This window comes from Schistocerca gregaria, chromosome X (genome assembly GCF_023897955.1).
Source record: "Schistocerca gregaria isolate iqSchGreg1 chromosome X, iqSchGreg1.2, whole genome shotgun sequence".
NCBI lineage: Eukaryota > Metazoa > Arthropoda > Insecta > Orthoptera > Acrididae > Schistocerca > Schistocerca gregaria.
This window is the reverse complement of record NC_064931.1, coordinates 60,828,693-60,900,781: the sequence shown is the minus strand read 5'-3', so window position 1 is coordinate 60,900,781 and position 72,089 is coordinate 60,828,693.

Genomic DNA, 72,089 nt, shown 5'->3' with positions numbered 1-72,089 from the left:
CTGGAGCAAGTATGGTGGGTCTGACACACCGGTGTCAATGTGTTCTTTTTTCCATTTCCAGGAGTGTATAAGTGTTGGCTGAAATTAGTAGTGGCTTCGCGTACTTTTTTCCGCAAATGGTTTACTTATTAACTATCTAAACGCGTTCAAAACTTTTAAGTAACAATGGAAAGTATGTTTGTGAATCCTGATAGAGGAAAATTCCAAATTTTCATGCATTTACCGCTTACTCCCGCATCATTGGGCAACGAAGTCAGCCTGGGTCTCTCTCAACTGGAATTATGCGGAGTAAAAGTGCTTGGGACATGCGAGTTGTAGTAGTGAAGTGGATAAGGCAACGAATTGCCAAGTCAAAGATCGTAGGTTCGCACACGGCTGGATTAGAAAACATTCTTCTCCTCTTCGTGCTTGTAACACATTCTGAGACTTCTTTAATCGTCAAAGTTAAGTACTTTTCTGAAATATTCGTTGTATACATGCAAGAGCGCGCTTTCTCAGTAATGTGTATCTTCAATTTCGTGACTTGGATATGCTTAAGAAATGAAAAATTTAATTGCTGTGTGTGAAACAACTGACAGTGACATTTATATTTTTTTTTTGTCACAAATAATTCACCATTTTTTCTGAATATGTAGAGATTTCCAGGCAGGTATCTGAAACGAGCAGCAATCGTCTTAATAGTCTTGCATGCCACAAGTATTTATTTGTGTTTAAACCCTTAACAACAGTAGACAGAGATGAAAAATCCCTGCCATAATATTTTTAGACTATACCACCACATATGAAACATTTTGATTCATCAGATGCATGTTATAAACTACAACGAACTTCAACTGCTGCACTCACCACACACTCTCAAAAAAGTTTCTTAAATTTGGTTTTTAAGAACCAAATCGTTGATAAATCATATGTGGGAGTAGGCTACTTCGTCATTTCTTCAGAAATAAAAGAAGCGAAACGTGTATGGCAATAAAGAAACTGCCTTCCATTAGTTGCACAGACAGAACGTACCTCCATGAATTTTGAAGGAACTAAGAAATGACGGAAAACAGAAAAAAATGAGGAGTTTTCGGGTGTTTCTATAGATGTATTTGGGACAATGTAGTACTAAGCTCCATTCCTAGGTCGTATTCCGAAATGTAAAATTCAAAACAAGACGTCTATGTGAATGAGAATAAAATGACATAAGGTGGCATTTATGACAGTTTCCAGAAAAGAGTCAATATATTATCGTTATCATCCATTTATGGAAGGACGTGGTCAGCATAGCGCACTCTAACCATATTTCTCAGTAGTGTGAAGAATAGTGTGCCTGTCGGCTGCTAGCCGCTTCGGGTTTGGGCCGCTGTGGCGCTGCAATGCGCATGCGCTGATCTGAGACAGATTGCTTTTGATTGGTTGGCAGGAGGAGAACCGTTCGGTATCGCTTCTGAAATGCTTACCGAATAATGTTGGGGCTGTCCTTCGAAACCAACGCTGGTCGGTGCGCTCGCCTACCGATCCGATCGCCAGAGCGGGCGAAATATACAGAATAGGGCCGCAGGAACGGCTGCTTTAGAGAAGTTGTGGTACTTCGATAGTTAATTGTGTGCTTCTTTTATCTGTTAAGGTTCATTCAAAGGACCAGTCACGAGTCTGTAATACGTTGGGGTGAAAGTCATGGGGTACCTCCTAACATGGTGTCGGATCTCGTTTTGAACGGCGTTGTGCAGCAGATTGAGATGGCATGGACTCAGCATCTCGTTTAAAGTCCTCTGCAGAAATGAGTCACGCTACCTTCACAGACATCCACAATTGCGAAAGTGTTTCCGGTGCAGAATTTGGTGCATAGACATCTTCTCGATTACGTCCCTCACTAGTGTGAGGTGCTGACCAGCTAACAAAAACCGTGAGTATCGCCGCTCTCGCCCATTCTGGAACGTCTTCTTGGAAGGTTCACCAGTTACCATCTCCCTCGCGACAGTCTATTGTCCAAGGGCACGCTCCGCTATGCGACGGTATTGTTTAACGGTTCATGACTTCGGCTCAGTCTAATAATGATGCTCGTATTTGGTCGCCCTTTCGGTCTTTTGATATTTCGCAGTATCACAGGAGAGCAGCCATGCGGTAAGGTTCACCGAATTCAATCACCCTCTTTTGTTAACCATATCTGTCATAGTTCTCATTGTTCAGTATTCTCTCACCGATGTGTCATCAGCTAAGATTTTGTAGCTATAGGTAAATGCTATTTCTATAAATCATTTTGTGAGTGGGTCTATGCCACTGAAGGCTACCCCCGACTAAAAGTACGTTATTCTGCACTAATTTCGTAATATATCTCCTTGTGATACTTTATAAATATTTTATTTGTAATGTGATTTCTACCACTTTCCACCCCCTCCCATCCCCCCCCCCCCCCCCCCCACAGTATCCATTCAAAATCAGTGGCTGCATGCAAGTAGAGTCGTAATCTGTGCCTTTCCACGGTCTGTTGCTGGGGAGAATAATAACATGGATTCACGATGGCCTATCAACATTAACTTGCCCACTAACTGGGCAAGATATTTTCATTCGGGCTGCCTAGGGTATAATAATTGTGGTAGGCAGTTTACGTGTGGTATCGTATCATCCAATAAAAATTTGTTGCACATCCGCTGAATTGCCATTTTCGTTGAACTAAGTCTCTCGGGTTACCTGTACTGTACGCCTCAGTTGCTCTCTTTGCGTTCCTTCTCCATTTTGCGTAATGATCTCGATGTCGACGTGACGCTGAACCAAAGTCTTGCTTCCTTCCTGCATTCTTCGTAAAGGAGTGGCGTGCGTAGATTCTCTTGGTTTGTCAAAGACATTAAGTTTCTCAAACTAAGAAACGCTCGGCACATATGAACGACACAGACGAACTGAAAGGCTCATACGAAATAGAAGAGGGGGAAAGAAAGGGAAGGGGTAAGAGGGAATGTGTGACTTCCAGCCGCACAGAGCATTGTGCTAATGCAATGGTAAAAGTTGAAATTTTTGCCAGAACGGGTCTCGCACCTGCATGTTCCGCTTCTCTGGAAGGGCTACCTTTATCGCCTCGGTCATCCGGAAAAACTTTCCGTCTGACCCACATTCTCAACCTATCGCACGCTTCAATTTAAAGCATAACGTCCATTAACTCCCTACTGTCCGGTAGGGTTTCGGGCGATATTAGTGTATCCGCACTGAAACAGTTGTCTAGGTGCCGTCGTACTCGTACAGAAATATAAACAAAATGAAAAGATACCCTATGTGATCAAAAGTATCCTGACTCCCCCAAAAACATACAGTTTTCATATTAGGTGCATTGTGCTCCCACCTACTGCCAGGTACTCAAAATCAGCGACCTAAGTAGTCATTAGACATCGTGAAAGAGCAGAATAGGGCGCTTAGTGGAACTCACAGACTTCGAGCGTGGTCAGGTGACTGGGTGTCACTTGTGTCATACGTCTGTATGCGAGATTTCCACACTACTAAACATCCCTAGGTCCACTGTTTCCGATGTGATAGTGAAGTGGAAACGTGAAGGGACACGTACAGTACAAAAGCGTACAGGCCAACCTCGTCTGTTGACTGACAGAGAACACCGGCAGTTAAAGAGGGTCGTAATGGGTAATAAGCATACAGTTATCCAGACCATCGCACAGGAATTCTAAACTACATCAGGATCCACTGCAAGTACTATTATAGTTAGGTGGGAGATGAGAAAAGTTGGATTTCATGGTCGAGTGGCTGCTCATAAGCCACACATCACGACGGTAAATGCCAAACGACGCCTCACTTTGTGTAAGGATCGTAAACATTGGACGACTGAACAGTGGAAAAACGTTGTGTGGAGTGACGAATCACGGTAAACTATGTAGCGATCCGATGGCAGGGTGTGTGTATGGCGAATGCCGGGTGAACGTCATCTGCAGCGTGTGTAGTGCCAACAGTGAAATTCGGAGCCGGCCGCGGTGGTCTCGCCGTTCTAGGCGCGCAGTCCGGAACCGTGCGACTGCTACGGTCGCAGGTTCGAATCCTGCCTAGGGCATGGATGTGTGTGATGTCCTTAGGTTAGTTAGGTTTAAGTAGTTCTAAGTTCTAGGGGCTAATGACCACAGCAGTTGAGTCCCATAGTGCTCAGAGCCATTTTTTTAAAAAATTCGGAGGCGCCGGCGTCATGGTGTGGTCGTGTTTCTCATGGCGGGGGCTTTTGTGGCACTATCACAGTACAGGCCTACATTGATGTTTCGCACTGTTGAAGAGCAATCCGGGAATGGCGATTGCATCTTTCAACACGATCGAGCACCTGTTGATAATGCACGGCCTGTGGCGGAATGGTTACACGACAATAACATCCCTGTAATGGAATGTCCTGCACAGAGTCTTGACCTGAATCCCATAGGACACCTTTGGGATGTTTTGGAACGCCAACTTCGTGCCAGGCCTCACCGACCGACATCGATCCTTCTCCTCAGTGCAGCACTCCGTGAAGAATGGGCTGCCATTCCTCAAGAAACCTTCCAGCCCCTGATTGAACGTATGCCTACGAGAGTGGAAGCTGTTATCAAGGCAAAGTGTGGGCCAACACCATATTGAATTCCAGCATTACCGATGGAGGGCGCCACGAAATTAAAAGTAATTTCCGGCCACTTGTTCGGATACTTTTGCTCACATAGTGTATGTTCATTTTCTCCTTGTCCCTTTTATACCGGTAGAGATGCGATGCAACAATCTGCTTTCTCCTTATCCTACGTGAAGTATGTTCTTATTTTGGTATGAAATCATGAAATCACGAACTTCTGCGTTAGACAGCTATTGGTATATTTTGAAGAGTGAAACGCTGCTGAAATCGTTTTTTTTTTTTTTTTTAAATTTATTTATTTAGAAGTAAGACACAAGCAGTAAAAACTGTTATAGTTACAGTGTATCTGAAAATGCGAAGTTGATATCGATATCTGCATTATTAATATAGCTATGAAAAGAGACTATACGTCGTTTAGTGAGGACTTTCTCACGATTCATTTGGCTGAAAACGGAATTACGATATCTTTTACGATTCTGACTTAGCTGAATCACACTGTATGCACATAGCTATGATTAACTGTACCCACCTTCGTACGCGTGGGAGCGTATTAACAGATTATAAATAAAGGTGTGGAATAATTAGGTGGTAGCACGGGAACATAAATGTTTTTGAAATAATGTTTGCCTTTTAAACCTTGAAACGGTTGCAATATAGTGATAGTATATTATAGTGTACTTGCGGATGATTTCTGTGCGGAATACTGACCCTGATACGTTAGAAACCCAGTTTTTAATATTTTATTTAAATCGTTAGTTCATCACCCTCATTCACACGGAGGTGGGGTGGACGTTTAGCGGCCGCAATCATCCTCTCTTGACCGAAACGGTTTTAAAAATTTAAAACGTACCGTTGGTAAATTCTTTTCGGTGTTTTCACAAAAATAAAACACAAACTGGGACTTACATTACACAGAGAAGAATGAAGTGATAATAAGTTTATGTAGAGTGCCCGGAGTAAGGGTATTATGTGGTTTGTGGTTTTTTGTGTTTTATGTGGGTGGATGATTGGTGTGTAATTTGGGAGGGTGATGAGGGAAAAGTTCCGATCTAAGTCTAAGGTTGTGTGTGGAGAGCAGTGGTGAGGAAAGTAGCCCTGACAATGGAGGAGAGGCTCATTCTGCTATATTGTTTAGAACGGGTACATATCTGGGAGGATTTCATAGTGGGGTGGATGGAGGTGATTCAAATTTCTTTGGGGACGGATGTGGAGATTTGTAGGTGTAGTTAAAATTCAGAGGACTCTAAGCACTTTGGGACTTAATATCTGTCATCAGTCCCCTAGACTTAGAACTACTTAAACCTAACTAACCTAAGGACATCACACACATCCATACCCGAGGCAGGATTCGGACGTGCGACTGTAGCTGCAGCGCGGTTCCAGAATGAAGCACCTAGAACCGCTCGTCCACAGCGGCCGGCTGTAGGTGTAGTGTTAGAGGAATGTGAGGGTAACGTCGCGGTAGAGTACTAGCATCGGAAAGCAGGAGGAAATTCTGCATGGTTAGTGTCAAGTTCGCATGTTAAGTGAGAGTTTAATAAAAGGTTCAAATGGCTCTGAGCACTATGAGGCTTAACTTCTGAGGTCATCAGTCGCCTAGAACTTAGAACTAAGTAAACGTAACTACCCTAAGGACATCACACACATCCATGCCCGAGGCAGGATTCGAACCTGCGACCGTAGCGGTCGCTCGGCTCCAGACTGTAGCGCCTAGAACCGCACGGCCACTCCGGCCGGCAGAGATTCATAAGTGGCGAATATTGAAGAAAAATGTGGGCAGTTCTTTGATAAAGGATTCTAATATAAAAAATCAGCGAGATGCTTTGCGTTCTAGTAGTTGCACGGTTTCGTAGCATTTTGGAGGAGCGGAAACATATGATTCATTTGCATAGCACAGGACGTGTCGGATCAGGGATTATAGCTTTGTCGTAGGTTGCAGTCTCCACGTTCGGGTGGTTAGCAGCTTCAGGCTTATTGTGGGCCTTCTGCTGGCTGCTTAAAGGGTAGGGTTTTCGTATTAGTTGACGATCAAATATTAGTCCGAAGTATTTTAGTTCACTGGTTAGGATAGGAAAGGATAGGACTGTCATACGAATATATGATAAAGTACAAGTAATGCAGACAGAAACTGCGAATAGTTCGTCATATAATTGTTGCCTGAATTTTAGATTTGAATTCCAGTTCACCACATTAAAGTTTTAAATGAACCGTAAATCTTTGTAGCTACGAGAGATGTTAGAGTTTCGATGTTAAAATGTTGCTGTTGTAACTAAGAAAAGAAAAATGAATAAGTAAGTCAGAGTGCGGTGATCGGTATTAATGTTGCAGACTCAACGCCATGACAGCGTTATACAGTCGTTCGATTTTCGAGAGGAAGCAGTGTGCAGTTGACTGGCCGCGCGGCCTTCGCGGGAGAGCCGTCCGAGTCCTCGAGGGCTACGACTCGTGCGAAGGAAGGTGGGACGCCATTCTGGTGCAGTCCCCGGCGATCGATCGCTGTTCTCTACTCCAGTCAGCCCGCGCGCTAAGAACTTCAAGCGAACCGTTGCGGCCGTCCCGTGGCAATGAACGAGCCTGCGCACGCGCAGCTATATGTACCGGGACAGCCAACAACGACACAGTTTACAGTTTATGACAGCTTTTCATTTTCACCTGCAGCATTTTTCATCAAAATTCAAAGAGAGTATCGAAGAACGAAGGCTGCAGATGACGCCTGTTGAATAGAAATAGCGGGAGTACTGGAATACCACTGCCTTTAGTAGCGACGCAGGTGTGCCCCACCACGTGAAAAATGTCTACTCCACTGTTTTCTCTTTATTTCCTATTTTGAGGGAAAGGTGAGCAAGGCTGTTAAAGGGAGGTGGACTGACAAACACGGACCACGGAAAACAAATATCTCGAATGTCTTTGCTCTACAGATATGAAGGTTTACTTGTTTCAAGCAGAAAGTACACTGACGGAAAAAAATCTCAGCACAAAGGAGTTTTGCGAGATAAACGAAAGTTGGTAGGCGTGTTTCTGTATATGTAAGATGATGTCTATTCAAGTTTCGTACCTGTCGCATAAGATTGGCTCTACTAGCTCCACTGTAAGGATGCTTTAAATATACGCTGTAACTGTCGTTGGCACTAGTTACCTTTGACACTGGACGCGATGAGTTGATGTTAGTGAAGAATGCCTGTAAAACGACAAAGAACCTATTGTCAGCACCTCATTGAGTTTGAATGAGGTCGTCTAACAGTGCTACGAGAACATGGATGATCGTTCTGCCATACTGCACATAGACTTCGCAGGAATTTGCCCACTGTACATGATTGCCGGCAGTGGTTGTCACGAGAATGTACAGTCGCAAGAAGACAGGGGTCCGGATGGCCATGTGACACTACCGAGAGGGAAGACCGTCGTGTTCGACGTATGGCTCTGGAGTATCGTACTGCACCTGCGGCAGCAATATGAACACCAGTTTGCACCACAGTGACACAACGAACTGTTATAAATCGGTTACTACAAGGAAAGCTCCGTGCCAGACGCCATGTAGCGTGCAGTCCACTGACCCCAAACCACCACCATTTACAGTTTCATTGTTGTCAAGCGAGAGTTCTTGGAGGGCAGGATGGAAGTCTGTTGTGTTTTCTGAAGGTAGCTGGTTCTGCCTCAGTTCCAGTGATGGCTGTGTGTTGGTTAGAAGGAGGGCATTTGAGGGCCTGTAACCAACCTGCCAGCGTGCTAGACACACTGGAACTACACCATGGAGTTATGGTCAGGTATACCATGGTTGCAAATTCGTATGGCAACAGGAGCACTCTCGTAGTTTTCCAACTCACCGTGACTGCAAATCTGTTCGTCAGTCTGGTGACCTTGCCGTCTCCATCCATCCTGTAATTATAAGATACTCAGAATTTTTTCTGCATTTGCAGGTCTAATCCGCTTTACGTAAAACGCAATATTTTTTAGCTCAAATATTTTTAGCCACTGCTCTGAGGTCACGAGTTCATACAAGGTTTTACAGGAAGACATCTTAAAAATCTGGGAGGTTGTAGAGGGCGAAATTTTTAACGTTTTGATGTAGAGAACCTACAGCGGCAAACGTGAAATAAAGTTTCTGCTGCCACCACTGGACTGTTAAAAATCCACACACCGGTGGCGTGGTATCGATATGTGATACCACAAGGACCGCACATCTTATCAGATCTTTTGAATACTGCATGCCGGCCGCGGTGGTCTCGCGGTTCTAGGCGCTCAGTCCGGAACCGCGCGACTGCTACGGTCGCAGGTTCGAATCCTGCCTCGGTCTTGGATGTGTGTGATGTCTTTAGGTTAGTTAGGTTTAAGTAGTTCTAAGTTCTAGGGGACTGATGACCACAGATGTTAAGTCCCATAGTGCTCAGAGCCATTTGAACCATTTGAATACTGCATGGTATATAAACTTAGTGGCTGTTTTGTTATTTCAGAAAGGTCGTGCTCTAGTGTATTTTGATTTTCAGGCCAGTTCACAGCTCACTGTAATTTCTGGCAGGGAGTAATTGTAAGGGAATACCCAGACCCTTGGCCTGTGCGTACTCTACTGACCCGAACTATCTAGACTTTTTCCTGTAGCGTTATGTGAAGTCCCTTGTGTACTCAACACCATTGAGAACTGTATCTGAGCTTATTGAGCGCGCCTTTATAGCATCTGATACCGTCAGAGGCGAGCGTGGAATATTACTGAGAGTAAGAAGGCTGCGCGGGGTAGCTGTGCCGTCTAGGCGCCTTGCCACGCTTAGCGCGGCTGCCCTCGTCGGAGATTCGAGTCCTCCCACGCGCATGGGTGTGTGTGTTGTCTTAGCGTAAGTTAGTTTGTTAGGTTAAGTGGTGTGTAAGCCTAGGGATCGATGACCTCAGCGGTTTGGTTCCATAGGTACTTATTAGAAATTTCAAAATTTGCAGGAGTCAGAAGAAAAGAGATTTGCAATTTTGCAGTGCCTGTGTTTGTAAGAACTGTGATACAGTGTTCCTTCGGACGTGCATGCATGCACGGTGACAGCAGACGTTACGAAATACAGAAAATATGTTTGCCATGAAATTAGTTAACCAACTCCACAGTCTACATAATAGTGGCTCAAAAGCAATGACGAAAATTATCATTAACAGTGTACATCCCTGCTGGACCTATTCCGAAACAGTTACAGGACACAGTGCACACCGAGTGATCGGTACTTATGACGAGGTACCTCGAAGGAGTCGCATGATGATATGTATTATGTCACGGAGGGAGGCATTCGTTGCATCACTTCTGCAAGATAGTCTAAGTTCACACTGCCAAACGTGTGGTCGAAGTCTACCGATGCCACGGGGCCTCGAAAACAGCAGGTCGCTGTTAGGGCGATAACGTCACATTAGTCACTGAGTGCTGTGTGCATGTTACTGTCCCCACCACGGCCCATTGGAGCCAAAGGTATAACTTGAGGAAGGACGCATTTCAAATGGGCTGCGAGGATTCAGGTGAAAATCCTGAAATCTCAATTAAACATCATCAACAGCCGGTAATGCTCGCCACCCCAACCCCCAGATGGGTTGGGGAGTGGAGAAATCAGTCCCTCCACGAAGACAGGAGGGAGTGGAACGTCAGGGAACATAATTTCTTGGTACATAGCAAACCAATGAGGAGCCATAATGTCGGGGAAGGCGAGATAAAACTGCGGTGGGAAACCATCTGAGCCTGGGGACTTGTTTATTGCTCCCTTATGGAGAGCATCGTCGAAGTCATCAACCATAACCGCAGTCATAAGGATCTACACAGCAGTCCCATCAAGAACACCAGGCAGAGACTGGAGGGCTTCGTCCATTGCTCTAGCCTCCTGCTCCACTTCCGTATAGAACTGTTGATAGAGGTCTAAAAGGGCAGTCGCCATATGTTTCCTGGACGTCAATGACTGACCATCTGGTATGTCAAGAGTTTGCACCAGTACGACACTGCTGCTTCTCTCTGAGAATGTGGTGCATCAACAGGGGCTCGGCAAGGCCCGATCCTGACATCTCTCGCGTATCACTACTCACTCATGGCAGCAACGTGTAAGCGAAATACTCTTCGCCTTTACCTTCTGAATTTCAGCCTGTCGATCAAGAGACAGTGCTTGGCCAGAGAGCTCCCAGAGCTCCGTGAAATAAAATTCCAACGTATTTCGATGCCAGACGTCTTGTCGTGATCATGACATATCATTACGTGATGCAAAGCAGGCTTAGCGTATTCGAGCCACCACCGAAGTGTTGCAGGGTATGTCAGAAGGCATCTTTCACAGGTTTTCCAGCTCGCTTGTATTTACTGCCTGCACTCCATATTCTGGAGATGTGTAACATTCAACTTCCACGTGATTCAACCGCACCACACTCTCTGCTGTAGGAGAGATACAGTACATTTTTATGCGATATGGTCAGAGAAGGCCACAGACCGAAACGCAGCCTCAACTGTCGTTGGCATGAGATATGGGAAATATAGAGATGGTGAAGGTGACTTGCTGAGTGGGTCGTAACGTCTTATATCCACTTCGATCATGGTGTACATGTTCCCACTTGTCAGCGAGATTCAATTCCAGTACCAAGCAGATGTAGTTTCTGCCATGAGGTGTAATGGTATGATGAGGAAATGGATCCGTCTGGGATATTACACAGTTAAAGTTACCACCAAGAGTAAGATGATCTTAGCGTCCCACAAACAAGGGCGTGACGTACTCCCAATAAAACCGCCACCGTTCCCTTCGCTTTTCAAAGCTAGGGGGATCATAAACAACTGGTGATCTGGACACAATTGAAGGTCACCACGCTGCCCCTGTCTGACAGCAGATAAACCACATCCTCAGTCACGATCCCATCGTGCAGGAGAATCACGATCTCTCTATTGTCATTAGTGCATGGCATAACAAGACACAGTACTCATTAAAAGCGGGAAACTCGTCGAGGCGAACTTCTTGCAAGAGGGCAATATCAATGTCCGACGCCTGCCATATTCCGTGGAGGAACTTAAATTTGACCAGCGTCCCAATGATGTTGACATTTATAGAGCCAGTACTATAAGCCTACCAAGGTACATTAGTCACGGGGATGCTCACTGAAGCAGGAAGTCCAAAAGTGTCCATAAGTGCTTCTCTGACAGACAGCACAACTCCAGCAAAATCCCTAGTCGGTTAACAGTCACGGGTTGCTGCATCAACGTTTCTTGTTTCATCTTCAACATCGTTGGACTGTGCAGTAGTGTGTGGGCCGAGATCATTCAGCATAGCCTGTGGTGCTCCCGAGGGCGGTGACGCGGCGTGTGATGAGGAATGGCGATGACCCGATTGCTGTCCGTCGAAGGGAGGCACAGTGCTAGGTAGGTGCGATGATTGCTGTGAATCCGACGGAAGACGGGCATGATCTTCCGCCACGGAACCATCCAACAGGAGAAGATCTTGGCAGGGAGGATCATTATCGTCCGTGGATTGTGGTAGGTAGGTATCTGACGGAATAAGCCGACATTTTTTACATCTCTTCTGTTGTTTACACATGTTTGCTTCAGTATCGGAAAACGCTGGTGAGTGCTGATGGTCGGGCACGAAGGTGGCAGTAGGCACGACCGTGAAGTCGATGTTCATCCCATCCACTGGAATCTCCCCACTGCCTATCAGCACATACGGAGCAGGAGAAGCCACAGGCAATGACGACTTCACCCCTGAACTACCAGCTGTATCGTTATAGTCGGCTAAGGCTCAGTAATGGGAGCCAGTGTAGGCAATGGGCTGGAATAATTCCGGAGAAGCTCGACTTCTGTCAGCAGAAGCGTCGTCGGTGTGTTCAAAACCACTGCATCCCCAGGTGGCAACTGCGTAATCCTCCACTGCACGCACTCCAAGCAAACATATCCTTCTCGCCCACAGAACGACCACGTCCTCTGCTGTCGGTAATGGAATAGAATGGCGCGGCACCAGCCGATACATAAATATGATGACACGTGTTTGGTCAATGAAGTACTGATTTGCTCCACACTACTGAGAACCGGCTATGTGGTAAAGTGAGCACACTTCTCAGCCATATGACTTCACAGTTTCCCATGTGGGCGGAGCACAGAAATCACCATCTACAAGTGCACTTCAAACGGGAGATCAAAAGCAGGTATCGTCCACATCCGAGTCGTGCATGGTCTACAAACACGTCACTAATATTTCCATCCGAATGACGGAGTTTGAGACCACTCCTAGTGTCGTTTAGAATGCCGTCACACACAGAATCGTTACTTAACTTCACATATACCACGCTACTTACTAAGGATAGATGTATGCCAACAAGGTCATTATAGTTAGTCTTAATAACACCTCTGAGATATTGTTCGACTTTATGTGGCTTCGGACTTGCGTATTCACTTAATAAACTGATCCTAGCGCCGATTAACGAAAAGAGTAGGCCATTCTTCTTCAAAAGGAAAAATACGGCTGAAGTACACTAACAATCCTGAGCGCGAACTCTGCGGCAGAAAGTAAACAGAGATGTCCATGTCGCTGCATTGCTGAAGGCAAGCTGGCAAATCACATTTCACAGGAAATGTATTCACAACTGCAAATACGGGACTACTCCAACCATAGAATGGAATGACAACATTGGAAATTTGTGCCGGACTGGAACTCGAATCCGGATTTCCCCCTTTTCGCCAGCGCCTGCCTTAACCATTTCAGCTATCTGTGCGCGCTTGTCACCCAGATCCAACTTCCGTGTATACTCGTCCATGCGTCATTAACCTACACTTGTACATTTTCTATAATTTCCGTTCAGGGGAGACATTTTAATCGACAGTCGCTAGCCTGGTATCCACGGATAAATACCATATTATAGTGACTGTGTTTGTAAGAAGTACGACGCAATGTGGCTTCGGATATGCATACACGGACGACATGCGGAAGTCTGGGTCTGGACTTACAGCGTGCATTTATAGACGAATTTCTTACGGGCACCTATACTCCATTTGGGCCCAAAGATGGATTTTTGATGTCATAAAATTCTATGATTCTTCCTGACTAAAAATATGTACTTTGTGGACAGTACCTCATCATCTTCATGTTTAAATGCATTTCTAAAGCAGATGCTGCACGTGAATGCCTGTCACACTACTGTCAAACACAAAACCTTTCCTACAATATATCGTCATTTAATTTCGGCTACGCAGTTTCCATAGCAATTCGTTTGTGTAAAATTCTTGAACAACATAGCGTCTGTTCTATGAGCAGGGATTTATTGCAATCGATCATTCTTGCAATACAAGTAGATTACTTGAGTTTGACATTGAAAAATGCCAGAAACGAAGAAGTTTGATTGCAGTCGTAAATGTAATGATAGTCAACACAAGTGTGTTGTTGGAAACTGTGAAACTGAACAAACTGTTACGCCGCAACGAAGTGAGATTAGGCCTAAAAACTCACCAGGCAGTGCTTCAAAACGCAAATTCAAACATCTTACCGAAAATGGAGATGTTGGTGTTGTAAAGAGTGAAAATAACGCTTACATTTTAATTAGTAAGTGCAAGCTTCCTGGACTGCCTTTTTCTGTTACTGAATGTACGAGTAAATATTGTAATAGTGAAAAATCCACTACGTTTAGTGAAGATAAAAGTAAGAGAAGGGACCCATCCAGCAAAATTGTTGTAGAGTATCAAGAGTGTAAGGTAACTAAATGTACAACGATATCTCCTGTAACATGCACAAAATATGATGAAGTGAATATTCGCCTTGCTTATGCAATGGAGTGTATTGGGAAGGGAAGAAAAGCAGCACGATGATGAATCTTCCCACCACCACCTGTCAATTTTGAGAGATTTTATAAACGATTGCGGAGTGCCCTAACAGAGGTCAGTGAGGCATCTATGTGGAGCACAGCGAAAGAAACTGTTGATATTTGTCAATCGACAAATATTGTTACCACACTGTACGGTTCCTGGCAGAGGAGTGGCTATACATTGCTGAAAGGAGATGTCAAAGTTCTTCTGTAGATACAGGAAAGATGCTGGACTATGAATATCTGAGAAGACCCTGCGAAGGTTGTGACAGTAAGGTACATAAACACATATGTGACAAAAACTTTGAAGGTTTCAGTGGTGATATGGAAAGCAAGGGGCAATCTTTATTTTTAGTAGCTCAACTGCTGGACATGGTTTGCAATACACTCACTAACTGGTGACTCTAAAACCTTCAATAATATTGTGACTGCTGAACCATATGGTGAAGCTGCAATTTAAAAAAAATGGAATATATATGACAAGTTCAGAAGAGAGTGGGAGCAAGTCTTAGGAAACACTGTAAGGACGTGACAGGAAAACTCCCTCTGACTGCAAAGCAATTCGTGGACAAGGGAGACTCAGCAAATCAGAAACAGAAAACTTCACAGAATATTATGATCTAGCAGTCAGGACAAAACAGCAAAAATATCAATGATATGTTTCACAGAATATCCATTGATGAGCATCCACACCATGGCCTCTGCACAAACGCAAACACTTTATGGTGGAAGTACAATAGTGTTAAGTAAATGGACAAAGACATACACATGTACATCACCTGCTAGAAACTGTTATGGTGGAACTAAAGCCAATATACGGGATGACTCATGTAGACGTAACGCCCCTTTTATTTCGTGAACTGTTACACATATCGATACGCGGTTTTAGGCAAACGTTAGAGCGTCGAGGGACACGTATCTTTTGTTTGGTCAATGTTTTTAGTGCTGGTATCAATGGAGACATTGAAGAAAGTCCTTTTTTTTAAATGGAGCCGTATACTTTTTATAACTGCATTCAGTAGCTCTTGAGAAGTCAATTACAATGATACAGCATTTGTTAATGTTGACGTTGAAACCTGTCTTATAAAAAGTTCAAGAAATGTCCTAGAATTTGAGAGCATGCTGGCCGGAATCGGCATTTGCAAACACCGCCAAGCAGAGTTCTCGAGCTACACTGTGTCAGATTGTCAACACATTTGCATGTTTACGTGTCTGCAATGCCCGACGTAGTGACAAATGGTAGGGACGCAAATTCTGTCGATGCAGTGTGCATTGTTAATAAACTGCTTATCTCATTTACGTGCGTGTTAAACTGCACTGCAATGTGGAATAAGTAGACAGCGTGTACTGTAGCTGGTAACACTGTCGTTACGTGCTTACGTTCAGCACAAAATGACGGTTCGTTAAGAAGAAGATTTATTTTCCGGTGTGCAGATGGTCACCAAAGTATTTTTAATAAAATGGTTAGTTCAACAAATGTATCCCATAAGATGTAATTTAGAGAAGTGTAGGTAGAGACAGTATTCCGACAGTGTGTATTTTATTCCTAAGAAGCACACAACAACTTACAGGAGAAGAGAGATCAAATCTTCCTTCTAACATTTATTTATTTAATACAGTAGTTGCTTTTTGCAGCGTATAAGACCTCTTTACTTTTGAAGAATGAACAGTTGATTTCTCTGTTTCGGCTCACGTAAATCTGGAGGATACACAAGTGTGAAACAGTTCTCCTAGCCAGATTCTTGCCTATGTCGTATTTCCATACAAAACATTCGTAGGTGAACCTGCGTCTAGGTCGTAAGATGGTTCAAGGGGCAATAAAGCTTTATTCCCGTAGCGCAGGCCTACCTTACGGCATGCAACTACGCAGCCTGGTTCGAGACGCCTGCTTGGTAGTGTCTGCAGCGCAAATGCTGTTTCTGGCTACCGTGCTCTCACATTCTAGGACATTTGTCGACGCTCTAACATTTGCCGAAAATCACGTTTCGATATGTGTAAATGTTCACGAAATAAAAGGGGTGTTACGTCTTACGTGACACACCTTTAGATTCGAAACCTTTGGAAAAAATTTTACATGTCAAAGCACAGAATCTGAATGAATGCTTCAGTAATTATATTTGGGAACACTTGCAAAAATTGTTTTTGTTGACATGTTAGCTTTTCAGATTGATGTGATGGAGGCTGTTATATGTTTTAATGATAGAGTAACAAGCAGATTAAGGCCGGCCAGGGTGGCCGAGTGGTTCTAGGCGCTACAGTCTGGAACCGCGCGACCGCTACGGTCGCAGGTTCGAATCCTGCCTTCGGCATCGATGTGTGAAATGTCCTTAGGTTAGTTAGGTTTAAGTAGTTCTACGTTCTAGGGGACTGATGACCTCAGAAGCTAAGTCCCATAGTGCTCAGAGCCATTTGAACAATCAGATTAAAACCATGATTAGACTAGGCATCAAAACTGGGGACAACATGAAGATGGGGTTGCTACAGGTGGAAAGGCAAAGTGTTGCTGAAGCTGAAGAAGCTGCTGAAAGCATGATGAAGGAGGCCAGAATAACAAAGAAAAGACAGTAAAGCTAAAGAAGATGACAAGGACACTCAGAATCGAAAAGATTGTGTGGCTGGAATGTTTGACATGTTTTCATTAAGAAGAAAATGACATGCAGATCTTTAATTATTTGGTTAAAGTTTCATTCCAATATCTGTTAAGCTTTTGAGTTATTAAACTTCAAAATACTAGTAAAAGCTATAGGCCAAGACGTCCAGGTCCCCTAGAGGTGACTGCTCACAACAAATTCTTGTTCGAATCCCTGTCGACACAAACTTTCTGTGTCGTCGTTCCATTGCACAGTTTACGGTGCCCCTATTCACAACTGCAAAAACATGCCCCTAAAACGTGATTTGTCGTCGCACGTTATGTAACGAATGTGATAGGCGTCGCACTGAACATTTACTCTAAAGTGGTGAAGACTCTGTTTCGATTTACAGTATCTGATTGTACTCTACTGTTTTGTCAACAAAAGTTTTCCAGACTAAAATATTCTAGTGTTTCATTTAGTCTACTGAGTGCATATTAAGTGCGTAGTGCTGTAGAAACTATCAAAATGTTTCGAATTTCATTCCCAACGGTCTCCCAAATTTTTAAAATGTCTTCTTTTATGCCCTGTACGTTTCGAAAGAAATAATAAGTTTAGTTAGTACGAATACTACACCAGTGGTTTTTTTTCGGGGTGGGGGCAGGGCTAGAATCTAAATTGTTCTTGCCTGTTGCAGTAAGGTTCTGTGGTAAAGTTGCATTGTACCGTTTAAAATCAAGAAGATTAACATTACAGCACACTATCTGCAACATAATTATGTATTTTTCACAAATTAAAAATATTTCCAGTGAATTTTCACATACACGTTTATGTAAATCTCAGGAGTTGACCTTGTGGCTATATTGTATGTGTGGAAAATGCGTACATGCCTTCCGTTTTTTGGTGTTTGCTTATTTAAGGAAAGAGTGAGTAAGATGGGGCGACACGTATGTGCTAATCATGTCCTTACTTACTTCCCTACTTTGTCTTTATAACATTTACGTCCGTTCCCGGTAGCTGAGTGGTCAGCGCGACAGACTGTCAATCCGAAGGGCCCGGGTTCGATTCCCGGTTGGGTCGGAGATTTTCTCCGCTCAGGGACTGGTTGTTGTGTTGACCATCATCATTTGATCCCCCTCGACGCGCAGGTCGCCGAAGTGGCGTCAAATCGAAAAACTTGCACCAGGCGGACGGTCTACCCGACGGGAGGCCCTCGTCACACGCAATATATGTATAACATTTACGATGCAGATTTGGAAAGAACATGTACTGCATCTCATATATGTTGAAAACTGAGTTGCAAAAGAGGATAAAGCTCGTGGTTACGTAACTAGAGTACGGAAAGAATATCAGAATGGCTCAAAATTCTAATATTTTACCTAGATTTTATGTTCTGATATCACTCACTACATTTTAATGGAGTTAGTTCAGATAATATATACTCCTGTGGCGGAGCAAGCACGGTCCTTTGTTATATCTGCTTCTCTGTTGGCAATACTGGCGAATAGAGGACCTATGGTTATTCGCTCAGGCATATAAGAGGACAAAGTAAATTACATTGAAAGTACGAATGTATTCCAAGGGCCTAATTACTTCAAGTGACTATTCGCAATAAGTGGATTCAAATTCTGACCTGGTAAAAACTTTCATTTGTTGCGACTCATTCAGTAAATGTGCTTTGCGTTACAGATATCGAACACGGAGAGAGATTTTTCAACGAAGAATTCCTTTTTATTCCTCATAGACAATATAAAGAGAAGTTGTTTGCAGCTGTTCTGCAGGTAAGTGTGACATAGTGATGATCTCTGCGTTTTCAGACTTTTCAGTGACAACACAGTTATCTCTAAGGAAGTGTTATACGAAGAGAGATTAACAGAAATATGTAATCTGATCTAAACTACGTTTCACCCCAGCGAAAGGACTGACAACTTCCTCAAAAGAACTATCAAGTTGTAGGAAACTTGTCTTTCACTAAAAATTCTCCAAATAAAATAACCCTGTCATACACTTACAGGAGAATTATAGTGTGCGGAATTTGAAACGATACGATCAGATAGGTTGTGTCGTGGGTAAAGTGTGTGGCAGGATTTAGTTTGTTAGTAAAAATATATAAATTTATCCAGGTAAGAGACTGTGTGCAAAACACTAGCCTATCAACACACACGGCTATACGCTGTGAATCAACATCAGTGGATACTTTCTACTGAACCACATAGTGCAAATTCCTACCTTTCCATTCATAGATGGAGTGTGGGAAAAAGTATAAGCAGTCAACTTTTCCAAGCACGGCCAACGATCGAACCGAAAGAATCCCTAACAATTGTCACAGTAGACAGCTCCCTCTGTGAAGCAACGTACTTTGGTTTTAGACTGTGTATGAAGTTACAGAGAACATCGTAGGCAGCATTGCATTCGGAGGATCAAGGGCAGAGTCGGAAGATTTCGATTACTTGTTAAATATTTGAAAAAGAATGCTTTTAAAATGAATATGCCATTACATTGTATTGCGTGTCTCAACTTTTTCTTTGCTTTCCGGAGCAATTTCTGGGACACTTCCTGCAACAGAATGTATCAGAAATAATTGAGAGAAGAACGACATGGTGTATCATGAATATATTTAAGGACTGAGGTTAGGCAGACAACAGAAGTTTTTATATCAAACGTTTTTCTTTTATGGATTTGTACATGATACCAGTTTTTTTTTAAATACAGTTAATGTTCAGGAAGTAATATGAATTTGTGTTGTATCCGTTCTGGTCAGAAGCGTCACAGAAAAATGTTTCCGAATACGGCAGTGATGCAGTAATACGTTTCTATCTTTGTACAGCAAATAAAAGACGCTTTTTTTTTCAGCACAAATATGATGATTGCTGGACCTCCACTAGGGCACTGTTGTTACAAATTGTTGTTTGCACAGTAGTTCCGTACGAATAAAAAATGCAGAACGCACCTCGCAGCACCATTCTGCGTGATCATCTTATGTAGTTTCTGTGCCATACTGTGAACAGTTTTCAATCTAATTAGAAAAGGCTTTGTGGAACGGAGTATCACCTTGGCAGCCGTTTGTGAAGACGTGGAAAACATTCTAAGCGTAAGATTCACGGGAAATTCATTTGGTCTTTGCCGTTCTAAAGTTTCTGGGGCCGGTCGCTAGAAGAACAAGGATTAAAACAGAATATAAAAAATATACAACGTTTTCAGTTTCTGCCGGACCAAAACTGTTCCAAGAATGAGATGGAAAGTGACGAGACGTCCTCTACACTAATTTAGCAGTATAAGACGTACACATTCCAGACGATAACGTGCCATGTCTGTGTCTTACGTAGTGTCACAGAATACGTTTCGGTGGGAGTTACTTCTTTTGGCCTTGTAGCAACGCTGACTGCTTTCACAAACGATTCTGTTTCCTTCTTCTTAATTTTATATTTCAGTAGGAGGATCCACATAAAAATTGATCTCGTTACTTTACTGTAAGATCGAAGGCAATGGTTGATGTTAGCGTATAAGTTGGATTTGTGTCGACGACTGAAAAATGTATACAGCTTTTAGCATTTACAGCCAAGATAAAAGAGTGAAAATGAAACAATTTACAGTAAAGTAGTGCACCTCTGTCCTTCATCAGAAGACAAAGCGTGCGAATTACGGAGGGACGACGGCGTTTCTGCGCTGACGTTCTGCAAGAAGGCTCCCGCAATTAGATTTCCAGAGGAAGCCTTCGATCGAGAGCCTTTACCTCGTCTGAAGCCACGCCTTCCGGGGACCTCCCCTTTAAAAGTTGGAGCCGCGCATCGTGCTTTCTCCGTCTAAACAGAGCGCTCTGTTCAGGAATTTCCTATAATTATGTTTCTTCGAGATTACGTAATTCACGTCCAATCCGAAGAGCGAACACTGACCTTTCAGAGGCGAAGCTAACCGCAAGGTACAGTGTATTACGCACTGATATTCTCTTCTGATTATTTCATTCAGTCTGGAACCGCGCAACCGCTACGGTCGCAGGTTCGAATCCTGCCTCGGGCATGGATGTATGTGATGTCCTTAGGTTAGTTAGGTTTAAGTAGTTCTAAGTTGTAGGGGACTGATGATCTCAATAGTGAAGTTCCATAGTGCTCAGAGCCATTATTTCATTCAACCTACATGTTTTTAATCACTCAGTTTACTAAAATTTGAGCTTGATTGCAAACGTCAAAATTTTTTTGTTTTTATATGAAACACACGCTCACAAGCATAAATGTTGGAAAGGTCAAACTGTTGTCAGCTACAGGAGGCGGTGCCCCGTAGCCGCCCTAATACTTGGCACTGGCAGCTGTGCAGAAGCGAATCGATTCATCTAATTATTCCATCAATGTCCGCTCTGACGTAACCTCCGTTATTTGGCGAGCTCGCTCAATTTGTGTTTCATACCAGCCGTTACGCAGTCGAGTGTGGATAAGTAACGTCCTACTTCTCATTAAAAATTCGTTCGAAAAGTCAAATTTTGCTCACACCGTTGTGCCGATGTGCACGGTAACGCACGCAAAATCACGTGTTTACTTTCTCCATTCGTACATGTATAATGTTCTGATGGATGTACATCTTGATCATTCCCGCCAGATTTCAGCTTTTCAGCTGTCTACCGGTCTACAGGTCTCCTTCCAGCACTGTTTTAGTCTAGCGGGATGAGTCATTAGAGAGCACCTTTTATTTCGGAGTAGGATTGGATTGTGTGTGAAATCTTATGGGACTTAACTGCTAAGGTCATCAGTCCCTAAGCTTACACACAACTTAACCTAAAATATCCTAAGGACAAACACACACACACCCATGCCCGAGGGAGGACTCGAACCTCCGCCGGGACCAGCAGCACAGTCCATGGCTGCAGCGCCGTAGACCGCTCGGCTAATCCCGCGCTTATTTCGGAGTAGAAGCTCCAATCGGAATCCAATTACAAATTGTCTTCATAGGTGCGATCAGGAACTAGATAAACTAAGAAGGCAAAATACACTCTAAAAAAAAAAAACCGCACAAGGAAGGAATTATCCGAATGGAATGCAAATCAGTGGATGTGATGAGAATTCAAAAACAAACAAATGATTACAATTTCAGAAAAACTGGATGATTTTTTTCAAGAGAAAGAACTTCACAAATTAAGGCGGTAACTTCGTTCGTTGTCGCAAAATATTGAAATGCAAATTGTATCCGGCAATAGAACGTAAAAACTATTGCGATTTTCCTCATAAACTAAAAGAAAATGGACTTCACCTGTTTTCATGGAAAGAGGATATTTATTACAGTCGCGATTATGTTTTCCTTTTTAAAAGATGCTCGATTAGAAGAGATGCGCTGACGTTAAATAAAAGTATTCTCCATCGTAGAACAATGGTATTTTGTGGTGAGGCATGGCATTTTGTGGTGGGGGATGGTCCAGTACCTGTGCAATCACTGATGCAGCTGTGTCCGACCATGGGGGAGCTGTGCTAGTAAATATCCCTTTCGTGTTGGCGAACGACCATCGCCTCAAGGAGACCGTGAGCTCCTGCTACGCCCTGCAGGCTGCTCCGGCCACAGCTGAGGAAGGCTGTGCTCCCAGATAAGGCGAGGTCTGTGGTCGCTTTAGGTGGAGGTCTTCCTGTTTTCCAACAGTGGACGTTTGAATAAAAAACGATCTGGAGAGAATACTAGAATTTCACTGTTGTTGCATTGGGGTCCAGTCTTCCGGAGGAATATGTTTAACAGAATGCATAAAGCACATTGTTCTTGCCTTTTGTCTATCTGTGACTGATTTCCGCAGACTGTATATCAATGCCACCAGAAGGATCTCTTTGTGGACCAGCAGCGGCAAGATCCCTACCTATGGTGGGGAGTGAGAGGGAGGGAGGGATGAGGTGTTGAAGGAGGGGTAAGACTACCTCCAAGTTAGTTAGTTCGTGAGCACCATTTGAGGAAAATACAGCTTCTCTGCAATCTTCTGTGGTGGGTTTGGCTGTAGTTGTGTTATTATGATAATTTTTCCTAGTCCCCAGTTCATGTGATGCATTATGACTCATTGATTATGAGTTCATTCACGACAATCTCGATGTGTAATTAGAACAGTGCTGCTTTTCCATCAGTTGCGATAGCGTGTATTGGCTTCATTTACCTGAGCTGCTGGGTGATTGTTGAGCAGGCGTCCGTAGCAAACTCTGACGTCAAACAGCGGTGGTAGAGTCCTCAGCTGTATGCCTACAGGTAATACACTTATTAAGATGTATGCCTACAGGTAATACACTTATTAAACTCCTCCCTGTCCAAGAGAAGGAAAAATGTAGTACCTTACACTCCAGCCTTTCTCCTGCCAGCTTGTAGGTGCTGGGTAGAGTTTAACTGCGCCTGCCACTAGTTTCGAGTCATATTGAGAAATTTTTTCCCAGCAGGATATCACTTGTTGTATGGCGTTGTCAATGTTTGAGCTGTATTGCGGTTTTAGGCAGTCCTTATGTAGCGCTATGGATACATTTGTGTAATTAGAGCCGATGTTTATGATTAATTATGTAATTAGGACCAGTTTACCAACCAAAACAAATAACATACACTAACTTAACATTCCTCTCCTGCATCTGGGCAGTTTCCATGCGTTGGGGGGGGGGGGGGGGGGGGTGCATTTGGGCGTTCCATCCAGAAGGACCAGGGTTAGAGTCCAAGAAAGGGCACAGCCATTTATCATTTCCCGCCAATTTCCGGGTGGGAGTTGGGGTGGGATGTAGGCACAGACCTGGGACAAAGAAATTTCCAAACATTTACTATAAAAAAAAGTCTTGATCACAATTTATTTATTACGGTGACCGATTTCAACCACTACTATACTCATTGGTCTGAAGATGACCACAGTAGTAGTTGAAACCGGTCACCGTAATAAATAATTTGTGATCAAGACTGTTTTTGATAGTAAATATTGTAACACATCGATCACTGTCACTCCCATAATGTATTCAAAAGTAAAGAAATTTCCACCAAAATTCTAAATTCCTAATCAAACTTCGAAATTGCCACAAAAATTCGTAATTCCTGCCAATAGGGTAAATGGAGGAGAGGGAGGGGGAGGGTTGATGAGAGGGGAGGATTTGGGGATCCATGTGCCAGCTTGGGAGACACGTGACGTCATCCAGGGAGGTGCTTCGACGTGGTTGTGTGCGTGTGAGGTTAATTAATTGATCAATTTAAGTAATTTGCATATCAATTTGATATCAAATATGCTCTCTGGCAGCAATCTACCTACTGCTCCTGTGTATCTGTCCACAAGACACAATTGTCAGATGGCGTCCGTTGGCGTTTCTTGTGCTTGTGGGGCGATCGCTTCTTCCGGACGTGCATCTCGGTGTCAGAATGTGAGTGTAGATCCGAATCCTCTGGGGTTGCTACTACTCGTGGATCAACATCCATCCGCTCGTTGTGCAGTGTGGCAGTTGCTGTTCAGAGCTATGTGTAGATTCTCTCTGCAGCGATCGAGCGGTATGTGAGGTGGTAACCCATCCCAATCGGCACCGTCAGACGTCGTGGGTGCTGTGGCTGGTGCATAACTAATTGGGAGATTCGAAAGATGAACGTATAGCACCGCTTCCCCTGATGGAGTCTGAGTTATCCGCCATTAAAAAATTCGGAACGAACATGACCGTCCTGTCCACATCCTCAGCATGTACATGATAATTGTACAACAACTGGCAGTGTTTAAGTATGTAGGAACATGCTTCTTGAGTTCGACACTGTCTTGTATTGAGCACGGAAATACGTTGTTTAAGTCTGCCACTTTTCAGCCACATGGCTAATGACAGTCCCTTACGGCTTAAGAGGAGAGACAACGGAATCGGCGAGTACCTCAAAGGGTAGCTCGAAAACCTGGAGGATCCTCATGTCCAGGCCTGCGTGCTCAATGGTAACAGTGCTGATATGTCCATCTACGTGCCTGAAATGTACTTTGCTGGCAGCGCCGGTAACTAACTACTTTTGTACACGCTTCTTCGTTCATCATCTTAACACTGACGACACTTCTCGTGATCGACAAGTGAATACCAGTGATGTCCTTTGGATCCGCTTCATATACTCGTGGTCGTAATCTTGATGGTATTCTTCCTACAGGAATTCGCTATGCTACTTCAGTGTCCTTGAAACAATCGACTCGCACTCGTGGGAAGTAAACAAACTCGCGCACTCCACTTAACCTGCGAGACGCAATGCACACATACCCGCCGCCTCGTCATCGACGGCCAACTGACAATCAAGCCTTTCGAATTCATTGCAACTGTACGGACTACCCTTGCACGCCTCCCGTCAGACCCAGATTCTCAGCTTACCCACACATCACTAATGTAGTGCCTCTTGCACGTTATCCTCGTTACTCACTACATATTGCCGATTCCCGAGAGAGTTAGAGCCTGGAGGCATCTCTACTGAAGAGATTATTGGCCGTCCTCGTATTATGTGTGTGTGTGGTGTCTGTTCTTTCGGAAATAGATTTTAAATGTTCATTTCCGCCACGGATTGTTGTATCTGTTCATATGATGTAATCTGACTGCAATGAGATTCGAATCATCATATGACGTTGGCCGGGAGGTCCCGTCTGGTTTCGGCCATCTTGTTGCAAGTCTTATTTCAAGTGACGCCACACTCGGCGACTTAGGCGATGATGAGAGGATGGTGAGGACAACACAACAGCCAGTCCACGAGCTGAGAAAATCTCCAACCCGGTTGGGAATCGAGTCCGAGTCTGTTGCATTAGAGGCAAGCACGTCACCACTCAGCTAAGCAGGCGGATGTCAGACTGTAGTGAAATGATAGTGAGAGAAATGTAGACATAATCGTGATCATTGAAATCCCTTGAGTCTTAATTTTGAAATTGTGTTCTACTGTATCTTCTAGGTCCAATAAATATTCTGTTAAACATTCGTATAACCTTCTCTGCGTTACAGTCAAGATGATGCTCGACTCCGCTTCAGTTCGTCGATCTTTTCTTGAACCTGATTCTTACCTAAAAGACTGAATGAAATGATGGACCTACTGTTAACATACAACACTACCACTGATTGCACCACATTATTTTACTACGTTCTCTATTTTGTTAAAATATAATCTGTTAGATAATATTCTTATTGAATAGTCACGCCGATCTTATGCCCTCAGTATTCTGTCTAAAATTGTTTTCATTACTTCCACGTTTCGTCTGCACTCGCGTATCTTTTGCCGTCATTCCGCCTTAACGTCCACTACTATCGACGCCCGAGGCCGTTCTCTGTGCTGTGAATCTACCTTGGCGTCCCTTACAGAGGTTAGTGTTCCTGTATCTCACAGTACACTTCGCGCCGATTGCACCACATGGCTTCACGCGATGTACTTATGAGCATAAATTCTTTTAAACAACTCTCTTTCCTTACGAGTGCTTTTTGTTATCAAACGTCTGCCTAAAATTGAAGCAGCGTTCAGAGTGAATATAGCAATTCATCTACTTACACAAAAGTTTTAATTACTTTTCGGTTAATGGAAAGTGAGATGACAGCGATGTTTCTGAAGATCTGATCGCCTTACGGTAACTTTTCGGCTTCAAAGAGCAGGGTTCCACAGCTAAGGTAGCGGAGGATTATTTGCAAAGGCAGGAATGTAAACTATGTGGTCTATTGTTAGATTTTATAACACAAATTACTATTAGAAAATCAACTGAAACAAATATGTTCTGTAGAATAAAGCATAGTTACTAGTCATCGTTTCACTTGACTAACTTAATTAGGACTTGTTTGAGAGACTATGCTTAACAATCAGACGATGAATTATGTACGTCGTTAGTTCAACATGAAAATTTATAAAATTATGTTTTTGTCTATCTAAAGCGAACGAGTTTCTATTTTTGACTGGGGTGTGCAGTTAAAAAGTAATTTATAACTGATAGTAAAACGTAACAGTTATCCATCTGAAACGTATTTTGAGCCCCACAGCGCTTTGCTACGTTCGATCTGTGAACCAGCTATTGCATTCAGACCATGCGGCATCTGTGCTACGTGACCAGAACTTCGGATGACCCACTGATGTGCTTTGTGCAGTCAGACTATAGGTTATTTGGTTTGGAGGGGCAGTTACAATGTATCACCAACAGCAGCTCGTTTTCGTCGAAATAATTCAATGGGACAACTACGTGAGTTCGAACAATGCGTGACTATAAAATCTAAAAAGTTCCGACATATCTTCAGAACATATCAAAGGCCCAGGTGCACTATTAGCGTTGTTACTGTTAGACGGAAACGTCAGGTAGGGTCAGTTTAGAGAGGTCCTGTAACAAGACAAAACATAGAGGCGATAGGATTCTGTGCTCACAGTCACGTTAATGAAGAGGGAAGAATAACATCAAGTGCAGAATGTGATGGGAATAAAGCAAGTGTCATTCGAAATGAGCGCTGGAGTGGATGTGGAAATTGGTGGTAAGTTCCTATAGGACCAAACTGCTGAAGTCATCGTTCCCTAGGCTTACTCACTACTTAATCTAAAACTAACTTACGCTAAGGACAACACTCACACACAGACACACACACACACACACACACACACACACACACACACACACACACACACACACACACACACGCACATGTCCGAGGGAAGACTCGAACCTCCGACGGGGGGAGCCACGCGAACCGTGGTAAGGCGCCTTTAGGCCGTGCGGCTACCCCACGCAGAGGGATGGGGATGTGGGGTGGATGTGGATATCTCACAGTGCCATCTCGGGCAAGCTCCAACCGATAATCAGTTTTCAAGTATGTATCTGTGACCTGTTGATGACTGTGATGATATACAGTGCATTGTTGTGCTTGTGTTGTTCTGGACGATTGAAAGGGAGAGAGTGAAACTCGTTAGTGGCACGAAACCTGTTTTTGGCGAATAGCATTAAGGAGTAACGTTTCTAGCCGGCAGACGTCACAAGCTTCTACTACATGAGACACCACAGACAGGTTTGCAGTTTAACGCAAAACATTGATGCGTAATCTGATGATCAGGGATTGAACATTGCCTCCTCGCCTCCCCTCGCTAGCCAAATAACAACGATGAAAATTTCTGCCACCGCCAGGTTTCCAAACCGCTCCTTCGACGTCGAGAACCACCGCCAAACTGGCGTTAGACGCGTTGACTACAAAGGCGGGTATCATAGGAGTACAGGCCACAAAAGAAACAGAAAATCCTGAAACATGTCCTTGTCCAGTACTGTTAACGGCGGGATGATGGCCAAAGAGAGAGGGGCATGTGCAGGTCCCTCCCTATAATAAAACACGGGGTGGAAGTAAGGTACTTAAATCAAAATTGAAGACTGATACGTTTCTTGGCGGGCCAGTGCCCTTCTTCAACACAATAAAAAGGCAGCGATCACGTTGATAGCATCCAGTGATTTCGACCGGTGGTCGTATCATCCTCTGTCATTTGGCTTTACTATGTTGCGGTATGGAGGGGCTTACGGACAACACAGCGTTCTCCCAACAGTTGTCAGCTTTTCAGACCTACGAAGCCGCTACTTCTCGTTGAGGTAACTCTTCAGTTGACATTACGAGGCAGATGGAATCCTGCTCCAGTTCTTCCGCCAAGAAAAAAATCCTTAAAATACCGGGAACTGAGCCGGCTGAGGTGGCCGAGTGGTTCTAGGCGCTACAGTCCGGAACCGCGCAACTGCTACGGTCGCAGGTTCGAATCCAGCCTCGGGCATGGATGTGTGTGATGTCCTTAGGTTAGTTAGGTTTAAGTAGTTCTAAGTTCTAGGCGACTGCTGACCTTAGAAGTTAAGTCCCATAGTGCTCAGAGCCATTTTGAACCGGGAACTGAACCCGCGCACTCCGTATTGCAGTTAGGGGGCGTTGGCCGCTCAGCTACAAAGGTCTTTGTGTCAATTACAGTCATGTAAATGGAGAACAAAAATCTCCGAATGTAAATGAGACAAAGAAAGCACACCCGAACACACTAGTTTGGTACGTTCGCAATATGCAGATATGGTTTACACGGAGGAGACAAGACTCATGGGATAGCGATACGCACATATAAAGACGGCGGTAGTATAGCGTACAGAAGATATAAAAGGGCAGTACATAGACGGAGCTGTCGATTGCGCTCAGGTGATTCATATGAAAAAATTTCCTGCGTGGTTATGGTCGCACGACGAGAATTCATTGCGTCTGAACGCGTAATGGTAACTGGAGCTAGACACATGGGACATTACATTTCGTAAATCGTTAGGGAATTCAATATTCCATTATCCACAGTGTCAAGAATGTGCCGAGAGTACCACATTTCAGGCATTACCTCTAGCCACGGATATCGCAGTGACCGACGACGTTCACTTAACGACCGAGAGCAGCGGAGTTTGTGTAGAGTGGTCAGTGCTATCAATCAAGCAACACTACATGTAATAACCGCAGAAATCGATGTGGTACGTACGATGAACGTATCCGTTAGGACAGTTAATGGGCTATGACAGCAAAGGACCCACGCGTGTGTGTTTGCTAACAGCACGATACCAACTGCAGCCTCTCTCTTGGGCTCGTGACCATATCGGTTGCGCCCTAGACAACTGATAAACTATGGCCCGGTCAGATTAGTCTCGATTTCAGTTGGTATGAGCTGATGGTAGGATTAGAGTCTGCCGCAGACGCCACGAGGCCAGCGGCCTAAGTTGTCAACAGGGCACTGTGCAAGCTTGCGCTGCTCCATTATGGTGTGGGCTGTGTTTTTATGCAACAGACTGTGTCCTCTGAGACTTCGGCTAGTTGGAGGCCATTTGCAGCCATTCATCGACGTCATGTTTCCAAGCAACGATAGACTTTTCATAGATGACAATGCGGCCTATTATTGTGCGACTGGATTGATGAACATTCTGAAAAATCGAGCGAATGATTTGGTCATCCAAATCGTCTGACATGAATCCCATGGAACATTTAGGTATCGTAATATTGAGGTCAGTTTATGCACAAAACCCTACTCGGGCAACGCTTACGCAATATGGACGGCTATAGAGGCAGCATGGCCCAGTATTCTTGGAGGTAATTTCCAACAACTAGTTGAGTCCATGCCACTTCGAGTTGCTGCACTACGCCGGAAAAAAGGAGGTCCGACACGATATTAGGAGGTATTCCATGACTTTCGTCACCTGATCGTTTGTTAACGCCGGCCGGTGTGGCCGAGCGGTTCTAGGCGCTTCAGCCTGGAACCGCGCGACCGCTACGGTCGCAGGTTCGAATCCTGCCTCGGGCATGGATCTGTGTGATGTCCTTAGGTTAGTTAGGTTTATGGTAGTTCTAAGTTCTAGGGGACTGATGACCTCAGATGTTAAGTCCCATAGTGCTCAGAGACATTTTTTGTTTGTTAACCGGCAGCAACCAGATCGGCAAGGAACACACGCTGTCAAGTTGAGCAGCAAACCAACATCATACATCGCAGATACTATCGGCGACGGCTTATCTAGAAAGGACTGGGTAGCGTGGCACGTACTCTTAGCGGCCAACCTTGAAAAGTGGCTGTCAGTAGTCACGTGGCACATATGGAAGCGGGTTCATGGGCTCTCCCTTGGAAAATTTTAGGGATTCGGTGGCTTAGAGTATAGTCAGAAAATTTTAAAAATTAGAATTGTGTTTTATTCTTTTAAATAATGTAAGAAACTTTGTGGATCTAAATAAAGGAGATTTTCCCAGCAATTAAAACAATTGTAAAAGAAAAAAATCAAGTTAAGTTGAGAAAGCTAAAAATCAGTTTCGTAAAAATAAAGCTACCTTAGAAACATTTCTGTTCAAAAATGTTAAAATGTGTGTGAAATCTTATGGAAATTAACTGCTAAGGTCATGAGACCCTAAGCTTACACACTACTTAACCTAAATTATCCTAAGGACAAACACACACACTCATGCCCGAGGGAGGATTCGAACCTCCGCCGGGACCAGCCGCACAGTCCATGACTGCAGTGCCAGAGACCGCTCGGCTAATCCCGCGCGGCAAACATTTCTCTAATTTACAAATACTGCAGAATCAATACACGTAAATCTCTCAAATTATTAATTAAAAAGAAAATAAAACATGTAGACAAAATCCACTTATATAATGAAATGAGAGGCCAGTCTTCAGTGTTTTATACAAAAATATACTCCTGGAAATTGAAATAAGAACACCGTGAATTCATTGTCCCAGGAAGGGGAAACTTTAGTGACACATTCCTGGGGTCAGATACATCACATGATCACACTGACAGAACCACAGGCACATAGACACAGGCAACAGAGCATGCACAATGTCGGCACTAGTACAGTGTATATCCACCTTTCGCAGCAATGCAGGCTGCTATTCTCCCATGGAGACGATCGTAGAGATGCTGGATGTAGTCCTGTGGAACGGCTTGCCATGCCATTTCCACCTGGCGCCTCAAGTTGGACCAGCGTTCGTGCTGGACATGCAGACCGCGTGAGACGACGCTTCATCCAGTCTCAAACATGCTCAATGGGGAACAGATCCGGAGATGCTGCTGGCCAGGGTAGTTGACTTACACCTTCTGGAGCACGTTGGGTGGCACGGGATACATGCGGACGTGCATTGTACTGTTGGAACAGCAAGTTCCCTTGCCGGTCTAGGAATGGTAGAACGATGGGTTCGATGACGGTTTGGATGTTCTGTGCACTATTCAGTGTCCCCTCGACGATCACCAGAGGTGTACGGCCAGTGTAGGAGATCGCTCCCCACACCATGATGCCGGGTGTTGGCCCTATGTGCCTTGGTCGTATGCAGTCCTGATTGTGGCGCTCACCTGCACGGCGCCAAACACGCATACGACCATCATTGGCACCAAGGCAGAAGCGACTCTCATCGCTGAAGACGACACGTCTCCATTCGTCCCTCCATTCACGCCTGTCGCGACACCACTGGAGGCGGGCTGCACGATGTTGGGGCGTGAGCGGAAGACGGCCTAACGGTGTGCGGGACCGTAGCCCAGCTTCATGGAGACGGTTGCGAATGGTCCTCGCCGATACCCCAGGAGCAACAGTGTCCCTAATTTGCTGGGAAGTGGCGGTGCGGTCCCCTACGGCACTGCGTAGGATCCTACGGTCTTGGCGTGCATCCGTGCGTCACTGCGGTCCGGTCCCAGGTCGACCGGCACGTGCACCTTCCGCCGACCACTGGCGACAACATCGATGTACTGTGGAGACCTCACGCCCCACGTGTTGAGCAATTCGGCGGTTCGTCCACCTGGCCTCCCGCATGCCCACTATACGCCCTCGCTCAAAGTCCGTCAGCTGCACATACGGTTCACGTCCACGCTGTCGCGGCATGCTACCAGTGTTAAAGACTGCGATGGAGCTCCGTATGCCACGGCAAACTGGCTGACACTGACGGCGGCGGTGCACAAATGCTGAGCAGGTAGCGCCATTCGACGGCCAACACCGCGGTTCCTGGTGTGTCCGCTGTGCCGTGCGTGTGATCATTGCTTGTACAGCACTCTCGCAGTGTCCGGAGCAAGTATGGTGGGTCTGACACACCGGTGTCAATGTGTTCTTTTTTCCATTTCCAGGAGTGTATTTACAAGTCTTTCTCATCCACTGCCTCTACTTGCACAATACAGAATCTTCACTGACGGTAATTTTTTCTTGTTGCACTCTTCACAGCCTGAATCTGATCCTGTGAAAAATTATTTTGTTAACATGCTCTTTCTGAAGTTAAATGGTTCATTTTATTGATGATCAATGCACTCAGTGGTCGTGTATACATACTAGATTTTGTAACTACAGATTTGATATGACGAATGTAGCTTCTAGTGTTTACACCAACGACAATTTCTTTATCCTCTTTGTGATATTTATTTTTTTGAAATTTCAGTTCCAGCAGACTATCAGAAGTAGGTACTGCAGAAGGACTGATAAATCTGTCACATCTGTAAATATGTTATTTAGAATGCTATTAAGTCTGAATTACTGGCTCTTCTTTATGAAATAATACATTTGCTTTGGTATATAACGAACTACTGCCTGGAGCAGAGAGAGCCATCTTGTACAAACATGCTTCAGTATTTTATGGGGTTTAGTGCCATATGTATTTTGATAAAGTTTAAAAGTAGACTGTGTTTTTGAACTCCTTTGGAGAACGTATAAAGTGTACATTACAAATTCTTCAGCATCAAAATATTGTAGGGGTTTCGCACGTTTTTGTGCAGCTAAATAAAGCAGATCACAGGAACAAGACTGAATTCTTATTTGTGGCTGAACTATCTTCATAAGGACAACAACTTCTTTTATATGTCCCACCATTGTATTTGCATTATCACATGCAAATAAAATGCTATTTTTCTAAAAAAAATGGGTCAAATGGCTCTGAGCTCTAGGGGACTTAACTGCTGAGGTCATCAGTCCCCTAGAACTTAGAACTACTTAAACCTAACTAACCTAAGGACGTCACACACATCAATGCCCGAGGCAGGATTCGAACCTGCGACCGTAGCGGTCGCACGGTTCCAGACTGTAGCGCCTAGAACTGCTCGGCCAACTCGGCCGGCAATTTTTCCAGGGAATTCCTTTTTTTAGCAGTTCGCCACTCAGGAGATAAAATATTCCTGCGCCACTATTTAAACTCGATTCCAGCAAGGATATTAATGTGGTACACATCTTTCCCCATTTAACATCAAAGTAAGTAACGTCAGTTGGGTATAGTTTCACATCTTTAACGTTTGTGCTGCCATTAGTATGCAAGAGAAAAGGGGTTTTCTTGTACGTACTCTACCACATTATTCTTTGCTCGAGATGACAAAGAACTTATGACAGTAGGTGTTTCAGTTCTTCCACAACTGTATTGTTTATCAATCTGAGAATCAGAAAAAATTTTTTTGAACAGCTTTGTAGTATGATCTGCACAAGAAACTGGCAGATCATGAACTAAGAAGCATTTCAGCATTGGCGTCAGAGTCTTCCTCATCAGGTTTTATTCCAAATGATGACAATGATGCATTTGACGTGTTAAGTTTTGTTAGGTTTGCAGATACTTTAGACACAACATGACGGCAGTAATGATCACGACCAGCATGCTTTATACAAATGTCTCGTGAACACACAGTGCAAAACACAACACAGTGTTTTTGAATTCTAAATCGACAAATATATCCACCAAACACAATGTAACGATTACCCAAAATACACTCCTGGAAATTGAAATGAGAACACCGTGAATTCATTGTCCCAGGAAGGGAAACTTTATTGACACATTCCTGGGGTCAGATACATCACATAATCACACTGACAGAACCACAGGCACATAGACACAGGCAACAGAGCATGCACAATGTCGGCACTAGTACAGTGTATATCCACATTTCGCAGCAATGCAGGCTGCTATTCTCCCATGGAGACGATCGTAGAGATGCTGGATGTAGTCCTGTGGAACGGCTTACGATGCCATTTCCACCTGGCGCCTCAGTTGGACCAGCGTTCGTGCTGGACGTGCAGACCGCGTGAGACGACGCTTCATCCAGTCCCAAACATGCTCAATGGGGGACAGATCTGGAGATCTTGCTGGCCAGGGTAGTTGACTTACACCTTCTAGAGCACGTTGGGTGGCACGGGATGCATGCGGACGTACATTGTCCTGTTGGAACAGAAAGTTCCCTTGCCGGTCTAGGAATGGTAGAACGATGGGTTCGATGACGGTTTGGATGTACCGTGCACTATTCAGTGTCCCCTCGACGATCACCAGAGGTGTACGGCCAGTGTAGGAGATCGCTCCCCACACCATGATGCCGGGTGTTGGCCCTGTGTGCCTCGGTCGTATGCAGTCCTGATTGTGGCGCTCACCTGCACGGCGCCAAACACGCATACGACCATCATTGGCACCAAGGCAGAAGCGACTCTCATCGCTGAAGACGACACGTCTCCATTCGTCCCTTCATTCACGCCTGTCGCGACACCACTGGAGGCGGGCTGCACGATGTTGGGGCGTGAGCGGAAGACGGCCTAACGGTGTGCGGGACCGTAGCCCAGCCTCATGGAGACGGTTGCGAATGGTCCTCGCCGATACCCCAGGAGCAACAGTGTCCCTAATTTGCTGGGAAGTGGCGGTGCGGTCCCCTACGGCACTGCGTAGGATCCTACGGTCTTGGCGTGCATCCGTGCGTCGCTGCGGTCCGGTCCCAGGTCGACGGGCACGTGCACCTTCCGCCGACCACTGGCGACAACATCGATGTACTGTGGAGACCTCACGCCCCGCGTGTTGAGCAATTCGGCGGTACGTCCACCCGGCCTCCCGCATGCCCACTATACGCCCTCGCTCAAAGTCCGTCAACTGCACATACGGTTCACGTCCACGCTGTCGCGGCATGCTACCAGTGTTAAAGACTGCGATGGAGCTCCGTTTGCCACGGCAAACTGGCTGACACTGACGGCGGCGGTGCACAAATGCTGCGCAGCTAGCGCCATTCGACGGCCAACACCGCGGTTCCTGGTGTGTCCGCTGTGCCGTGCGTGTGATCATTGCTTGTACAGCAGTGTATCAGTGGTCTATATGCACGCGGTATAGTCCTGGCATGTTTCCGCGTATGCGCACTACACGAAAATACCCTGATCACTGGAAATACCACGCGAAACTCGAAGGGGACTTACGATTTTTTGTTGAGTCACTCATTTAAATCAAAAATTTCAGGGAGCTCAGAGTTCCTACTTGTGAAGTAATTGTTCCTTGTTATTATCTACTACGTAACTTTTGTTGTGTTAGAGGTTAAAAATACCGCTTCAGTTGTAAATTTCTTTTATTATCACACGTTTTGGTTCTGTTATGTATCACGGAACATTGTTCTGGACGCATATGCGCGATATCGCCGCCTAATACGCATACGCAGATTCGCAGGTGGTTACAACTTCAGCGCGCGGATGAAGTGTCTATCAATCTTTTTACTTCCACCGCCAAATGGCCGTCGCGCTGGACTTGTGCGTCGAAATTATTCGTAGACCGATTTACTACTTACTCAGCAAAGAAATTATTACAATCTAAAAAACGATTTAGTATCATATGACTGGTGGAAAGCAAACAGTATCTTTTCCATTTTTTTTACGTGAAACCGATAATGTCCACTTCCATAATTTTTAGTACCTCTCCGGAACTCCGTAATGAAGGCAATAAATCCATAATAACTGCGGACAATCCATAATAGTTTGCAGCCATGCGTTCTCAATAATCTGCAGTCATCTGTACTACGAAAAGTTACGACAGAAGACAGAGAAGCAGGCGGCCGGAGTGGCCGAGAGGTTCTAGGCGCTACAGTCTGGAACCGCGCGACCACTACGGTTGCAGGTTCGAATCCTGCCTAGGGCATGCATGTGTGTGATGTCCTTAGGTTAGTTAGGTTTAAGTAGTTCCCAAGTTCTACAGGACTGATGACCTCAGAAGTTAAGTCCCGTAGTGCTCAGAGCCATTTGAACCATTTTTGAACAGAGAAGCATGGCAGCGAAGACTACTGAAGACAACTTCTGCAGTTGACTCCTAAGTAACAGCACGGAACTGTAATATCAGCACCATATGCCGTTGTCCTCTTTTCCGCCACCCAAGTGGAAAACACCAGATTGATGCGGGTTGACATTTCTCACAGATGACAAATGAGCTTCCTCGGACCGGAAATGCCGTCCCCTGCAACAAGCAGCCAGAAGACGGTGGTGACACAATAGACGCGCATTCGGGAGAACACCATTTCAGATCTCCCTGCGACCATCAAAAGTTAGCTTATCTGTGGTTTCCCTTAATCGCTCAAGGCAAACGCCGGGATAGTTCCTTTGAAATGGCACGGCCGATTTCCTGCCTTGAGCATGAGCTTCTTTGTAATGACCTCGCCGTCGACGAAACGTTAAATAATGATCTGCGTTCCCTCTTCCAGCAAATAACGAGACAGATATATTCGTCTACAAAGCTCTCCGAAGCTTCTAAGAAATTGGTGGAGAGCGCCTACTAAAGTGGAACATTGGGCTGCTTTGTGGTAAACTGCTCTTACTGCTTACGAGGGATTCCTATTAGATGTAGTGTGTAGTAGCGTTGGATAGTAGTGAAATACGTTTTAGTGCAGTAGCAGTAGTAGATATCATTACCTACAGTAATGGTAGTACTGCTAATTAGTGACAAACATAAGTTTGGTGATAGCAAGCAGTATTATGATGTTGTAGTAAATAAAATTTCGTTAGTTAGCGATATGTGAAAAGAATATTAACTGTTGACACCAGTAATCTACTGAGGGTGAACCGAGCCTGAGTTGAACGTGCATGTTACATACTGCTATACAACAAATAAATAAACAAGAAGTTAAAAGTCTACTCGTTACCCAGTTGCTACTGACCACAAGAGCGAAAGACAGCCACCCATCAGAATCTATTAAATAATGCCGTGAGTTGACTATGTTTAAGTGGAAAAAGATTTTATGGAGTGGTTTAAATGTGTGTGAATTCGAAGGGACCAAACTGCTAAGGTCATTGGTCCCTAGACTTACACACTACTTAATCTAACTTAAACTAACTTACGCTAAAAACAACACTCACACTGATGAGCGAGGGAAGACTCGGACCTCTGGCGGGAGGGGCCACGAAATCCGTGACATGGTGCCTCAAACCATGCGGTATGGAATGGTGGTTCACACTGCATGATGTGACACTCGGAAAGTCATGTATACCACTGACGGATGCTTTGCGAATGGTCCATACGTGACTTGGTTGTGTGGACAGTAGGTTTAAATGGAACTATAGTAATGCTTTGGGGCGGGTTTGCTGGCCTTCATTCGTACCATTTATTTTGGTTAGTTACAAAATTAACGACGGTGTTTATAAAAGCAATATGATAAACAGTTTCATGATTCAAAAGCTACAACAACAGTTTAAAATTAGTCTCGAATCTGTCAGTTGAAACCTAGTCCGAACGTTCAGATTCAGGTTTCCCGCGATTTCACTAAATCGCTTAAGGCGAATACGCAAATGATTAGTAGCAAAATTCACATAAGTGGTACTTGATCTGCTTGATTGCCTCGACAAAAATATATGTGTCACAGTTACATACTTCTAAGGTTTTTGATACTGTTGATGATAAGGCTCTAATAAATAAGCTAGAATAATTACGAATAAGAGGCATAGCTAATGAGTGTTTCCGATCATACCTAGCAGATGCGATACAACGATTACAAATAACACATACCTAAAATATGGCTAGACTTGTAGTGAGACACTTATCGGAACAAAAATGCAATAATGTAGCAGATTCTTACAGTAGCCTGTTAGGACTATTACTGTTCCTAATATATATGAATGACATCAATGACTTTCCGAATAATATTAGCCGCTGGACCAAAATCCTCTTTGCTGATGACAGCAATATTGCACTCACTGAGAAAAGAGGAGAATTTCCGACACAGAAAAAAAATGAAATCCTCACGGAAGTTTACAGTTTATCGATGTTGATGTTGTGGTGGTCTTCAGTCCTAGAATGGTTTGATGCAGCTCTCCATGCTACTCTATCCTGTGCAAGCTTCTTCATCTCCCAGTACCTGCTGTAGCCTACATCCTTCTGAATCTGTTTAGTGTATTCATCTCTTGGTCTCCCTCTACGATTTTTACCTTCCACGCTTCCCTCCAATACTAAATTGGTGATCAATCGATGCCTCAGAACATGTCCTACCAACTGACCCCTTCTTCTAGTCAAGTTGGACCACAAGCTTCTGTTCTCCCCAATCCTCTTCAGTACCTCCTCATTAGTTATATGATCTACCCATCTAATCTTCATCATTCTTCTGTAGCACCACATTTCGAAAGCTTCTATTCTCTTCTTGTCCAAACTATTTATCGTCCATGTTTCACTTCCATACATGGCTACGCTCCATACAAATACTTTCAGAAACGACTTCCTGACACTTAAATCTATACTCGATGTTAACAAATTTCTCTTCTTCAGAAACGATTTCCTTGTCATTGCCAGTCTACATTTTATATCCTCTCTACTTAGACCATCATCAGTTATTTTGCTCCCCAGATAGCAAAACTCCTTTACTACTTTAAATGTCTCATTTCCTAATCTAATTCCCTCTGCATCACCCGGCTTAATTCGACTACATTCCATTATCCTCGTTTTGCTTTTGTTGATGTTCATCTTATTCCCTCCTTTCATGACACTCTCCATTCCGTTCAACTGCTCTTCCAAGTCCTTTGCTGTCTCTGACAGTCATCGGCGAACCTCAAAGTTTTTATTTCTTCTCCATGGATTTTAATACTTACTCCGAATCTTTCTTTTGTTTCCTTTACTGCTTGCTCAGTACACAGATTGAATAACATTGGTGATAGACTACAACCCTGTCTCACTCCCTTCCCAACCACTGCTTCCCTTTCGTGCCCCTCGACTCTTATAACTGCCATCTGGTTTCTGTACAAATTGTAAATAGCCTTTCGTTCCCTGTATTTTACCCCTGCCAACTTCAGAAATCGGAAGAGAGTATTCTAGTCAACATTGTCAAAAGCTTTCTCCAAGTCTACAAATGCTATAAATGTAGGTTTGCCTTTCCTTAATTTAGCTTTTAAGATAAGTCGTAGGGTCAGTATTGCCTCACGTGTTCCAATATTTCTACGGAATCCAAACTGATCTTTCCAGAGGTCGGCTTCTACTAGCTTTTCCATTCGTCTGTAAAGAATTCGCGTTAGTATTTTGCATCCGTGACTTATTAAACTGATTGTTCGGTAATTCTCACATCTTTCAGCACCTGCTTTCTTTGGGATTGGAATTATTATATTCTTCTTGAAGTCTGAAGGTATTTCGCCTGTCTCATACATCTTGCTCACCAGATGGTAGAGTTTTGTCAGGACTGGCTCTCCCAAGGCCGTCAGTAGTTCTAATGGAATGTTGTCTACTCCCGCGGCCTTGTTTCGACTCAGATATTTCAGTGCTCTGTCAAACTCTTCACGCAGTATCGTATCTCCCATTTCATCTTCATCTACATCCTCTTCCATTTTCATAATATTGTCCTCAAGTACATTGCCCTTGTATAGACGATCTATATTCCTTTTTGCCTGCTTCATTTATTGCGTTTTTATATTTTCTCCTTTCATCAATTAAATTCAATATTTCTTCTGTTACCCAAGGATTTCTACTAGCCCTCGTCTTTTTACCTACCAGATCCTCTGCTGTCTTCACTACTTCGTCTCTCAAAGCTACCCATTCTTCTTCTACTGTATTTCTTTCCCCCACTGCTGTCAATCGTTCCCTTATGCTCTCCCTGAAACTCTGTACAACCTCTGGTTCTTTCAGTTTATCCAGGTCCCATCTCCTAAAATTCCCCCCTTTTTTGCAGTTTCTTCAGTTTTAATCTACAGGTCATAATCAATAGATTGTGGTCAGAGTCCACATCTGCCCCTGGAAATGTCTTACAATTTAAAACTTGGTTCCTAAATCTGTATCTTACCATTATATAATCTATCTGATACCTTTTAGTATCTCCAGGGTTCTTCCATGTATACAACCTTCTTTTATGACTCTTGAACCAAGTGTTAGGTATGATTAAGTTGTGCCCTGTGCAAAATTCTACCAGGCGGCTTCCTCTTTCATTTCTTAGACCCAATCCATATTCACCTGCTACGTTTCCTTCTCTCCCTTCTCCTACACTCGAATTCCAGTCACCCATGACTATTAAATTTTCATCTTCCTTCACTATCTGTATAATTTCTTTTATTTCATCATACATTTCTTCAGTTTCTTCGTCATCTGCAGAGCTAGTTTGCATATAAACTTGAACTACTGTAGTAGGCATGGGCTTTGTGTCTATAATGCGTTCACTATGCTGTTTGTAGTAGCTTACCCGCACTCCTATTTTTTTATTCATTATTAAACCTACACCTGCATTACCCCTTTTTGCTTTTGTATTTATAACCCTGTATTCACCTGACCAAAAGTCTTGTTCCTCCTGCCACCGAACTTCACTAATTCCCACTATATCTAAATTTAACCTATCCATTTCCCTTTTTAATTTTTCTAACCTACCTGCCCGATTAAGGGATCTGACATTCCACGCTCCGATCCGTAGAACGCAGGTTTTCTTTCTCCTGATAACGCCGTCCTCTTGGGTAGTCCCCGCCTGGAGATCCAAATGGTGGACTATTTTACCTCCGGAATATTTTACCCAAGAGGACGCCATCATCATTAAATCATACAGTTAAGCTGCATGCCCTCGGGAAAAATTACGGCTGTAGTTTCCCCTTGCTTTCAGCCGTTCGCAGTACCAAGACCGTTTTGGTTAATGTTACAAGGCCAGATCAGTCAATCATCCAGACTGCAACTACTGAAAAGGCTGCTGCCCCTCTTCAGGAACCACACGTTTGTCTGGCCTCTCAACAGATACCGCTCCGTTGTGGTTGCACCTACGGTACGGCTATGTGTATCGCTGAGGCACGCAAGCCTCCCCACCAACGGCAAGGTCCATGGTTTTTGAGGGGGGAGAGAGTTTAACGATATGCAATGAAATAACACTGGAAATAAAAAAAACAACTGCCATAGATTTTAGTTTAGATGGAAAATGACGCTGTTAAATTAAATGTAGTTGACACCTCTATACACTACGTAACAAATTGCTAGGAATTAATATTGATTTTCATTTGCACTGGTGTGAACACGTAAACATACTTGCAAACAGAATCCCATCAGCATGTTATGCTCTTAGAGTCCTGCCATCAGTGTGTAACAACCATTGTCTTTTAGTTACATAATACAGTATTCATATGTACACTCAATTCTTAGCCATAAAATTCTTTTAAAGGGAACAAATGCACAAAATACATTGTCCAATCACATCAATATGACCTTTTATTTCCTGTGTGTCTGGTGTATGCGATGTGCTACCGCCTTTGTGGCTGGACTTCTGTGGATGAGGTAGATGGGTAATATTATCTTTATTTACTCATCATAAGGACTGTGGGCTGTTTACCCTTGAGCCTTTATATTATGTTGGTTCTTCAGTAAGTGTCATATCTTTGTGGAACCTCTATGATAGCGTGAGACACTCGAACTCAGTACCCGTATTTGGGGTGGACAGAGCCTGTTATTCCAGATGATGGGATGTGGGACGTAAGGCCTCGATTTTATCGATGAGTCTCTGCGTGGAGCGGACGATGGAACCCTGGATTGTTGGTTGATTTAGTTCGTCTTGAAAGTCAAGAAGCCTCGCCCACTAGGTGCCCCTAGGATTATGCAGAGGCAGCGGTTTTGTATCGTTTGAATTGAGTTGAGGTTTAGGGTGCTGGTTGTCCTCCAAGTTGAACACTCGTGGAGTATTGCTGGAAGAACAATTGCTCCGTATAGACTAAGCTTAGTGATTGCTTGCATGTCTGCATTAGCAAATAGGATTTGGACTATGGGCCGCAAAATCTTCTGCCGTTTGTCCTGAATGTGAACATTAAACAGCTGCTTAGCATCCGGCACGACACCTAAATACTTGGCGTGGTAGGTCCAAGCGCTTTCTGGGTCATTGAGGATCGGTTGGTCGCGTATAAGTGGACGTTTGTTAGTGAGCTTTACCACCCTTGCTTTGGTGGCAAGAAGACAGATCGAGTTGTCTTTGGCCCATCCATCACTGACTGTCAGTTGGCGTTGTAAACACGAGATAACTGCAGTCAGTCGATGAGGACTGTTGAGAACGCAATATCAACGGCGAACTGAGCGAGCACCGTCTGTAGTACAGTCGGGAAATCGTTCACGTATATAACGAAGAGCTGTGGTGAGAGGACTGATCCCTGCTGGATGCTGTGAGCTTTGAGATTAGAACGTTGTCTATCGATTATAACAAAATTCTCCTATATTGAAGGAAACTATTGATGAGTGACATTTACCAGTCTCGTAAAGTTCGTAGGTTCTGGAGGTCTGGAGTTTAAGTACTAATTTGTCCTTCCAGACTCTATCGAAGGCTTTCTCCACATCCAGGAATATTGCTGTAGTGTAGTTGGAGACGTTTAAATTATAAGTTTTATGTTCTGAGATGCGGAGCAACTGCAGCTCAGCCGATAGTGTGGGCTGGAATACAAACTGCTCCCAGCGAATAATGTTATTTTCCAAGATAGGTTATCTGATTCGCTGGAGTATGATTCGTTCGAGGGTCTTGGACAGTGTCGACAGCAGGCTAAACTGGTCGGTGATTGGCAGGTTGTGTGAGATCCTCGCCTGGTCTGGGCAATGGTAAGATCCAAGGTACTTTCCATCCAAAGGGAAGTATCGTAGCAACATGTAGTGGCTGTAAATGCAGGTAAGCAGGACCAGTGGCTTTCTCTGGAGGTGTGGCAACTGCTCGGTAGTTATTCCATCTCAACCATGGGTGGAATGATTTCCTAATCAGTTGATGAACTTCTTCGCCCCTGCCTGTATAGTTAACTTGGGTGTCTTTTGCCTGACGTCTGGTCTGGCTACTTTCTCATTGGTCTGGTCCAGTGCCAAGTTGTTTTGTGCTTCGTATGTACTGACAACGATTTCGACCTTTCCCAATAAGTCATATCCCTAGCCAGCAGGGCCCTGAATGGCTAGCTTTGGAGGTTTTCCATCGCGCAGTATCCTCATGAGCCTTTATTCGTTCCTCTATTGCAATATTAAGGTGGCCATTAATCTTCCAAATGCTCTATTTGACGTCCTATGGCTCGGAAGTGCAGCTCTCTAGAGAGGCGCCTCATCTCCCTTCGTTCTGCAGGATTTTGGTACTTTTGACACCATCTACAAGCACTGTTATTGAAGTAATGTCGAAAAGTTCTTGTACTGGCACACTTGATGTGTTGCCTGTGGAGGCTTGCTTGTATGCCCTTTTGATTTTGCTATTTAGGACCTAGATGGCTTCATCGATGGCTGGCATGGTTCAAATGGCTCTGAGCACTGTGGGACTCAACTTCTGAGGTCATTAGTCCCCTAGAACTTAGAACTAGTTAAACCTAACTAACCTAAGGACATCACACACATCCATGCCCGAGGCAGGATTCGAACCTGCGACCGTAGCGGTCTCGCGGTTCCAGACTGGATGGACCCATTGACAGGATGATGATCTGAAGTTATATCTATAACAGTGGTGAGATGTAGATATAGCTGCAGATTTTTCAATATTGCGACTTCCAGGACATGTCGTTCATGGTTGAGGTTAGTTGGATCATGGTTGGGTTTTCCACGGCGTATGGTAATCGCTTCTAGCCGTTTTCCAAGTTCGTGAAGTCGTATTCCTCTTGGGTTCTTGCGCCGAGAGTTCCAACCGTAATATTTGACATTAAGATCACCTCACATGAGGATCTTGTCAAATCGGTCGAAAAGAGCCGTGAAATCTTGTTAGTGGAACTGTCGTTGCGGACTTAAGTATGCAGACACCACCGTGACAATGTCTTAAGAAATGGAGACATTCGCTGCTGTTTCCTCAAGAGACGTGAATTGAGGAAGTGTTAGTTGTACGTGCGTGATGGTTTTTTGAAGAAATATGGCCGTGCCCCCTGCCCCCATCCCGCCCCCGGACATTGCCTTGGTCCATCCTATAACCAACCATGGTCCGAAGTTTAAACGTTTGAGCTGGTCGCAATCGAGCTTCCGTTAAGAACAGGATGTCCACCTTTTATCGAGCGATAAAATCTTCTGGTTCGTGGCTCTTAGTGCTAACACCGTTGGCATTAAATACACGAAGTGTGAGGTCTTGTAGCTGTGAAGATCTATAGACCATTATTGAGGGCGGAGATCTTCATAGCACTTGTGAAGAGGATGAGCAGTTTTGAGAACGATTCAGGTGCATATTTAAATTTCTGGTAAGTTTCCTTAAGGATGGTAAAAATTTTCTTCTGGTGGAGTGATGTTTTGTATTCCAATATGCTCGATAACATTTGAGTGATGGCTCTAAAGTCGGACGATTTCTGTGCTAAAGATGGGCTGTGGGAGCTAGTTCGGGCTGAAGATCGACCAGTAGGTCGTCCTGATGTCTCCCTCTGAGGCAACGTAGGATCCTTCTTCTGGTTGTCCACTTTTGGTGGCAGAGGACCACCATCTGATTGTTGATGGAGTGCTCGAGCTGCTTGTCGTAGTCCAGTGTAGGTTTTGAGCGCCTGTTGAAAATTGGGACACCCCCTCCACGTGGTGGGATGGCCGCCTTCACAGTTCATGCACTTAGGCTTCCGCGTTGCTGGTTTAGAGCAGGAGTTTACGGGTCGTGGCCGGTGGATTTGACGTATCTGGGCGGTAGCGAGCAAGAGTTGGGTGTATGAAAGAAGCGTTTGCAATGCTTACATGGTGGTGATCATCCTTCGGACGATATGTTTCGACATGTATCTTGGTGTCCATGATGTCGCGAGCGTCATAAATTGAGTCGCTAGTTGGTCTAATAAACACAGTAGACAGGTTGCACGTTTAGCTTGTTGGTTCGTTCATCACGTGACTTGAATTGAAGAAAGGAGGCCTTGATGAATACCATGCTTCGAAGTTCTTTTTCAACTTCTGCAGCAAGTACTTAATAACAACTTTCAGTGTTTTCTCTATTGGTGAATGGTGAGTGAAAAACGGAATATTTGAGCAGCTGAAACATTCGTAGCACAGTACGTTGATCTACGTCTCCAAGTGATACTTGATTGCCGGCGGCGGTGGTCTCGCGGTTCTAGGCACTCAGTCCTGAATCGCGCGACTGCTACGGTCGCAGGTTCGAATCCTGCCTCGGGCATGGATGTGTTTGATGTCCTTAGGTTAGATAGGTTTAAGTAGTTCTAAGTTCTAGGGGACTGATGACCACAGATGTTAAGTCCCATAGTGCTCAGAGCCATTTGAACCATTTTTCATACATCTACATCTACATTTATACTCCGCAAGCCACCCAACGATGTGTGGCGGAGGGCACTTTACGTTTGTTCCAGTCGCGTATGGTTCTCGGGAAGAACGACTGTCGGAAAGCCTCAGCGCGCGATCGAATCTCTCTAATTTTACATTCGTGATCTCCTCGGGAGGTATAACTAGGGGGAAGCAATATATTCGATACCTCATCTAGAAACGCACTCTCGCGAAACCTGGCGAGCAAGCTACACCGCGATGCAGAGCGCCTCTCTTGCAGAGTCTGCCACTTGAGTTTGCTAAACATCTCCGTAACGCTATCACGGTTACCAAATAACCCTGTGACGAAACGCGCCGCTCTTCTTTGGATCTTCTCTATCTCCTCCGTCAACCAGACCTAGTACGGATCCCACACTGATGAGCAATACTCAAGTATAGGTCAAATGAGTGTTTTGTAAGCCACCTCCTTTGTTGATGGACTACATTTTCTAAGGACTCTCCCAATGAATCTCAACCTGGTACCCGCCTTACCAACAATTAATTTTATATGATCATTCCACTTCAAATCGTTCCGTACGCATACCCCCAGATATTTTACAGCAGTAACTGCTACCAGTGTTTGTTCCGCTATCAGATAATCATACAATAAAGGATCCTTCTTTCTATGTATTCGCAACACATTACATTTGCCTATGTTAAGGGTCAGTTGCCACTCCCTGCTCCAAGTGCCTATCCGCTGCAGATCTTCCTGCATTTCGCTACAATTTTCTAATGCTGCAACTTCTCTGTATACTACAGCATCATCCGCGAAAAGCCGCATGGCACTTCCGACAGTATCTACTAGGTCATTTATATATATATTGTGAAAAGCAGTGGTCCCATAACACTCACCTGTTGCACGTCAGAAGTTACTTTAACGTCTGTAGACATCTCTCCATTGAGAACTACATGCTGTGTTCTGTTTTCTAAAAACTCTTCAATCCAGCCACACAGTTGGTCTGATATTCCGTAGGCTCTTACTTTGTTTATCAGGCGACAGTGCGGAACTGTATCGAACGCCTTCCGGTAGTCAAGGAAAATAGCATCTACCTGGGAGCCTGTATCTAATATTTTCTGGGTCTCATGAACAAATAAAGCGAGTTAGGTCTCACACGATCGCTGTTTCCGGAATCCATGTTGATTTCTACAGAGTAGATTCTGGGTTTCCAAAAACGACATGATACTCGAGCAAAAAACATGTTCTAAAATTCTACAACAGATTGACGTCAGAGATATAGGTCTATAGTTTTGCGCATCTGCTCGACGACCCTTCTCGAAGACTGGGACTACCAGTGCTCTTTTCCAATCATTTGGAGCCTTCCGTTCCTCTAGAGACTCGCGGTACACGGCTGTTAGAAGGGGGGCAAGTGTAGAGTCGAATTGGTATCCCGTCAGGTGCAGTGGACTTTCATCTGTTGAGTGATTCCAGTTGCTTTTCTATTCCTTGGACACTTACTTCGACGTCAGCCATTTTTTCGTTTGTGCGAGGATTTAGAGAAGAAACTGAAGTGCGGTCTTCCCCTGTGGAACAGCTTTGGAAAAAGGTGTTTAGTATTTCAGCTTTACGCGTGTCATCTTCTGTTTCAATGCCATCATCATGCCGGAGTGTCTGGATATGCTGTTTCGAGCCACATACTGATTTAACGTAAGACCAGAACTTCTTAGGATTTTCTGTCAAGTCGGTACATATAAATTTAATTTCGAATTCACTGAACGCTTCACGCATAGCCCTCCTTACGCTAACTTTGACATCGTTTAGCTTCTGTTTGTCTGAGAGGTTTTGGCTGCGTTTAAACTTGCAGTGAAGCTCTCTTTGCTTTCGCAGTAGTTTCCTAACTTCTTTGTATTGCCATTGAATATCGCCTTGTTCAGTGTAGGTTTTGAGCGGCCGTTGAAAATTGGGACACCCACTCCACGTGGTGGGATGGCCGCCTTCACAGTTCATGCACTTGTTTCTTGAATTCCGAATTCAGCGTCAGGTAGCGCCCTGTTAATGGACTGTGATCGGAGATATTTTAGTGGCTGTTGTAGATGGATGTTGTGCCACTGGATGTACATATTCTCGAGACGTTGTGTCGCTAGTGGTTCAAAACGGCTCTGAGCACTATGGGACTCAACATCTGAGGTCATCAGTCCCCTAGAACTTAGAACTACTTAAACCTAACTAACCTAAGGACATCACACACATCCATGTCCAAGGCAGGATTCGAACCTGAGATCGTAGCAGTCGCGCGGTTCCGGACTGAAGCGCCTAGTACCACTCGGCCACAACGGCCGGCTGTCGCTAGTGGGGTGGCTGGTGACTTCCATTAGTTCCTTATCCGCTTGCAGTGGTGTGAGTTGGTTTGACGCTTAGTTAAGTGTTCTAATTGTTGGAAATTTTTCCTTTACCAGGTGGCTTTCTTACGTCGGACGAATTGGAAAGGTTGTTCATCACTTCGACCGCCCTGGCGACTGTTGCCCAGCGTTCGATTTGGACGCAGGTACATGGTTCTGCAGCTCCTCTTCCCCAGATGAATCTTCACCGTCACGTTGAGTGGCAGTTTTCCGAAGTCGGGCGGCGGTGTCTCTAGTGAGTTGGTCACTCCGTTGGCGGTCTTTATTAGTGATTAGTTGAGTTCTGCCGTCGGTTGAAGGAATGTCGTCGGTGAAGGCATGTTCACACAGAACGGCTCATGGGCCGTAAGAGCTACGGTCCTGCCTGTAGATCGATGCCCTCTCGAAGGTCGGGACCTTGACCTTGAAGGCAGGGGGCTCACCAACTTCGGATGGGGTCCTAGCCCTCTGTCATCCCCTATCCTTGCAGTGTCTGCGTTTACCTTGTCCTTTACCTGTTCGTCAGCATCAAAGGTCCTTTGCCGGTGGTAAAGTCGTCATAAGTGGAGCGACTGATGCGGCCGTTGGCGGAACAAGGCCAGCCGAACGGCGATCGACCGGTTCCCGCGATGCCGAGGTAGCTGTCTCGGCCGCGCGCCCACTTGTCTGTTCGCCGCGGTATCCCACAGTCGACTGATTAGTATGACCACAGCTTATGTTTTACTTCAACCTGCAGAAGCCACTCATAGACGGCAGGTTGCAGCACTAGCAGTGTTAGGTGACGCGATAAACAATGCAGTCGTTGTCGCAATACGGAAGCGGAGCGATTTATGTTACATCCAAAAGGGCACGATCGTTAGCTTTCGGGCCAAGGGTGGAAGCATTTCCGAAATGGTTAAGTCTAAGCTAACCGCTTGCCGCCGTGGTCAAAGTATACGATGGATGGCAGAATGACGCTACCAAAAACCGGAGCAGAGGCAACTGTCGTGACAGGGGTAAACGACGGCTGCGGAGACATGTGTGGGCGTATATGCGTGAAACAGTTGGGCAACTGATCGCCAAGATGAACAAAGGAGCTACCAACAGTGTCTCCTCAACGACCGTTAAGCGAAGATTGCTGCCTATATGCGTCCGCATGAGGTGCCTGGTTCATGTATCCATATTGACTACTGTTCATCGGCGACGAGGGCTAGAATTTGCACTACTGGACGTCCACCGAGTGGCGGCAGGTGGCCTTTTCACACTTTTCATGCTCCATCGAGTGTGAAACCTATGAAAGCAAATACGCTACAATAATCGTCGGAAGGGTCCAGACGGGAGCAGCGAGAGTTATGGTCTGGGGAATGTCTTAGTGGCATTCCCTGGGTTACCTCGTCATTCTGGAAGACACAGTGGATCAATGCAAAATATGCATCTGCCATTAGGGATCTTGTCAACCCTTACATGCAGTTTCATTTTCCTCGGGACGATGGCGTCTATGAGCAGGGCAATGCAACGTACAACACGGCTCGCAGTGTACTTGAGTGGTTCGAACTGTACCGGGATGACTTCATTGTACTCCCCTGGCCAACTGACTTCCCACGTTTAAACTCAATCGAGAATCTGTGAGACCACCTCGACCGGTCTGCTGCCGCGGACCCTTAACCGAGAAACGTAGTGCTGCTGACCACAGCATGGCTGCACATCCCTGTCGGTACCTTCCAGAACCTCAGTGATTCTCTTCCTGTACGTCTCGCAGCGATCCGCCGACAGGTGGCACGTCAACGTGACATGTCAGTATGTCAACACGGTTTTTAAGCTATATGTAACATGTATTTAACCTATTTCACACATATTTGTACACAGATTTCACCTGTATCTCTAACGAATTCGCCCTGCAGTATCATTTTCACACAGCTCAATGTTAATGACGTCGTATCTCCTGACCTACGCACTGTAAAGTTATATAATTTTGCAGGTGCATCTACTGGTATATGTGGCTACTGTCTGCGAAGTGTGTAGTGAATAAAGTTGGTAGTGAAGCAGTAATAAATTAATACGTGATACATGATCAAATGGCTCAAATGGTTCAAATGGCTCTAAGCACTATGGGACTTAACATCTGTGGTCATCAGTCCCCCAGAACTTACAACTATTTAAACCTAACTAACCTAAGGGCATCACACACATCCATGCCCGAGGCAGGATTCGAACCTGCGACCGTAGCAGTCGCGTGGTTCCGGACTGAGTTCCTTTACCGCGAGACCACCGCGGCCGGCCATACATGATCCCACATTTTTTCACGCATGTCAATATTTGACGTCATGTGTCCTAAAATATGTGTCGTACAATGATATATTTTTGTAGGCACATTCAGCGACAAATGTGGATACTATCTGCGAGATATGTTGCGAATAAATTTAGTAGTAACGAAATAATGAATTAAAAAGTCACGGGTATGCACTATAAAACAAGGAACTAAGCACACGTTCTGGTAGAAAAATGTATCATACAATAGCTCTGTACTCAATGAAGATTATTTTATCGCTCTTGATAAATGGAAAAAAGTGTTTTTTGGTTCTAGTATGAGCTGATGGCTCAAGCACGTAAGTGAGCTACGTCACCTCCCAGCCCGATACCGCAGCTGGATCACTTACGTAAGTTATGTTTAGATTATACGCGAACACAGTACAGACATGCGGCACTCAGTGTTGGAGCAGTCAGATAAGAGCGACTAGTTCCAAGGTCGAGGTTGCTTTCCTACACATCGATTAACTGAGTTTACCGGTTCAAAGAGGGGCTTTCTTAAAGTCTCCGTTCTCATCGCTGCAAATAGTAATGTAAAATGTTCCTCTTTCTCAGTGATCCTATATCGAAACCGATGTACCGACCAAGGGACCGTAGGAACTTCATTCGCATTGAGAGCATGTGCAGAGCACGGCTAGGACTTCAACGTATGTAAACAGAAAGACGCAGCTCCCAACTGTTTTCGAGAAAATCGAGTTTGAGAATTTTAAACAAGCATATATGCTTTATAAGGTGGCTAGTATTCAAGGAGTCCGTAGCCGAGCGAACGAAGTTTAAGTTTCATAAACGGAATGTCTCTGGATCGAATCTCGCTGCTAGTGATTTTCCGTCATCCCCACTTAATTATAAAAGCAGATTTATTTTAAACTGGGCATATTATCAATATTTACTGATTCATTTCTTATTTCGATAATCTTTATCCTGTGAAAAGGAGAAAAAAAGTTGTAAGGAGATTGGAAGGAAAAAAAAAAAGATACACGAGAACTTTCAGTTAGAGTAGTATAGCCATTTTTTTATATTACTGTAGTCATATTTCCCACAAGATTAACAGGTAACCTATGAGGTAATGCAAGTGTCAAGATGACATTCACCGTAGAAACATGGGAAACAGTAATTGTTGGGGCGCACAGCACATATAATGAACCCCGAATCTTCGGATGTGCGCTATTCTTTCAATGAATCTATTGCAAAAAATCCTGGTTTACATTCGTAAACAGTTCTAGGTCGTCACAAAAATCACGGTTTACCACGCATGTCGAAACTTATCACCAAATATTGGTACAGACAACTGATGGGGTATGACTGATTGAATTTTAATGCAGTCTTTTCTAGAAGCTGTCGCTCTTTCTGTTCGAAGCTATACAACGAATTCCGCATTCGTTTTGTAATGTTCCTCACCTACTTGTAAAATGAGACGTCTGAGGGATACGCCTGCAGAGTAAATTTTGGAGGAGCTACTTTAATACTGTGCGTTGGCAGACACTTTCCATTTTGAAAATTTTCGCCGTTTTTTTGCCCTCTCCATAAATCGAGGAGCAAACGTGTAGCTTCAAGACGTCACTTACAAAAATCTTCTATAATGTTTTTGTGAGTTTGCCGAACTGTTAAGATGTTCCCTAATATTTTTGTATTTGCGTGCGTGCTCATCATGGCCTCTCACAAACAAACGAAGACCGTTGATTGTTATTTTCCTGGTAAGGCCACAACATATTGTGTTTCACTCTATGTGTATCCTCTTGCTGAAAAAACATACTACTTTTTTCCTCAGAATTACTTGTAATAAACAAAAAAGTACCAGCAGAAAGATTCGACCCATAGACCCCGCGGGTATGAAACTAAGCGCTCACTCACTCAGCTGCGGACACCTTCATAACTAGCGACCATACAGAAGTATAGAAGCAAGCCTAAAATTTTCAAACTCGATTTTGTCTAAAATAGTTGGGAGTTGCGTCTTGTCGCTTTCATATGTTGCCTTCTAGTAGCTCCCTACACGCCACCAATATGAATCAGCTCTTTGGGGGTAAGTTCATACGCCCCCTTGTGAGCTATGTAGTATATTGCGAACTTGATTCGGAAGTTGCGAACTCATTTTGACGTCAATTGTACTAGTTATTAGCTGGCAGCAGCCGAAGGTGTGGGGGACACCCAAGGGCGTCTCTCCTTGTCTGCTGCAGGCTGGCTGGCCCGCGAGTGTAGGAAGTGATGCTGGAACAGTTGAAGCCTTCACTTAACGTAACTACGCCGGACCCTGACTCTCGCTGGTTCGTCGTGACGCGTAACTTACCGTTTAACTTTGCTTCTGTTGCTTCCTCTATCACTTGACATTCCGCGGCAACTCTCCGCCACGCTGATACTAATTTATTTGACTGTCTCCTCAGCAGAATGAACCCATGTTTCTATCATACTCAACGTTTCAGTATGCCCCGTAATGACTTTTCGAGTCTCCGTCACTCGTTCGTTGAGGATTTTGAAAGTAGCTACCTGACAGTCTAGTTGATGAATGACTGTAAATACCTGTACAAGTACTCTGGTGAAATTGCTTTCGACCTTACTCAAATATGAGTCGATTTTTGATAAAGCGTCCTTTTTTTCTCAAGTGCACTGCCTAGCCTCTCGTATCGTTCAATTATGCCTAAGTCTCAAGCTGCACTGTAACTTTGACACGGTAATTCCTCTAATTAAAATTTGTACCGGACCAGACCACGAACCTGGATTTCCTCCACATAGCGAAACCAATTAAAAAAGAAAAGGAACAGAGGAGTCAACGTCAGACCGGTGGAGGCAGGGTAAGCAGGGATCGAGACCCCAAGGCCTGGCCACGATGCATCTCCCTTCCCGTCCCTGAACCCCTGAACACGCTTCCTCGAATTTTTGTTTTTTGTTTTTTGTGTGGGGAGCAGGAAGGCAGGTTAAACAAAACCTCTTTATTCTCATATTGATGTCCTTATAGGGGTTAAGAAAGTGACCAACAAAATTAAAGCATAAATAAAACGTAAAGGCCGCCCTACTGGCTAACCTACGTTAGACATTACGCCCACTGCTACGATCAGTCAACATGTCCAAAGATCATTCTAACCCACCATTAGGTGGTCTGGTGACAGGTGAGTTCCACTGAGCTTGAAAGGGTTAGGCCGACGCGTGTTAGGGAGTTGAGCGGGAGCAACACGCCGAGATGCGCCGGAAGGGGCTGCTGGGCTAGAGATTCCGTTACTTCGCAGAAACTTAGTGAAAACCGTTTCTGACGGGCTACCAGCGAGGCGTGGGAATGACTTGTGTTCCCAGGCAGTCTTGGCGGGCAAATTCCCGCGTTTTCTGCAAAATCGTAACTGAGATTGGCTTGCTCAGGGCAGAGCTTCGTGACGTAGCAAAATCGGCGCAGAAATTGGCGCCACGAATCTCCATTGGTGGAATGGTAGTGCTTCGGCAATAGAGTGGAATTTTCCGCCGGTTTTCGAGTTGCTGATTGGAACGTTTAACCACGGCCACTGCCGTGGGGGCGGGAATGTTCTGGATTCGGCTTGTATGGGTGCTCTTGAGGCGTCGGCTCTCGCTTTTCGGTCGGAGCAGGTTACAAGACTGAGCTTTCGCTACTCTGGACAGCCTGCCTTCCGTTAACTGTCTAATATACTTTTATTTAATTGTAACTGTTTGACGAAGTTGCTGAAGTTTCGACTTCAACATAACTTTCCGAGTACAGTTGGCAATTGAGCGTTCTGCGTACAAGTGGCCTATGTTGTCTGTCTTAAGCAGTTTTGGCTAAAGTTGACTGTATCGGAGTTACTGTGTGACTTCGCTTGTTAAAATCAATCACTGTACCGTCAGTGGTTGTGTGGCGGGCCTTCTGTATCTCCCTCAGAGGTGCATTTGTACTGCTATGAAGTCTTTAGTCTGGAACAACAAGACCAGGATAATTTGTTTCGGGCTATACTCGCGACATTATCATCACCACGACGGGACGTCGAAGCAACCAGCCATCGCCTCCGGTACGCCAGATCGTGTCCTTGCAGTTAAGAAGACAGCTTGGTAATGTATGTCCGCAGCACCGGCAAAGCAGGCAATTTTGCTAGGTGATAATCAGAGCTCAGCAGTGCGCGCCTGTTCGTCTTTTCTAACTCTGTTTTGTCTTGGGTGTTCATTGTCTGAGTTCTCACTACTGTAGCAGCAGTTAATGTTGGGTTGGCTGTGTGTCTCTCTTAAGATTTGAGTTGCAAGAATTGGCTCCACATACCACTTCGTCATAAATGTCACAATCTAGTTTAGGGACAACTTCACCTTCACAGCATTTATTTGAGTATCCAATTTGAGCCAATTTGATGTATTGTAAATGTTTCATGTGTTTTGTTTATTATTTTGAGTTTAGTCATAATAAATCATATTGTTATTTTGGACAGAACTTTCGTTCTGTTAATCGGTAGAGCAACCCTATCATTTCTCACTACGTTAATGAAACTTTCCTTTATTTAACTTATTTATCAAATTAAATTATTGCAGGTGCCAAACTCTTTTCTACTCCACTTGCAGAGTAGATTACAGTCAGTTCGCGTTTCTTTTTAATCCATGTGCAATAGCAAAAGTCGGAGTTAGAATAGGGGGGCTTAGACCATCATTTACATATGTAGATTCTAGAAGAATTTAGTGTTAAATACACTGCTAGCCCCGGCACCTCGCAAGTGTTTCTCATCATGACAGTGAAGAGACAATGTCGTCTAACCCTTCTTCCATATCACTGGATTCATCTTAGTACGTGGGTAAAACGTCATGTCTGGGCTAAGAAGGGATGTTGGACTTACTGTTGCAGGGGTCTTTCGCTGAGTGAAGGCCAACATCAGTCTCGTTAACCTCCACTATTCCAGGGCACATCCACATCCCAGAGAGTGATCATCTGCATCAGGGAGATGACACTGGAGACATAGTGAAGAATCGGCCATACGTATGGAATGGAGTCTTTAGCGATTCATATATTTGTGGTTGACCACCAAATACCAGGCCACTCTGGTGTCAGAACTGAGAAGAGCACCACGCACTGAACGCCAGACCACATGCCAAGTAACAAGAGTAGATAGCTTTCAATCAGATTTCAGTGATGGCCTCGCATCAAGTGGAAATAAACATCATGGGCCCTTAGCAGCCGCTCACTCAGTAGGTCAGTGATTATATAACTGAAGTCTACAAAAAATCCTTAAGGGGAGATAGTGTTGGCTAAATATACGCCAATGCAATGGGTAGTTCATGAGAGGTGGGGGGCCACTTCTTCAGTCAGAGCTCCTGTGAAGCTGCGCTAGCGGTGGCTCCACATCTTCATCATCGTGGTGACATATAAAGCAACTGGTCTAGCCTGCACATTGACCATTCCGAGACCACTCTTTGTGGCAGTGAGGGTGAGAGTGTCGCATCACACTTTGATGATAATTCAGACACTGACAAAGTAGCCAACCGGGAGACCTCTGCCAATGACTATCGCTCCAGACATTTCCAAGTTCAAGTGGCTGCCGGTTATAGCACCATATTGGGCAGCCCAGTCCAGTCATCTTTGAACTTCGTCTTTCGTTCACATTGGAAACATCAAATCGTCTGCATACGCACGGTAGAAAAGGTAAAGTTTTCCAATGTAAGTCCTTGCAGTCGGATGAGAGTCCGTTTAACAAGAGCTGCATGCCAATGGCATAAATAACCACTGACAGGGAGCAACCTTGCCTGACAGACCGGGAGATCGTGATCTTGCCCACTGTATGTCCGTTGATTGTAACCTGTGAAGTCGCGCCACGCAGAAATCGCATGACGGTGTTTATGAAGGCTTGGTCGAAGGCCAGCTGCTGCGAGACCTTCTCAAGATTCATGAAAGTGGTGAGATTGGACTGAGCAACGGTTAGGAAATTGTACGGGCGCTGATAACCGCGCAGTTGAGCGCCCCACAAACCAAACATCATCATCATCATCATCATCATCATCATACTTTTCAAGATAGCCACTTCGGACGTTTATGCACACTCCCTGGACCGATGCAAACTTCCATATGCCACACTGTCCGCATACCCTAATCTTTGCACAGTCTGTAATTCTCGCAACGAGAAGACAGAATGTTGTTATCGTCATTTGCCTGCATGCATGTATGAAGGACACTGCATAATAACATACATGCAGAAATTGTATAACATTGGCATTATAAACTGAAATGTGTATTATGTGCCTTGACGGGCTACTGTATTTCTTCAGTTAGTCATATAACTATGAAAATGCATAATTGGTATAATTAGGGAAACTGCGATGTTAAAAAACGATTCTAAAACGGTTTTTGCAATGAGCACAACAGTTTAATTCTCATATTATGTGGATGTATTTGTGGGTCCAAACGTTGTCGTCTCTAATGATGATATGAGGGACCAGTTTTGTTGAGCGTTTCTGAATATATTTATTCATATTTTGATCACATTTTCTTTTGTTCTCCATCCACACATGGCAAACAATGAGGTATACGCATCAGCTTTTGCTTATCGCTACAGAGAGTCTATCTGTCGGCTCTCAGCCGTATTACGAAGTTGACGTCCGCGGGGTTCTGTGCGGCACTCTGCGAGTGGGCCATTGTTTACTCGCCCGAGAAGTGGTAGTGTAGTGTCAATAGACCACGACGAACGACGATAGCGCTTTCACACAGAAAGGTCACGATAAAATTAACGTTCCATGGTCAGTACGCATGACCTAAGCTATAAGACGTATAGCGTTTGAGACGGTTTACCTGAAATTTGTCGATAATGCAGCGTGCGAATGGCTTATTCGTCGGTCTACCGGTGGATGTCGTTTCCATCACTCGGACAGCAATGTGGGTATAGTGACTATCGACGATGCAGGACTCAGGGTTAGAACCATCTTTGAGCTGCCGTTTGAAGTTCCGGTCACGCTTGTTGGGGACGCGTGCAGCCTTGAAGGGAGGTACTAAGTCATGTGGAAGAAAAGTGGCACACATTTAAGACGTATCCTGTGCGACAGATGCGAACTGAACTATGGTGGCTGTCGAGCGATCGTCGTTCATGACCGTCAACTGCGGACTTGTTCAGGGTGCGGGCAGGTAGAGCATGCTCCCTCCGAATGCCTGCAGAGACGCCTCGTCCAGATACCTCGTGCTGACACGGCGCCTACATCGCAACCGACGACGCTGCCTATTACCTTGGTTGAGGCAGCGAAGAACATGACGAACGCGGACGTTGTTCCATTGCAGTTACCGGCTTCTGCGCTCATGACGCCGCGGCCCGCGTCAATGTGTTCCACAGCTGTACTTCATCCGTGTGAACGGAGATGTGGAAGGTACCTTCTGTTTGTCGCAATCCATAGGACGAAGGCACGCGTTCCCGCAAGCAGAAGTCTCCCAAACGCAGAAAAAAGAGGAAGCTTTCCACAGGAAACACATCGCAAGAGGGTTACCCGTTGCAGGAACAGGAGGGCAATCCCTCTGCGGCCCAGGCTGTGGATCCCGCTCCAGCGGTTCCTGATACGCTGCTGGCAACGACCGATCGAAAACAAAGACAATTTGACGATGATCAGTCCTCGGACGAGATCTCTGGTGATGTTGCGGCTAAGACACCAGATGAACGTCATCCATCGCCTAACGTAACGCACCTCCAGTTTGGTGATTGGGCACCTGAGGTGGAGATGGAAATAATGATAGAATGATGTCAGACTCGAGGGAACACCTGAGGCCCGTGGCCACTGACTCATCAGTCTCTGCCGATCACTCATATGCACGTTGCCAGTGACAGGGATGGCCAGATGAGCGACGTGGCACCTACTGGCTCAAACAACTGCAGGGCACGTCATCGTACTATCCAATGACTCAGGTGTATTAGGTAGGTATAGTCAATATGAATGGCATTAGTTCCACGACATTAACCCAGGGTGTTAAGGATCATGATTCTGGCGGCAGACATTGATATCGTGCTTCTTCAAAAATGGCTCTGAGCACTATGGGAGTTAACGTCTGAGGTCATCAGCCCCCTATAACTTAGAACTACTTAAACCTAACTAACCTAAGGACATCACACACATCCATGCCCGGGGCAGGATTCGAACCTGCGAACGTTGCGGTCACGCGGTTCCAGACTGAAGCGCCTAGAACCGCACGGCCACACCGGCCGGCCGTGCCTCTTCAAGAGGTAGGGCCTGATCTGCACCTGAATGTTTATGGATACACTTTGTACAGCATCCTAGCTACTGACAATGGTGGTGGAACGACCATACTAATACGTGATGGCTTATAAGCAATAGACATTCAATATTTGCCATCAGAGCAATGTTTTGCGCTTACCAATAGTGCAGTCTGCCTTGTGAATCTGTGCACTCCATCTGGATGGGCAAAGTGCCGAGAGCAAAGAGTCCATTGATCCGAGGCGCCATGAACACTTGGTGGTGGGTGAGGACTTTAACAGTATCTTATGGCCTGATTATAAGATCCCTCAGCATGTCTCTCACCCAGCCCCTCACACGATGGTCAAAGCGGTAGGTGGATCAAAACAAAATGTCCAGACACTCTGTGACCAAAATGGTACTGAAACAGAGGATGACAGACTAAAGGCCGAATTACTAAATGTCTTCTTCCAAAGCTGTTTCACAGAGGAAGACTGCACTGTGCTTCCTTCTCTAGATTGTCGCACAGTTGACAAAATGGTAGATATCGAAGTAGACGACAGAGGGATAGAGAAACAATTAAAATCGCTCAAAAGAGGAAAGGCCGCTGGTCCTGATGGGATACCAGTTCGATTTTACACAGAGTACGCGAAGGAACTTGCCCCCCTTCTTGCAGCGGTGTACCGTAGGTCTCTAGAAGAGCGAAGCGTTCCAAAGGATTGGAAAAGGGCACAGGTCATCCCCGTTCTCAAGAAGGGACGTCGAACAGATGTGCAGAACTATAGACCTATATCTCTAACGTCGATCAGTTGTAGAATTCTGGAACACGTATTATGTTCGAGTATAATGTCTTTTCTGGAGACTAGAAATCTACTCTGTAGGAATCAGCATGGGTTTCGAAAAAGACGATCGTGTGAAACCCAGCTCGCGCTATTCGTCCACGAGACTCAGAGGGCCTTAGACACGGGTTCACAGGTAGATGCCGTGTTTCTTGACTTCCGCAAGGCGTTTGACACAGTTCCCCACAGTCGTTTAATGAACAAAGTAAGAGCATACGGACTATCAGATCAATTGTGTGATTGGATTGAGGAGTTCCTAGATAACAGAACGCAGCACGTCATTCTCAATGGAGAGAAGTCTTCCGAAGTAAGAGTGATTTCAGGTGTGCCGCAGGGGAGTGTCATAGGACCGTTGCTATTCACAATATACATAAATGACCTGGTGGATGACATCGGAAGTTCACTGAGGCTTTTTGCAGATGATGCTGTGGTGTATCGAAAGGTTGCAACAATGGAAAATTGTACTGAAATGCAGGAGGATCTGCAGCGAATTGACGCATGGTGCACGGAATGGCAATTGAATCTCAATGTAGCGAAGTGTAATGTGATGCGAATACATAGAAAGATAGGTCCCTTATCATTTAGCTACAAAATAGCAGGTCAGCAACTGGAAGCAGTTAATTCCATAAATTATCTGGGAGTACGCATTAGGAGTGATTTAAAATGGAATGATCATATGAAGTTGATCGTCGGTAAAGCAGATGCCAGACTGAGATTCATTGGAAGAATCCTAAGGAAATGCAATCCGACAACAAAGGAAGTAGTTTACAGTACGCTTGTTCGCCCAATGCTTGAATACTGCTCAGCAGTGTGGGATCCGCACCAGGTAGGGTTGATAGAAGAGATAGAGAAGATCCAACGGAGAGCAGCGCGCTTCGTTACAGGATCATTTAGTAATTGCGAAAGCGTTACGGAGATGATAGATAAACTCCAGTGGAAGACTCTGCAGGAGAGACGCTCAGTAGCTCGGTACGGGCTTTTGTTAAAGTTTCGAGAACATACCTTCACCGAAGAGTCAAGCAGTATATTGCTCCCTCCTACGTATATCTCGCGAAGAGACCATGAGGATAAAATCAGAGAGATTAGAGCCCACACAGAAGCATACCGACAATCCTTCTTTCCACGTACAATACGAGACTGGAATAGAAGGGAGAACCGATAGAGGTACTCAGGGTACCCTCCGCCACACACCGTCAGGTGGCTTGCGGAGTACGGATGTAGATGTAGATGTAGATGTAGATGTAGATGTAGCTTTGCATGATACGTGGGCAACCATCCACTTTGAACGATGAGGCTATACGTACTTCACTAGCCACTCGGCCAGCAGGTTGGACAGGATTTACGTTTCTCGAGGTCTTCAGCAGCGACTGTCAGTGCCGTGCTGTGGCCAACTGCATTCATCGACCATCAGGTCTTCATCTGCGCCGTGATTATGCCGTGGCAACAGACGAGCCATAGCAGAGGACCGTGGACTCTTAACATCAACGTACTCCAAAAAGAGGCTTGCCTCCTACCTGTCGCTGATACCTGGCACAAATGTGAAAGACTATGCCATACCTATGATTCCGTGATACGGTGGTAGTCACAGTGTGCTCATTCAGCTATTCGGCTCACACCTACAGCAAATGGGAGAGACAGGGCGCTTTGGCAACGATCGACTCTGATTTCCACTACAGGGCCTTGAGAGAACTTGCTTTGCACCCATCTTCGATGGAGTGCCAATTGGCGTTCGTCTGGAGACACATGTGGCTGCTGCAGATCGCGGCGGCCAGATTGGAAGGCATGCGGGTTCGAGTGAGACTGTAAGATTCTGTCCCAGATGAACAAGCTTCTCTCTGTCACATCGGCAGAGAATGGAGACATCGCAAGAGGTGACTCATCACGGCACTTATTGCGGTGGACGGGCAAAGTGTAGAGACACACACCACCGTCTCCCGTGTCTTCAAAGATTATTACCACCCTCTTTATCCGGTCGCTCAAAGACCAGAGAACGACGTTGAAGACGTCCTGTATGTCCTGCTGCCTTCGGGTAGGACACAAGGATACCATGCATTCTTAGTGGTGGCCACACTAGAGGAATTGCGCATGGCTCTGCCAAAGGGCGTGAGAAACAAATTCCCTGGATCTGATGGTCTTCTGCTTGGATTTTATAGCTCCGTTTCTGACCTGATGGAATACGTTTAGCGACCTATGCGCTGTGAACTCTTGAATCGAACGTGCGGCAGCTGCCGCTCCCCGAATGTTTGGACGGCATGGTAATCCCTATGCTAAAGCAGATTGGAAGGTGCACACCGCAAGACTTCCTGCTATTGACGTTAGTGAATTCGGATTACAAGCTATTCGCACGCATGCTTCGTGCTCACCTCCTCGTTGCTGTTAAGGATGCCATTCATGTAGACTGAGTCGTGGTAAAAATTGCTGTTTTGAAGAGGGTAGTATGAAGCAGTCGCCCTCCGTTTCTGGCGGTGGCGCCGCTGTGGCAATCGCAGCTTTGGTGTCTCCCGTTGGTGGGAAAAGGGGAAAGGTTGTCTGTTCACGTGCATTTAAGGGGCGCTATGAGCTCGCCTGTGGTCAGTCTGGGGTCGGTCTGGCTCTGTCTCTCGTTCCCAGCTTGCTAGTCTGTCTCTCGTCGCAGTTGTGAGGCAGTTAGTGTCTGTCTGTCATCCGGAGTGCTAGTATGTCTTTCGTTCGGGTCAGCCTTTAAAGCCGGCAAAATGACAGTCTTTTCACTCCGCCAGTAAGAGAACTCAGCGAATAGTTCCTGTATCTGAGTCTGCGCGTTAGGCCGCCAGTCTGCTCGAGTTTGCTCAGGTACGGGTCATTGGCGGTTGCATCGATCGGTTGGTCGGTCGCGCACTGAGACGCAAGATGACTTATCGGTCTTGAGTGTCTGCGCATGTGAGGTCGCCACGTCAGTCCAGTGGGCCGCGGCGTATAGCAAGCGGTAGTGACTTCGCGGTCGATACGAGAGCAACAGGAGTCAACCCACGACGTAAGTCGTGAGCTGCGACGCCGTGGTGTAACTGGTTCTCCATGCGCTTCTGGGCCCCTTCAATTACCATCTTGTGGAGCCTGGCTCGGTATTTTCCTAGTACAGGGATGTCGTTTTGCCAGTGGGCGTGTTTCCTCTGCATGGTTGGGTCCGAGCCAGTATTTCCGCCGTCGTGTGCCTGGAAGTGAGGGGGGGACGCACCAGCAGTGCAGTCGCGACGGAGCAGCTGTCGCGGACGGAGCAACGGACAGTCGGTCGGTTGGTGCGTACCAGGAAAGACGGGAGATAGGCGCACCTTCCTCCGTTGAAGCCGCTGGCAGCGGACGGTTCGTGAGAGCGATTTGGGGGTGCTGCGCCAGGTCTTCTAGAGAAATCTCAGTTTATTAGAAGTTAAGTGATTGGTGATATGTTGTGTGATTTTTCTCTTGTTAAATTTTACTTGTTTTCTTGGTCAGTCTCTCGTCACCAGCTTGCTCGTCTGTCTCTCGTCCGCATTTGTTAGGCAGTTAGTGTCTGTCTGTCGTTCGGAGCTGCCTCTGTCATGTTTGTCGGATTTGGTGTGTTAACGAATTTATTGCTTGGAGTGTAACGGCCTAATTCCTGAAACATATTTTGATCTTACCTATCATCTTGAGATGCGGCATCTGTGTACTTTAGAGCATCTTAACTTGTTTCGCCAGCCTTGTAGAATTTTATATAAAATTGTATTTCATGGGATTTTATTTAAATGATCATTCTAGTATATAAAGTTGCCACCCTTTCTCTGCACAACTTTCTTAGAAGTTAAAATCAAGTTGCACCTTCGTGGGAAAGTTAATATTTTAATTTCTAGTGTTTTGTACCATTTCCATCCCTCGTACGGAGGTGCATAGTTTGTGTGCTTGTGTAAATTGTTATAACTTTTAGTTTAAAGTAATCTGGTGTGTTGTAGATTTGTACCAGTGTAGTCTTTCAGAGACTGTTGTGAGCGGCCGTAACTACGGCTGTGTGAAAAGGGAGCGGCAAGGTTCTCTGCCCGAAAGCTCATACAGTCAAAACTTGCTTTTTTCTGTCTCTGAATAATTGTAACTTGATATTCAGAGGGTGCTTTCTGATTATAATTTTAAATCTGTTTCTTTAAAAAAATGCTTTTAGGTGCTAGTAAAGTGAATAAAATTCCCATTTGTTAAAAGCAATTTGGTTACGATATCATCAGTTACTTCCTGGCAACTACTTCCACGCTTACATAGTGTGATTAAATATGTTAATGTTCTTGATGAATCGCTAGTAAATAAAATGAATTATTAAGAATGTTCTTTGAAAATAAATCACGGTTCGTAGACCACATATGCTTGCGAGGTGGCAGTAATATACACATGGCGTGAAGCTCTCATAGGAGATGCGGTGGCGCTCATGTGGGCGTGTGGTTTAGAAGGCGCCCACATGGCAGTTGACCTAGGCCACGCGTTCGAGCGAGTGGAGCACTATTTCTTGCAGACTGTCTTAGAGAAGATGGATCTGTCCCCAGCGTCGGCTGGTGTGGTTCTCCATCTCATCTGCGGTGCCCCTTCCACTGTCGTGGCTAATGGCTGCCGCTCACCACCGTTCGCTATTGGGCGCTCGGTGCGACAAGGCTGCCCTCTGCCAGCCTTTCTCTTCGCCGTCGCTCTCGAGCCTGCACTTCATGGTCTACTACAGCGTTTGGAGGGCATTCGCCTCCACTATGTGTATTTTAAATGTTGTGCCTAAGGAGAAGACGTAGTTTTCTTGGCGAGGGCAGCAGAAGATGTATGTGTGGCAATCCCGTGGATTCAGCGTTATGGAGAGGTGGCCTCTAGTCGTATAAACCTTTGGAAGTCGCACTACATGGATGTGGACAGAGGACTGACTATAAGTACGCTGGTGCCCGTTATCGAGGTCCCGGCATCGAAATGTTTGGGACTGACCTTCCATGGGAATGTGCAGCGTACAACAGCAGCTACGCATCACAGAGCTGCTTAATATGACCCTCACGTAAGTTCGTCTGCACACCTTTCGAACACCTGCCCTGATCATGCGGGTACATGACGTTATTATACCTTTTTAGTTAGGGCGTTGAGAGTTGCTAGACTTTTGGCTTTATTTAACGAGTAACTACACGGTTTTACAGCCCAAGACGTCGTATGGTTCGCTCTCTGCGAATTACTTGGGGTCGTTGTTTACGCACGTCTGCGCCACGTGAGAAAAGATGTAGCACAGGATGGACTAACAAGAGACATCAACGGTAATAATAGGGTGTTCAACCCTCGACAACGAGAAGAAGACCTGCACACACCACCGTCTCGCTGCTGTCGACAGCTCCGAAAGAAAAAATAAATAATTAAATAAATGATGAAAAACAATTATTCCCGTTCCTTTCTCTCTCCTTTTTATAGAAAACGACCAGAGGCCTGTTTCATTTGTGTTTGTGGGTGGCAAAAATCCGTCCTACTTAGCTTTTAGGGTGAAAGTGGTGGTGGTATTAGTTATTGTTTTTGTTTGTAGACTAGACAGACTCTGGGGGTAGTATGATAGTCAGGGGGCAAGACCTGTAATGGAAGTGGTCTAGAGGAAAAAGAAAGTGGTTAACAAAATAAAAAATGAAAAGTGGTTATGCAACCACTCGTAATAAGTGGGAAACAGGGTTCCAGTTCTGATTCAGCAAAAATTTTCATGGATCACTAATAACTAGTGCAGCTTCTAACACGGCTGCTCCCTATGATGACCTGTACTTCTTCACTTAGTCGTTTATCTATATAAATACGTGGCTGTGTAATACGGGAAACAGCGATGTTAAAAAACAGTTCTAAAATGGTTACTACAATGAATAAAATATTTTAATACTTATCTTATTATGTGGATGAATTTGTGGCTCTAGACGTTGTCTTCTCTACTAGATTGTGTGAAGCTCCAGGTCTGTTGAACGCTAGTGAAGACACATATCCACATTTTCATCTCACTTTCTTTTATTTCTCATCCAGACATGGTAAACAATGAGATTTATGCATCAGATTTTTGCACATCTCTAAACAGAGTCCATTTGCGAGCCAACAAAGATTTCATACAATCCTCATGTAAAAAGCTCGTAAAGCATTTCGAAAGCATTTACAACACAAATCAGTTTCAAACATAAAAGTCGTACCTAGCGCACATTCTGTTCACAGAAAAAGACTAACCTACAACTCTGCTTCCAGGCAAAGACTGTATTTCTCGAGCTCGAAACAATGACTAACTATGTTTTGACGTATATGACAAACTATATAGTACAGCATGAAGCTCTAAATTGTTCCAGAACAGTTTATCGGTAAAATCAAGTTCTGTATACAGCCTTGTGCATACATGATTACGAAGAAAACAAAAATAATTGTATACGGAGGGGAAAAATAGTAACACCACAAAGGAGTTGTGCGACATGAACGAAAGTTGGTAGGCGTGTTACTACATGTGAAAGATGATGTCTACTTAAATTTCGGGACAGTCGCATATTAAGAGGATACAAATCAGGTTTGCTTTAAATACACGCTGTAACGATCCTGTGCGTTACTTACCTTTTAGACAGGACGTGATGAGTTGATGTTAGTCAAGAATGTATTTAAGGGGACATTGACGCCATTATCAACGCCTCACTGAGTCTGAACGAGGCCGTGTAATAGGGCCACGAGAAGCTGTATGTTCCTTCTGCGGTACTGCAGAAATACGTGGCTGTAGTATAAGCATTGTACCTGAGTGCTGGCAGCGGTGGTCACCAGTATGTACGGTCGCAACTAGGCCAGGATCCGGACGGGCACGCAGCACTACCGAAAGGGATGACCATCATGTTCGGCGTATGGCTCTGCCGCATCGTACTGCACCTGCAGCAGCAATCACAGCAACAGGTGGCACAACATTGACACAAAGAACTGTGACAAATCGATTACTTCAAGGTCAGCTCTGGGCCAGACGCCCTGTAGCATGCATTCCACTGACCCCAAACCGCCGCCATTGGCGACTTCAGTCGTGTCAAACAGGAGCTCATTGGAGGACAAGGTGGAGGTCTGTTGTGTTTTCCGATGAAAGCTGGTTCTGCCTCGGTGCCAGTGATGACCGTGTGTCGGTCAGAAGGAGGCCAGTTGAGGGCCCGCAACCAAACTGTACCTACACCTGGGGTTATGGTTTGGGGTGCGACTTCCTATGACAGTAGGAGCATTCTCGTGGTTATCCCACGCACCCAGATTACATATTTGTACGTCTGTCTGGTGATTCGACCTGTTGTGCTGCCATTCATGAACAGAATTCCAGGCGGTGTTTTTCAACAAGATGACGCTCACCTACATACCACTGTTGTAATCCATTATGCTTAACAGAGTGTCGACATGTTGCGTTGGTCTGCTCGATCACCAGAACTGCCATCAATCGAGGGCATTTGGGGCATTATAGGACGACAACTCTAGCGACATCCAGAAACAGCCTTAACTGACCGACCAAATGTAGCAGACATGGAATTCCATCCCAAAAAACTAACATCCGACACCTGTGCAAGACAATGCACGCATGTGTGCATGCTTGCATTCAACATATCGCTTACACCAGTGATTATTGTACCAGCATTTCACATTAGAATGGCTTGTTTCGCGCTTACATTATCCCATGATCTTGCAATGTTGATCACTTAAATATGTTACCTAGACAAATGTATTCAAGAAATTTCATTACTCTACAGTGATTATTTTTGCCACATCATCAAAAGAATATATATTCTGTATTTTCTTCCACATGACTTTTTTTATGAAAAATTGACTTTGTTTTTGGAAAATTATAACAGTTATTGATTTAGTGGATAATAAGATGTTATGAGAAATTTCGTAACCAAAATATTGTAAAGTGTGAAATATACGCCATTTCTAAACACATCGAACAAATGGAATTTATGGTTTCACCGCCAGACACCACACTTGCTAGGTGGTAGCCTTTAAATCGGCCGCGGTCCGTTAGTATACGTCGGACCCGTGTGTCGCCACTATCAGTGATTGCAGACCGAGCGCCGCCACACGGCAGGTCTAGAGAGACTCCCTAGCACTAGCCCAAGTTGTACAGCCGACTTTGTTAGCGATGGTTCACTGCCTATATACACTCTCATTTGCAGAGACGACCGTATAGCAGCCCGCATCTCGTGGTCGTTTGGTAGCGTTCTCGCTTCCCACGCCCGGGTTCCCGGGTTCGATTCCCGCCGGGGTCAGGGATTTTCGCTGCCTCGTGATGGGTGGGTGTTGTGTGATGTCCTTAGGTTAGTTAGGTTTAAGTAGTTCTAAGTTATAGGGGACTGATGACCATAGATGTTAAGTCCCATAGTGCTCAGAGCTTTTGAACCATTTTTGACAGTGTAGCATAGCCTTCAGCTACGTCATGTGCTACGACCTAGCAAGGCGCCATATTCAATTACTATTCTGAACAGATAATATTGTGAATCATGTACCGCCAAAAGCGACGTTCCTCATTAATGGATTAAAATTAAGTATCAACTACACTCCTGGAAATGGAAAAAAGAACACATTGACACCGGTGTGTCAGACCCACCATACTTGCTCCGGACACTGCGAGAGGGCTGTACAAGCAATGATCACACGCACGGCACAGCGGACACACCAGGAACCGCGGTGTTGGCCGTCGAGTGGCGCTAGCTGCGCAGCATTTGTGCACCGCCGCCGTCAGTGTCAGCCAGTTTGCCGTGGCATACGGAGCTCCATCGCAGTCTTTAACACTGGTAGCATGCCGCGACAGCGTGGACGTGAACCGTATGTGCAGTTGACGGACTTTGAGCGAGGGCGTATAGTGGGCGTGCGGGAGGCCGGGTGGACGTACCGCCGAATTGCTCAACACGTGGGGCGTGAGGTCTCCACAGTACATCGATGTTGTCGCCAGTGGTCGGCGGAAGGTGCACGTGCCCGTCGACCTGGGACCGGACCGCAGCGACGCACGGATGCACGCCAAGACCGTAGGATCCTACGCAGTGCCGTAGGGGACAGCACCGCCACTTCCCAGCAAATTAGGGACACTGTTGCTCCTGGGGTATCGGCGAGGACCATTCGCAACCGTCTCCATGAAGCTGGGCTACGGTCCCGCACACCGTTAGGCCCTCTTCCGCTCACGCCCCAACATCGTGCAGCCCGCCTCCAGTGGTGTCGCGACAGGCGTGAATGGAGGGACGAATGGAGACGTGTCGTCTTCAGCGATGAGAGTCGCTTCTGCCTTGGTGCCAATGATGGTCGTATGCGTGTTTAGCGCCGTGCAGGTGAGCGCCACAATCAGGACTGCATACGACAGAGGCACACAGGGCCAACACCCGGCATCATGGTGTGGGGAGCGATCTCCTACACTGGCCGTACACCTCTGGTGATCGTCGAGGGGACACTGAATAGTGCACGGTACATCCAAACCGTCATCGAACCCATCGTTCTACCATTCCTAGACCGGCAAAGGAACTTGCTGTTCCAACAGGACAATGCACGTCCGCATGTATCCCGTGCCACCCAACGTGCTCTAGAAGGTGTAAGTCAACTACCCTGGCCAGCAAGATCTCCGGATCTGTCCCCCATTGAGCATGTTTGGGACTGGATGAAGCGTCGTCTCACGTGGTCTGCACGTCCAGCACGAACGCTGGTCCAACTGAGGCGCCAGGTGGAAATGGCATGGCAAGCCGTTCCACAGGACTACATCCAGCATCTCTACGATCGTCTCCATGGAGGAATAGCAGCCTGCATTGCTGCGAAAGGTGGATATACACTGTACTAGTGCCGACATTGTGCATGCTCTGTTGCCTGTGTCTATGTGCCTGTGGTTCTGTGAGTGTGATCATGTGATGTATCTGACCCCAGGAATGTGTCAATAAAGTTTCCCCTTCCTGCGACAATGAATTCACGGTGTTCTTATTTCAATTTCCAGGAGTGTAATTCCGTCCGCTTTCTGAATTCTAATTCCTTGTCGTGTTCCAGACCTCACGTCAGTATAGTCCTTCCCTCCTCACGCCAGCCTGGGTGAGCTAAAACGCGTGCATTTCGGCCTCCTCTCGTAACACGGTGTCGGCTCTTCTGCCAACACTACAGAATTTATATAATAATTATAACTTATTTTAAAATAAAAAATAAAAATAATGTTCGAAAGTGTTAGACACAAACTTGGAAAGGTGTGAAATTTAACAACATATTTCCATACAATACACAGATCTCACAGGCTCCCCTTTTGCACACCAGACTTGCAATTTTAAGTAAAACGCAAGACAGAAGAACGGAATAGCAAGTTTCATTAAACAGGCTTATTATCGTATTCTGCTATTGACAAATGTCCCAGTACTTCTGGTTGATTATAAGAGTTATAGTACAGTGGTGGTGTCAGCGCAATTTTGATATCAAATTGAAATGCAAATTGATTAAATTGCTCTATTAATCACCCCCATCCCCGCCCACATCCGCCCACGTCCGGCCCCGACCGCCCCCACCCCCGCCCCCGGGTGACGTCACGTGTTTTCTCAGCTGCACGTGTGCCCCAGCCCACTCCTCCCACTCCCCCCCCCCCCACCCCAAGTTACCCTATTGGCGGAATTTTGAATTTCGACGGAAATTTCGAATCTTGGCGGGAATTTTGAATTTTCGTGGGAATTTCTTTGTCCCAGGGCTGTACTGATGTACCCACACCACCCCATCCCCCACCCCTACCTGGAAATTGGCGGGAAATACAAATTTGGGAGGGATTTTTTATCTCCACTCACGTGACCAGAATTGTTGGGACACGTTCAGTCTTTGCTGCGCTGTCGTTGTGGAACCATCGTGATGTCTTCGATCAACGAGATGAATGTGAAGGATAGAGCAGCTTTGAATAGCTGCATTACACTTACGCATTCGAAGGAGGACTGTAGCCGCAGTTCACTACAGGAGAAATGGACGACTATGCTAATGGAAGAGTGTAGGAGAAAGAAGCAGAAGAATTCAGTTCAGCAGATTGTGACAATAGAGGGATGGAGCCAAGGTGCATGTCGTAACCGATACATGCTCATGCGCACGCGCAAGCTGTCATGATATTCCACATGAAGTATTCACTCTCCGAAAACGGTAGAGGCGGATTCGCTGCAGTCGAAGCATTTTCGTATACGCAATATATACCATTGAAGAGCAATTGCTCATCCCCATTTAGTTTCCTTCCACCAACCCGTCCTCGCTGCTGTGCCGAATGTGTTCTGTCGAAGAGCAATTGGTGTCTGACAGGGAGGAGTTTAACAGCCACGTTTCCTGTATGCATACAGCCGAGGACTGCACCCATAGCCTCCTACATGCAGAATGGAAAGGAGTTACATTGGCTGAGTGCCTGAAGAAGAAGAGGAATACTGTTCAGCAAATAATGGCTATGCAGCAGAATGGTGCCAATATGCATTCTGTAAGTCAAGTGGACCAGTGCTACTGTTATAGCTGCCAGCCGTTTTTGAAATTCACGGTCAGTTTTCCACCTCACAAGAGACGTCTCCCTCTGATCCAGAGGACCAAACAACTCGTATAGTTCACAATTATACCACCAGAAGCTCTTGAAATTTCTAATATCCAATAGGAACGTATCACCCAATCACAACGGGAATATAAGGTGGGCCCAGCAGCTCTGCAGCCTGAGTTGCAGTCAGTCACCCAGAATGAAGCGTCAGTCGTGATCGTCCAGCATCGTGCAGCCACAGCATCAACGGAATAAGAAGAAGTCGAGGAAGAATAGGTGTCCCCTGCACAATGTCTGTGTGTACTGCTTTGTGACGGTCTCTGTGCTCCTATCATCGCTTGTAACGGTTTTTCTTCTTTGCTCACCAGCGGTTGCGGCGTCCTCCAGCCTCTCGGGTTCTGCAACAGCGACGTGTCCCAGCCCATTGGGACCTGCAGCAGTAGCAGTATCCTGGGATCCTGTCCCGCACCTGGTCAGCTTCATGGAGCAAGACAATCAGCTGTTATTGTCGGCTGAAGACACACAGCAGCCCCTGACTCGCTGAAGTGCACCGGAGGTCCTAATCAGCATGACGCAGGTCGTTACTGGCCTCCATCATACGTACCATCGCAAAATATTCCAGTGATACTGCATGGACAGAGTGAGTATGTTGTGGATGAGAAGATACCAGTTAAGCATTATTCAGTACTACTCTTCTCTTCAGTGTCTAATTTAACCGCTAGTGGTTAGAAACGTTTACATATTGGTATAGCAGCAACCATAGACAGAGAGTGGCATATTGTGATAGAGATCGAGAATGCAACTAAAAAGTCATAAAGTGTCGTTTACAGAGGTGGAATGGGATGAAATCTGTCGTGCAAGAGCATATATCATTCAACAGTTGACCGCCGAGGAGCACCCAAGCCGTCCTCCTCCAGACATTGTAAGATGTCATGGTCTCCTGACCTTCATTGCTTACATATTCCGCCATCACAATCCTATTCCACACACCAAGACGCTTCATTCGAACCCAAAATCGATAAGATAAAGTCACTGTTGTATGAATTCATGTAAACGATATGCAAATAACTAGTAAATCACAAATGCGCACTGAGATTCAAATACTCGAGGCTGGCATACACACATACATTCCAGACACGAGGGTCACAGGAGCTTTTAGTTTGGGAGAGGCAGACCCCACGCCAGGAGGTCGGTCCCTTCAGAGGACGAGTCATCCTCGACCAACCATAGAGCAGTTAGTGTTTGGCTGAGTGAAAGGAAGAACGACCCCATGTTCGGCTTAAAAGCATATTCCGCTACATTGTGTGGGATTGCCCAGCCTACGCATTCTTTACAAACATAGCACGCAATTTTAGAGGTTTTCACAGGGAGACAGCAAACGCTAAACG